The 72,089-nt window shown below is 40.8% G+C and overlaps 2 protein-coding genes across 6 annotated transcripts in view; one reads left to right on the top strand and one right to left on the bottom strand.

Moving 5' to 3' along the window:
- Positions 1–22,938, top strand: part of PKNOX1 (PBX/knotted 1 homeobox 1) — a 28,392-nt gene extending 5,454 nt beyond the window's left edge. Inside the window, exons 2-12 of one of the 5 annotated variants that reach the window (XM_063126580.1) lie at positions 1,151–1,242; positions 6,003–6,130; positions 7,344–7,515; positions 9,000–9,170; positions 9,484–9,561; positions 11,337–11,436; positions 12,643–12,740; positions 14,499–14,627; positions 17,876–17,952; positions 19,594–19,766; positions 21,338–22,938. In XM_063126580.1, coding sequence (XP_062982650.1) covers positions 1,192–1,242; positions 6,003–6,130; positions 7,344–7,515; positions 9,000–9,170; positions 9,484–9,561; positions 11,337–11,436; positions 12,643–12,740; positions 14,499–14,627; positions 17,876–17,952; positions 19,594–19,766; positions 21,338–21,549 — 1,389 coding nt within the window. In that variant the 5' untranslated portion in view covers positions 1,151–1,191 and the 3' untranslated portion in view covers positions 21,550–22,938. Of the gene's footprint in view, positions 1–1,139; positions 1,243–5,999; positions 6,131–7,343; positions 7,516–8,999; positions 9,171–9,483; positions 9,562–11,336; positions 11,437–12,642; positions 12,741–14,498; positions 14,628–17,875; positions 17,953–19,593; positions 19,767–21,337 lie in introns of all 5 variants that reach the window. The other 4 variants (XM_063126579.1, XM_063126578.1, XM_063126582.1 and 1 more) reach the window with 4 other exon arrangements.
- Positions 22,939–36,583: 13,645 nt separating this feature from the next.
- Positions 36,584–71,565, bottom strand: LOC134399494 (cystathionine beta-synthase-like). The gene is made up of 16 exons (XM_063127552.1): positions 71,405–71,565; positions 69,778–69,959; positions 61,781–61,887; positions 59,578–59,712; positions 54,903–54,982; positions 52,842–52,973; positions 51,016–51,085; positions 49,268–49,359; positions 48,746–48,877; positions 47,427–47,511; positions 45,662–45,767; positions 43,024–43,098; positions 41,649–41,783; positions 39,709–39,817; positions 38,855–38,939; positions 36,584–37,285 (listed from the first exon to the last, which is right to left on the bottom strand). The coding sequence occupies exons 2-16, from the start codon at positions 69,954–69,956 to the stop codon at positions 37,110–37,112; spliced, it is 1,698 nt and encodes a 565-aa protein (XP_062983622.1). The 5' UTR covers positions 69,957–69,959; positions 71,405–71,565; the 3' UTR covers positions 36,584–37,109.
- Positions 71,566–72,089: the final 524 nt, after the last annotated feature.

The raw sequence follows: 72,089 nt of genomic DNA, 5'->3' as shown, positions 1-72,089 counted from the left end.
CCATCAGAAAGGTGGGAATTCTCCCAGCATATTTGAACCTTATACATAGTGACCTAGGACCAATTTACGTATTTCTTACATAAAGAATCTCTGTGTGGCTCCTAGTGCATATTTTCTGTAATAACTGAAGCATCTTGTGAATGATTTTTCTGTTTTAAGTACACATTTTCTTCTCAGTGTATCTTCAGAGACTGGGTATGTGTGCATCTGTGAACTATGTGAACCAAATAATACACAGATAAAGTTCATCGTGGTTGAAAAAGTGTCCCTGTGATAGCAGAAATAGCTGCTTCTGGGCTTTATTTGTGTGCAACCTAGTTGATGCTGAGGTTGTTTGCTCTATGTGTACGTGGGAAGAATTGTGTAGAAAAAATAAGGAACAGGTTCGTGTGTGTGAATCAACTCTTTGTAAGTCAAATAGAACATGCGTGTGTGAGAGAGGCAAAGTGAGATGGTCATGTGTGGGGGGGAAATCTGCTTGAATACGAGAGTATGTACTTATGAAAAAGACAATGCGTTCTGTTTAAATTATAATTTGCCCTTGGTGCAACCATTGGACAATTTTAACTTGCTTTGCAACTTCTGACATAGAAAGATATCTTACATCTGGGTGCAGTAAAAATACCCTGGTGTGCTATCTGGATTCATGACTGTGACTAATATGAAATATTCCTCAATAGTCTGAAAATCTGAAACAACCATTTTCCTAATACCTAGAAAAGTTGTCCTGGTTACTTTTGGTTTTTATCCCTTCTGGGTTTTTTTATTTTAACAAGTAAAATCACATTTGATATTTTGTTATAAATAATTATTTAATCAATATTTGTGGCAATTTATGTGTGCGTTTTGTTGGCAATTCCTGTAGCTCTTCATTGTGAAGATTAAAATGCAAGTAACTCACCTATCATGCCTTCATCAAACTTTCTGACAAGATTTAAATAGTCATCATCTGCTTTTGTCAAAAGGCTTTTAAGGGTAAGGTTCCTGGAATCCTATCGGTCGTTGTAAAAATTACACATGGATTGCATTGTCGGGAGGAAAACATGTTTGCTACTGCACACATATATTTCAGTCATATCTCTTGAATTCTATAACTTTCTTTAAAAATACTAACCTTCTTTGTGGGTTTTTTCCCTTAGAAAATTTGAACTAAGATATGATGATTTGACTTTATAAGAACCCTCAGTAACCATGATGGCAACGCAGACATTAAGTATAGACAACTATCAAGATGGACAACAAGTAAGAATTTTTTTAAAATGTGTACTGCAGTGTAGCAGGTTAAAATAATTTATTAAATAATTATGGCACTCAGTAATTGAAATCACTTAATCTTACCTATTCAACCTGCTGGTAGCTTTGATGTGGCACACAAACCAGGTTGCTGGCTTATACACTGCCCATCTGTTTTCTAACGCTCTTTGTAGAAAGCTAATCAGGATGCAGCTGAACTTTAAGAAACAAAAATCCTTTAGAAGAGAATTGACTTAGAAACACAGGAAGCTGCTTTATACTAAGTCAGAATATTTGTCCATCTAGCTCAGTATTGCCTACTCTGACTGGTAGTGCCTCTCTAGAGTCTCAGGCAGAGAGAAGACTTCCCCATTACCTGTTACTTGAGCATTTTAACTAGAAGTGCCGGGGATTGATACGGGGCCTGCAGCATGCAAAGCATGTGGTGTACCAGTGAGCTATGCTCCCTCCCCAAACTTGCCAAAGAAAGGGCACAATCCTATGCATGTTTAGAAAGAAAAACTCCCAGCATTCCTCAGCCAGCCCTGCTGATTGGGGAATGCTGGAAGTTGTAGGCCATTTTTTGTTTAAACATGCCCTGTGTATTTTTTTAAATCTCAGGCTGGGAACCCTGTTTGCCGCTAGCTTTGCTATGATACCAATAACTTCTCTTCAAAAATGACTTAAACAAAACTTTAGTGTACATGTTAAGGCTTTTTTGTGCTTTATGGTCTCTTCAATACAATTTGAATAATGCCATTAAGATATTACTTCAGTGATCACAGAAACCAGCCTTTGAATGGATTCATGCAGCAATCCCCAGAGGTTTGGAAATTATTAGCCTCAGAGTTTTGGAAACTACTTACAGTGCAATCCAATGCACATCTCCTCAGAGATAGGCCCCATTGAGTTTAGAGGGACTTATGCCGAGGTAAGTATGTATAGGATTGTAGCCTTATTTTACTTCTGGTTGAGTTTCAGCAATTAAGGCATGTAAATGGTGCTTTATTTGATATTGTTCTTGATGCTTTCACTAGATATATTGGCTTGGAGCATATATCTAATAACATTTCATTTAAGCTAATTTAAGTTCATGGAAGAAAAATTCCCATTCCTTCCTACCAACCCAGCATCCCCTTGTGTCTCCCCTAAAATCTCTTCAAAACGCCAGGGACTCCTCCTGAACAACGTGGGATACAGTGAGAGGGCAAATCGCCCAACATCTGACATGGATCCCAAGATAAGTTAATGTAAGGAAGTTCATAGAAGGATTTTTTTCCCTTCCCTTCTCCCTCGCAGCAGCCCCACTGCCCCATCCCAGGTTGTTTAGGAGGGCCTCCAATCATCCATAGAGGCATTTTGAGTAGTGCAGGGGCTTCAGGGAAGAGAAAGGCATAGGAAACTTTCCTGCTTAAGTTACCTCAAGTAAACTTAGAGATTCAAGCCATAATTAGCATTTAACTTGTTACATTTTGAACTTGTTAGAAAGTAAGTAACAGCCCTTGATCACTGTGCAAATTGTGAGTGAAACTCATGGGGAGAAGGCACCAGTCCTTCAGGCTAGCCGGAGTCTTTCACAACTATATGATGCAGAGCTACAGCAGACATTCTAGTATATCTAGAGGCTGCACAGAAGGGAGAAAATATTGTATGATGATAGTCCTACAGTCATACTATCATTATATTGACTTTGCTCAACACTCTAGTGGAATTTATAATAAACTAGAACAACGTATTTTATTTATCATTCTTTTAATTAAGTTCTTTGGGCAGCGTACAGTACTGGAGAGAGCATTTGACAAATAAGGTGCCATCACTGAGAAGGTACTCTCTCTTGCACCCACCTACCTCACCTCATTTGGTTGGGGCACCTGGAAGAGGGCCAGAGGAGATGATCTTAATGTCTCGATTGGTATATAACCTACTAAAAACAAGATATGCAAAATTAGATATATCTATCTGAAAGCAATTTATCATATAGGAGTCATTATTTATCGTCAATACTTTAAAGTTGTACTTAATGGAATTCTGATAATTCTATGTGTGCATTTTTTGGATTTTCTTCATGTTAATTAAAAAATTAATTAAAAGTATAGTCATTACAAAACCAATTCTAAATGAATATTTACACAACTAAAATCAAGCTATATACTTTACGAAAATTGTTAAATTGTCTCTGCACTTATTTTTGGAGATCTGCATGTACTCTTCAGGTTTCATCTTGGGCAATAATGTTAAAAAGTTTGACTTAATAGTAAGCTCTTTTGAATTTTCAAGTAAATGTGTAGCATAAAGAATTGTATGTAATAATCATTTGACTTTATCTCATTTGTGCTATTGAGGTTTTGTATATGTAGTATCACTGCTTGAAATTAGCTTTAGCATTTTCAGCTAAAATATAACCATATGATTTTGTTGCGAACGTTTAAAATAAAACAGTGTTGCATTTTATTTTTAATTGACACATAGCTTTGGAATATATTTATATTTGTTTGGCATTTTAAAGCTCTTCTTAGTCAGCTGAAAGACAGCTATTTCTTTTTTAAATACAGTGCAATCCGATACATGTTTATTTAAAATTCAGTCCCATTGTGTTCAGTGGGCCTAGTAATTGTGTTTAGGATTGCAACCTAAATTACTGTTCTTCTGGAAATTTGATTCTAATTCTTGGTGTTCAAGAACAGCTGTTGTGGAGCAAAATAGTTTCAGTTTTCTGCAAACATATTGAGGAAAGCTGGGCTTGGGGATTGGCAGCTGGCACCATCATTCAATGTGCATTTCCTTAGAAGCAAATCCTATTGATTTTAACAAAATTTGCTTCCCAGAATGTATGCTTAAATTGTATATCCTAAATTTAAAGTGCCTCTGACATTTAAAAAGTAAACTCCCCCCCCCAATTATTTAGGTGAAAAAGGTCTCTTGAGTTTGTTTTTTCAGGGTTTGTATATGTAAGCATGATAATTTCAGAGAATGACTTTGTAGAATAGCACCAGAAAACGTGAAAAAGAAATTTCATGATGTACATTAAGATAAAAGTAATACTTCTCTTCCAGGAAACTTAAACTACCAAAATGAGTGTTGAAAATGAAATTACATTTGCTGCTATATCTATTGCAAATAAAGAGATCAGTTCTCATATTATAGTGTAAAATGTCAGGGTGTGGGGGAGGGGATGCTACAAGCCCACTTTGGAGTCCCTCCAATTTTACCTATATCATCTCCTCCTTAATTTTCTAAAACGGGGACAGCACAAAAGGTAAGGAGGATGGGACCCCTCTGGTCCCTCTGTAATTTGAATAATGGTATTTGACATACTGATGCCAATGCTCAATGTTCCCCCCCCCCAAAAAAAATATTACAAATAAAGTCTCAAGATTGCAGAATGTTGTATTTATTAGTGGCTTTAAAACTGATTAGTTTTAAATTTACATTTCATAGCATGTTATTCTTTTCCCATTGTACATGATTTTCTTCTCTCGATGTTTCATCTTTCACTTGCCTGATACCAGCAGTCTGTTTTTTTGTTTCAGAATACCATATAAAAGGATAAAAAATTAGTGCTTTAATAGCTTGACTTTAAGAGTACCGACAGAATGCTTCTGTTATGGCAGCATGACTACTTTTCTGCATTCTCATTATAAATCACAGTTGTGAAATCAATTCTTTAAATGCTAGAAATACAAGTCTCCATCACATATGAAAGTCAGATGTTACCTTAAAAAATGAATATAACCATCATAATGTGTGACACTGGCTCCTAAGTCATTGGCCTTCTGACTCGCTTGTCTTCTTACTATCTGCTTCTTTCTGGGGTCCATGGACATAGTAGGGATGGAACAGTGACAGTGCCTGAAAATCAGCCTTGCATGATTAGCGTATTTGGTTGGATAGACTGTGTTTTTACTTCACCTCTCTCCCATTCTGTCCCTGCCATGAATCTTTTCCATCTAAATGTCATTTGTACAAGGCCTTGCTTGGAGCAATTGTGCCAATAAACCCAGAACAGTGTATAGTTGTCACACCACAGCCCTTGCACCCAAACCTGTTCATTTCTTCCTTACTGAGCAGACCTTAGCATCAGTTAGGATGGCTACTTGTGTATGTATATGAAGAGAGGCCTGTCTTATTAAAATGGTATTGTTTTGAAATTCCCATCTAGCACATTTTGAACTTAAATGCAAGAGCTGTTTTCACTGTTATACTTGATAACTAACCCCTAAATTGTAAGATACCATCTGCTTTTTTAAATTTAGGATGAAATTATGAAGAGGTATTGGAATCCTAATTAATGAAGGTTTCCAAGTAGTTTATTTTATTTATATGTTATTTTTAAACAAATTATTGGAAATAATTTCCAAAGTGTTTTGCTTAGCGTGGTATAATATGCATGGAGAAGGAAACAAATGGAAGGTAGCAGATGTTTTCAAGGTTTGCTTTCCCAAACTGGTTTTTTGGAGCAGTGTATGCATAGCTTTATCCAAAAATAGCTGGTTCTGAAATACAGCATTCTGTAACAGACAATTTATTAAAAGAAACCTACTAATAGGAACCAAACTTCTAGTGACCTTTTCACTGTCTCCCCGCCTCCAAATGTTGCAAGGATTAAAGAAGTTTTTTGTTAACTGCTTATACTTTTTTGTGTCGTTGCCAAGTCATACCAATTTTCTGGCAACCTACTAGGCCTTTGCCTTTCACTTTGCTTAGAAAACAGTCCATTTAGTAGTGAATCTATGCAGTTGGCAATATAAAGCATCCTTCTTTTCCAGCAGATGCAAGTAGTAACAGAGTTAAAAACTGAGCAGGATCCAAACTGCTTGGAAGCAGATGCAGGAGGATTGAGTCCTTCTCCAGTAGAATCTCAGACACCGATGGATGCGGACAAGCAGGCCATTTACAGGTAGCAGTGTTGACAAGATGAGTTATTCAAGTAGTAGATTATAATATTCTCTGTAGTAGATAGAGTGGTTGTTCTCAAAGTGTGGGATGGAGCTGCCAGGGGGAGGACGGAATCACACTATTACCTGGAAGGGAACACACAAAGTTCTAGGGAGGAAAAGATCCTGGAGCAGATATTGCCATTCTCCCATTTCAAGCCAAGTTGTAGTGGCATTAATGCTCCTTAGAACATTGATTCCCATTAGATTTGTGGAACAACTGCTCTCCCATTCATTGTATCACCCTAACCTGACTTGTGGGGGAAAACTGCTACTTCGTTCTACTGATGATTTCCTGTGTGTGGTTTTAGGAGGGGTCATGTCTTGTTCAATTCCCCTTCGTAATGCCAGTACTGAATTAGTGCCCAGTCCGCAGCTTGTTGCACACAGCAGCTGCTGCATGCACATGACTGTATGTAAAGATATTGGCACTTTCTGCTGTGAGATAGAGGAGTTGGTGCTGGGCTGAGAGAACTCGGGTAGAATAAGTTTAGAAGAAGGTTTCTAAGCTCGAGCACTTGAGAAACAGTGAAGTAGGGTAAAGCCAAGTAACCAACCAGCATCTTTCAACTTACCTTACATATTTTGGGTTTTCTGTTTACGTTGGGATGGCTAACATGCATTTTCAGCATTCATTGTGTGCTTAATGCAGTCCTCTGCACCCTTACTTACAAGGGAGTAGATCCTATTGAAAACAGTGGGACTTACTTCTGAGTGAACAAGCATGGGATTGCATAGCAAGTTCCATTCATTTTCGTGGGGCTTGAACACACTTAGGTACTCAGGATGGTGAACTTCATTTTGAAGCAAGGCTTTCTATTGGCTGCATCTTTAATTTCTTATTATGTCAGAATTGCTTTGTTTTAGAGCTGGATTATTACTATCTATGTAATCTGTAGTCCAAGCTACCCATCAGTATCTTTCGTGGCAAACTGTGGGATGACAATAATAGTCAAATTAGACCTGTATAAGTGGCTCTATAATTTTAGTTGAGCCATATTTGACAAACAGTAAATATAAGAGCAAGTAAGAGAGATTCCTAATCCCTAGTGTATTAGTTGTTAATGCAATTATATATATGTAATGTCTAAAACGTTCAATATTTTTCATCATACTGATTTGCACGTAGAAGTTGCCACAGTTTTACAGTTCTATATTTTCTGCTTTTATTTCTAGACATCCATTGTTTCCCTTATTAGCACTGTTATTTGAAAAATGTGAACAATCTACACAGGGATCAGAAGGCACAACATCTGCAAGTTTTGATGTAGATATTGAAAACTTTGTTAGGAAGCAGGAGAAGGAAGGAAAACCTTTTTTTTGTGAAGATCCTGAAACGGATAATTTAGTAAGTAAAAACAGTTGGGGTGGGGGAGTCATACACATATTACTTTGTTTTGGAATGTTTATTAAAACTTTCTATTCAGAAAAAAAGTAAATTGGCATTGAAAAGTTAAATTATGAACTTTCAACAGAGAAAATGGTGGAAATGTACCTTTTTAGTCTTTTTAACTGGCATACGTCCATTATTAGCATATTCTGATTTCTCATAACACAGAAGTTTGAACAGAATATGCCTTCAAGTCCTCCTTATTTCTTGATTTTTAGAGATATCAAGCCTGGTTCTTCAGCATTTACTTTCAAATATTTCTTTTAAAATAGCCAAGAGGCTGGATCAGACCAAAGACCTATCTAGGTCAGCATTCTGCTCACACAGTGGCGAGACCAAATTTTATTTATTTATTTATTTATTACATTTCTATACCGCCCAATAGCCGGAGCTCTCTGGGCGGTTCACAAAAATGCCTCTGTGAAGACCACAAGAAGGACATGAGTGCAATAGCACTCTTCTGCTTGCGTTTCCCAGGAACTGGTATTTAGAGGCATATTGCCTCTTGTTACTGGAGGTAATATAACGGCATCATGACTAGTCGCCATTGATAGGGTTATCCTCCATTAATTTGTCTAATCCCTTTCGAAAGTCGTCCAAATTAGTGGCCATCACTATATCTTGCAGTAGCGAATTCCATAATTTAACTTTGCTTTGTATGAAGAAGTACTTCCTTTTATCTTTTCTGACTGTCCTACCACTCAGGTTCCTTTGATGAACCTGAGTTCTAGCTTTATATGAAGGGGAGAAAAGATGTTGCAGCTGCTTCAGTTGCTAAAAGTCCTTCAAGTACTATGTAGGTGTCTTTCAGTGGAACTTGCATAGGAGTCTGCAGAAAGTGCAAACCCACAAAAATGAGCGTATAGCATCAATGTATGGCAGACCATTCTTTTTAGTGTCAGAACAACAATCCTCAAAAATGCCTGCTACATAGCTCTTGTAGCAGTTGATGCTTCTGCATCAGTAGTACTGACAGAAGCTTCTCCATATAGAAGGTTCTCAACTTTTTTTACGTAGTTGTTGGTTATTGAATAATCTACATGTTTTATCAGATTCTATTGTTAAATCTCTATTCCCCCCCCCCAGTGAACAGATTCTATCATTCTTGGGAGTGCTTGTTGGTTTTGTATTTGCTTTGCAGCCCACTACCCCATGCCTTTTTCTTTTCTTTTCTTTTTTGCCCCATCCTCTCCCACATTTATTATTTATTTCATTTCATTTCTTTACTGCCTATACTGGAAGCTTGCAGCTAAGGAGAGAAGTTGAAAAGGTCTTGGTAAATAGGAGGGCTGCTTAACACATGATAATTCATTTATGCAAATCATGTGTAAGAAAAAAAGAACTGTGGCCAGTTGCAGTATGCTATAAATGACATGTGCAAATGTTTTTTACCATGTTTTTTAACCTTGTTTCAGAGTCCTTTATGTTTTTTCCTCATTTAGATGGTAAAGGCAATTCAGGTTCTACGAATCCATCTGCTTGAGCTAGAAAAAGTTAATGAGCTCTGTAAGGATTTCTGTAGTCGCTATATTGCATGTCTGAAAACTAAAATGAACAGTGAAACTCTACTGAGTGGAGAATCTGGGAGTCCTTATTCACCTGTACAACCCCAGGTACCTTTCATGCTATCTGAAATACATTTTCTGTATTTGCTTTATAACCTATCCTATCGCATAAGGCTCAGGATAGGTAAGAATAGATTTTAAAAAAATATATAAATATACAATACCATGTTAATAACTTGGTTAAATTTGTAAATCATGCAATTTACAAGTAGATGATATGTGACTGGCAAACAAACAGTTTTTAAGAATATTTGATATTGTTAAGGTTACCAAGTTTCCCTTGTGCAGTTTCTTGGTAGTCAGGTACATGGAAATGTAATTCCTCAAGAATGACCATAATTTGTCAACTCTTTGTCTGCAGTCCAGCAACTTTAAACATGATAAAGATAGCTTGGATTTGCTGGAGCAGCTGTCTTCATGGAAACAGTCACCAGAAAATGTGAGCAGTAGAGCAAAATCAACACAATTATCATTGCACCTCTTTGGCACTTAGCCTAATTTTTGGGTTGGCTTTATTCATCTCATTGTAGATAATGGCCTCATCCAAGCGAGAGGTGATCTGTATGCAAATAAAGGGTTCTTTGATTACTCTCCACCACATACACGAGGGTTCAAGGCATAAATTTCCTTGGATCCAGTAGCATGGATTGCATGTGCATAAGAACCCAGCTGAGAGATTCATGTGGAAAGCAGTTAAGGCTATGCATCTGCTGCTTCAGTCATGGAGTGCCCCCTCTCCTGTCAGCCTTGTTGGGGAGGGGGAATTTAAGAACATATGAAGCTATTTATACTGAATCAGGCCATTGGCCTGTCTCTCAGTATTGTCTGCTCTAGTAGACAGCGGCTGTTTAAGGTCTTGGGCACTGCTACCAGACATCCTTTAGCTGGAAAGTATGTGCTCTACTACTAAGCTATGGTCCCTCCTCCCATGCAAAACATCTGTAATACTGGGTGGGGGGGAAATGTCCCTGGCAGTTGAATTACTGCTAATAGTAGTTGGAGTAACAGAAGTTGGTTGATTATTTCATTTTTTCTTAGTCCTATTTTCTCTTTGAACATAAGTAATAGTGGCAACAGTACACTAATTACAGTAATTTCAGAGCGCAGTATTCCAAAACTTCAAAATATGGCTATATTCACATTCATACTGTGAGAGCTGCCATAGAAGCTAGTCAGACAACATATACTCACCAGCTCCATAGCATAAATTCAGTTAAACATGAATAGTATTAAGATATTGGTGTACATTTTAAGAAATAAAGGTAGGATTTATTCATTGTTTCATTGCACCCTTCATGCCAGCCCTATGTCAGTGTACTAATTGTAAATTGCATTCCTGTCATCCAGACACTTGATTATATGAGTGTTTAAAGGTCACCTTTATAGTTCAGATACATGTTTTAAATCTGAAGTTTCCAAAATGTTTGAAATCTTCTTTAAGCCTCAAATTTGAGACGCTTAGAACTTTACCTTTTCCATGGAAAACGATGAAATCTTGACCGTGTTTAATCATGAGTATTCACACCATTAACTTCAGAAGAGCTAGGATTTCACCCATAATGATACATTTTTTAATGTATCTTCTGAACATATTTGTGGTTTCCTTGTGGCTTATTTTCAGTGCAATCCTATGCATGTGTACTCTGAACTAAGTCCCATTGCGTTCAATGAGACTTATTTCCAGGAAAGTGTGTATGGGTTTTCAGCCTTGTGCTTACTTACATGTCCCATTTTTAAAATATTTGGAGATAAGTTATTCCAGGATAACCATTTGTAAATATTTAGTCCATTGACAAATCTCACAATCTGTCACACTAATATAAATCCTTTGATTCAAATAGGATGAGATTAGCCCAGTATTAAGTGACAAAAGCACTGAGTTAAATATCATTCAGAATTCACATATCTGTTCTATACTCTTATAGAATGGTTCAATATGGGGAAGAAACCCAGCATTTGGGAAACAACATATAAATACAACATATTGTCAAAATAAAATTCTAGGTTATATACTTTCATTGAATTTCCATCTCATGTGAGTTATATGACTGACTTCGATCATATTGGTTAGTAATAATGACATCATTATCATTATCACCATCATCATGGGGTTTGCTTTTTCGATTCTCTCATTTAAAACTGTTGGAGCTAAAAATGATAGGAACGTCTTTCATTATAAGACTATGTAATTTTTGTTGTTGTTACTGTTTCTAGCCAATTCAAAGTGCCATCACAGGTACGCTAAGTCCCCAAGGGATTATGGTACCTGCATCAGCATTGCAGCAGGGAAATGTAACTATGGCAACTGTTGCAGGTAGGATGCATTAAACAAAAAAATTAAACATTGCACAAAAAAATTAAACATTGTCACAGATATTCATTATGTTTGTAAATAAGTGGCTATAGTTAGAAATTCTAGATATGACTTTGTTTGTTTACTGATTTTCTGCCAATACAGTCAAGGCACTTTGCAATTTAAAACAATGGCATATAGGCAGATACGATAAAGGGTTTGGGAAGGATGCAAAAAGTATGCAAATTCAGATACAAATTCTTACATAATGTTAGAATGACCAAGTGGAATGAATACTGAGGTGGAAGGTTCTGGGAAGGGAGGAGCTAAATAGTAGTTGGACCCAGGTGAGGGAGCAAGTCTTATTGTCTCACATCTCCCTCAGATGCAGGCTGGTGGAACAGGTGACAATAGAGACATTGGGCCTGTTCAAAGGGGTGCATGCAGCCACCACTTTGCACATCCAACTCCTGCTTGGGGCTTGCTGTGTTATGCGAAACTGGCAAGTGTGGGTTATGCGTGGGCTAAACAATCCTTGCATAACCCTAGAACGGTCCTTGGGGTTGAATATGCAAAGTAGTACCTAGACACACTACAGCTCATGATGGGTTAAATAATCCATGACAAGCTGTGTACTGAACCAGGTCAGTATTATTTTAGATTATTTAAAAATAAATTATTATTTAGCCTAACAATTTCTTGATATCCTGCAAGCAGGTATCATGGCATATTAACAATAATGACTCTATATGTCTGCTGATGTATGTAGTATGATTCTGGAAGAATAAAATATTCCCCGCATTAATGAAAATTATATGTCTTGGCCATAATTCAGGGAACTGGGATACTGGTCAGAGAAAATATTGACTAGTGGAAAGCATTTTGATATGTTATATAGGGTGATGTGAGCTACTGAAAATGAAATGAAGTTGAATTGAACATAATTGTGCACAGTTAAAAAACCTGTATATTTAAGCACTAATAATAACAAAATTCAGGAAAATGTTCTCAGCTAGATTTCTAATTCTGACAAACAGCTATAAAATTCTAGCAAAGTTAAAAGATTGTTGGAAATACTTTTGTGCCCTTTGCATTTTAAAAATAAGTTTGACCTGTTAAGTAAATAAATTTATCATCATTTTGTTTGTTTAATAATTTTTGCATAATCATGCTATCACTTGATCACTTAATTACTCTACAATGGTAAAAATTATGTATTCTTTTAAGGTGGTACAGTATATCAGCCGGTGACTGTGGTCACACCTCAAGGTCAAGTAGTAACACAAGCATTGTCACCTGGAACCATCAGGATCCAGAACTCACAGGTTTGTTTTACACACTTTATCACATGGTTTAATGTAGGGAAGGAAGAAGTATTTTAGTTGCATGATATGGACATGACAGACTGACATTCAGGGTTACATAATAATGTATTTAAATGTTTTAAACATAAAATCACTGGATTAGATCCTGAGAACCACAAGCAGAGGGAAGTTTGTGAAAGAGGACTTTGTGACCACCTCTCCCCACTGCAGACTCCTGCCCTGCCCCCCACCAAGTCACTCCTTGGGGATGCTCCGGAATTATGTTGAATGAGGTATGGGAGGCTGCAGAGGAAGGGGGAAATTGACCCAAATCAGGTGGAGACACTTTGTGTAAGCAGTGATGCCCCCACCCACTTTTGGCCAATTACTCTCCCAACAGCCCCCTATTCCAGAGGGTTGTCCAATTCTCAGGAGCAGGTGTTCAGGGGGCTCAAGACTGCACTGGGGAGGAGGTAATAAGAAATCAAGGCAAAGACAAATTAAAAAAGCCCTAAATCTGTTTGTCTGTCAGTTCTTAATATTACATCACACTCTAGTGACCAAGAAACACAAGCTAGGTCAGGGCTATGCAGATAGGGGTAAGCTTGTATTTTAGTGGTTCCTGTTGAGACAAAGTAATTGAGCTCAAGTCTGGGGCACAGTTGAGATAGTCAAAATCTGACTCTTAGCCCAGATATTAAAGTTCCCAAAGGTAGGGGGTATACTTACTCCCCCTTCTTTGATTGAATCAGAGGAGCAAATAGTTAACATTCAGTCCTACAGAGAAAAATAAAGTGCTGCATTTCAGACACTATTCTGATGGAGGCAAAAATCTGCCTTCTGTTCCTGATACTGGGTGGTCTGTCCTCTGTGACAGAGATTCTGCAGAGGAATGTTTGTCTGTGTGCAGAGTGCACATTAGAGGTACTGCATCCGCAGAGGTGCCTAACCTACCCTTCATACACACACACACCACTGACCCATCTCAATGTTGTTGCACTCTGCAATCTGTTCCTTATTCCAGATCCTGTGCTTATCATGAACAGGAGGGAATCTTAGCCTCATTCTAACATGTCCCTAAGTCCATGCTTTTACTTTTTCCCATAGAAGTGAAGAGCTATCATTTATTCCCACAGGTGAAAATCAAAGTTCTGGACTTTAGGATAACAGTGCAGTGTGGGGGAAAAGTTCACTCCAGCCTCTGCTCATCATGAGCACCAGCAACAGGGATTGCATGAGGGTGAGGATTCCTGTCCTTGCTATCCTGAACACAGCTTTGGGGTTTTAGAGGTGGAGAAAACATGTCTTTGTCAGTTTACTCTTCTTTTCAGTCTGCAGTTTGGAATGCAAGGTCTGCCTGTGTTCAGAGTGCACATAGATGTACTGCATCCCTCAGAAGTGCCTGCAGTTTGGGGGTAGTATGTTTGTATGTTCCCTTCTGGATAAATTTCCCTGCATATAGAAAACTGCATATAGCTAGATTTTCACTCTTTCCACTGACATGCAAGTTTTCCATGGACAGGACATTTTTGATGTAGGTGAACATTCAAACATAAATTTCTCTACATGCTGTCTGAAATGGTGCACATGTAGACCCAACTCTGAATCGCAACCCCTACAAGTGGTTTTAAGAACATATTGCTGCTTCTAGTACAAAGCTTGTGCTTTTTTAAAAAACTTTTTTTTTGTTCCATAACGTTATTTTTGTGAAACATTAAGAGAACTGGTAATACTTATGATGTCTTAGTAATTGTGTGCCACTTGTCAATCTATGTGCAGCTCCAGTTACAATTAAACCAAGATTTAAGCATCTTGCATCAAGATGATGGGTCATCCAAAAATAAAAGAGGAGTTCTTCCAAAGCATGCTACAAATGTGATGAGGTCTTGGCTTTTCCAGCACATAGGGGTAAGGCTTAATTGCAGCGGCTGAGAATCATTTTTGTTCTGAGAACTTCCGGTGGTATATTTTTAATTGCTTCACGAGGAAAGGGTTTTGGGGGGGGTGGGGGCATAACTGAAGTGTTTTAGTCCAACAGTTTTAATAAACTTACTCAAAATATATTGAATAGGGTTTTTTTATAGTTGAATCATGCCCAAATTTGGTAGGTGTCTATTAAATAACCTTGTGATCATCTTAAACACTGGAAGTATTTTTTGTTTTATTTCATTATGCCAAGGACATGTTTTATCATGTGCTCCCTTGATAAGTAGCCTTTTGTGGACTATATTTAAATCTTTATCAAAACACATCCTACGGGGATGAAAAATGTTCACAGTATTAATTCAAGGCTAGTTTGTGTGCAGAAGCAGAATTCTTTGAGCAGATTTTCTCATTAAATGCACTCCACACCCACAAAAGGGGCAATGTGCACAGTGGTCCTTGTTAGCTTAGGGCCATGTATGCATCCTGTGATGGCTATATGCATAATCAGCTTATTCATGACCTGAAAGATCACATAAGTGTTGTCATAGGTTTTCTGCTTCACACACGCGCGCACACATACACAGAATTCAGTCATTGGATTGTATGTTGTTGTTTCGTGTGTGTGTGGGGAGGTGTTACTTCATCTGTTATGTCCACAGTCAAGTAAAACTCAAGATCACATTTATTACTAAAGCAAAATTATATTGCCTGGATAGAAATTTGATTAGTTTCTTTAGCCTAAACAGATTGAGCAATATGCACAACAAGTTACTAGTGCTGGTGACTTCATGCAATGGAATTAAAATGAGTACAACTGTCTTCATAACCAAATATATTCTGTTGTGTTACCTTCTGAACAGTACTGTATGTAAGATTATAGGCTACTGAACAGAAAAAATATGGATCTCTATTAATTTTCTTTTATTAGAGTTTTTCAAGCAGCGACTAGATGATCTGTAGCAATTGATTTCCTGCATCACCAAAGGGTTGGATTGGTTAACATTTTAGATCCCTTCCAGCTCTATGATTCTAATTCTTAATAGTCCTTGATAAGCCATTAATGTTACTGTAATTAGGGATGGCTTCCTATTTTAATATGAGTTGGGTAGCTAATTTAGTCTGTTGCAGCAAAACAATTTGTTAGTCTTTAAAGTGCTACAAGATTCTTTGTTATTTAATACGAACTGGCATAATTTGCACTTCCCAAACTACTACATGAACTGGAACGTACCAATTATGCTTGAGTCTTTGTACTTTACTGAATTTTGCGGTGTAGTTTTCCAATTTAAAAATGCATTAAAAATGCATACATTCAGAGAAATTCTTACAAGAATTTTGTTTATTATAAATTGCCTAGACAACTTTGTGTTATGGGGTGGCATACAAATGTTGTAAATAGAATAAATACAATAGGGGAAATGCATACAATAGGAGAAATGGGTACAAGAATGTGTACGAATTTTCATGCTAATTTTTTACCAAAATATTTGCAAATTGTTGCGGAAACTGGACAGAACAAACTTGTGCTTCAAAATGTCTAAAAGCTATAAAAGGCACATCCTTCCAACCCTAACTATAAAAGGTAAATTATACCTAGGTGATTCATGTACTTTGCTTCTGGTATAGTGTTTAATAGATAATTTTAGTGACACCACAACATAATTCACTTTTTCTCAATTAAACATGGTTAATGATGAAATACTTCTATTTTTTAAAAAATCTGATTGTTGTAGTAAAAAATAATTTAGCAGCCAGCTTGGATATCATTTAAATGTTTTGTGACCTTGAAGCCTTTTATGGGTTCACTTGGTTTTTTTTGTGATCTCCCCTGGGGGCCCATATATTGGACTGTGCCTGTGCAGAGCTAGATTTGGAACATTATAGTGTTTCCCCCTTTTTCCAGAAGGGAGGTTTGTATATTATTGCCTTTGGAAGAATATACTCTTGAGAGATTATTTTCTACTTCTGCACTAAGCATTTTAATGATCTTCAGCTTATATATTGCTGCTAATTACTATGCATCTGATTGAAAATGTTATCTCTTCCATTCCTGAAACAAAAGCTGAAACAACATACTGAACCAGCATGTTGGTAATTAGAATGTATTCAATTTGGATTATAAAAGAGAAATAGTGTGCAATCCTATGCATGCCTACTCAGAAGTAGGCTTCCAAGTAAGTGTGTATAGGATTGCAGCCTGAAAGTGTTCACCAAGTTATCAACCTTATTCTGCAACTGCTGTCCACTGGTAAATGTTTCAGTATTAAGATTCCATATTAAGTGGGAATGGCAATAAAATGTTGTAATGCATCCCTGCTCCCTACTAAGAGGGTGTCTTGAGCAGGATTCCAGCCAGCCGTTCTTTCCTCCAGGATGCTATAAACTCTGAGAGGCTCAAGCAGGTCAATCCCTCCTCCCTCCCCAGTTTTCTGTTTTTCTTTCCCAAGCAACACTCAGTGGCTTCTGAACATACTCAGTCTGCATTGATTTGTTTTTTTTTAAATTATTTTCTTATAATTTGCAAATATATACAAATATGTAGGAAGTGACACCTCATTTATGGATGGCCCTATTCCACTTCAAAACTGATAGGCACTTCATTATCCAAGTTTCCTAATAGTATATATGGTACACACATTTACTAATATGATTCATATAATATATTGTATCACTGCTAAATGCAGCGTAAAAGCACTTTAAATAGTTTGCACTGTTAGATTTGTGATGCAGCATAAGTTATAGAAGCATAACTTATACAAATGTGCTAGTGGCATATTTTATGAATACATAGAACAAATTTATTAAAGTTTTTTTACCTTGTTAAAAACAATTACACCCAACTGTTGCCGATAAGCAAATCCAAAAGAGGATACATGGTAGGAGACACCAAGATACTATTTGTTTCCAATTTTAACACCATTTTTTAAAAAATAGATGGGTCAAAATTTGAAGATAACTTTTTATTGAAAAATAGAATAAAGCTGGAAAAAGTGATAAAAATGTTAGATTACATCCTGAAGTACATCATTTATCCAGTAGAAGCTGAAAAAGCATGGAAGTATTCTCATGAAAGAGTTACCTCAAATACCAGGGGACAAAATTTAATGATATAATTAAATTAGCACTGGGAAATTAAAACCAGGAGAAATCATATTAAAACATGAAGAATTCCTGAGAAGGGAGTATAGTATAGAAATAAAATAAATAATATTTTTTCTTCTTGTCTGTAGCATCCATATCCAACAGAGGATGAGAAAAAACAGATAGCAGCACAAACAAATCTTACATTACTCCAGGTTAACAACTGGTAAGAAAAATGAATACATCATTACTTGGATGTAGTACAGTATTTCACCTCTATAAAAAGGCCACAGCTAATCCTGTAAACACTCAGGATTAGTTTACAGACTTTTGCTGTGGTCTTCCGTGCAAAGCAAAAAAATGGATATGATTTTTCCATGACAAGTCTTTTTGCTGTACAGTCTGTGTTCTATGTGGGCCAACAGTAGACATGAAGGGAGCTGAATGGATAATTAACATTGCTAGCTGCAACCTTGTAGGGATCCTCTGCTTGCTCTAATACAATCTTGTGACTGCAGAACATGACTATTAAGCAAAAATCAAATGGTCTCTCATCTTCCCCTATCCCCAACCCCGAACATGGGAAAGGAATAAATGTGACAGTGGTTAGATATACATTGATGATGCAGCACCTTGAAACAAACAGTTACTACCATGAATAGCATGCTGTTGACACTTTGCAGGGGGCAAAGTTGCTCAAATTTTCACGTGTATGGCTTCTGCGAATTCATAATTCATTAAGGAAAAAGTAAATTCCTCTAGGAGGAAGTGTGGTGCATCCTCACGCATGTGTATACACACAATGACCTTGTTTAGGTGTCATGTTTAGCGTGTCATGTGAATCATGACTTCTTCTTTGTGCTCTCTGTGCATCACACATATAGGCTCTGCGCCTGTGCAGAGCCTCAGTTTGGGAACATTCAATTTCTTAGAATTTTTTGCGGGAACCCCTTCCACACCATCCCCCAGTACACATGTCCACAGGGGTTACCGCCAATCCCCTCAGTTCTTTTTCGACCGCCATTGTGCGAGCCTCGTTGGGAACTTAGTCGGTTGGACTGTGTTCGTTCTTCTGTAGCGATGTTTAGCTGAGAGTTTTTTCTTCTTTCTATTCCTCCTACTATTGTTCTTCATTCTTTCAGTTATCATTTTCATTTCTTTCCCTAATTGACCCTTCTTCAGTATTCGGGTATCGCTAGAGGTGCATGGCCTTTAAAGGGCCTTTTCACAGATGCGTTGAGAAGGGCAAATTCCCTGTGAAACAATTCAAACAATGGCGACTACGTAACCATGGGTTAAACATGCCCACTAACCATTTGCTGAAAAAGGGTTAGCGGCCAAACCATGGTTTAATTTGTTGTCTGAACTTGCACACACAGAGGAGATACTCACATATATATTCCAAAACAGTTAAAGACTGAAATGAAATGTAACAAAGCTCCTGGTCTGAGTTCATCTCAATTATTTTGACTGACTTAGTAGTGATGTTTGTTGTTTGATAGCAGAGAGGTGAATTGTGAAACACTGGAGGATTGAAACAGTTTGGAATGAGCCATGTTTAGAATTTACTCTAGAACATAAATTGCAGTGATTGACAGCTTATTTGGGGAAGGAGGAGCTAAAGTGCAGACCTGTAGTTCTGTGGCTGCAGAAACAGGATGAAGGAATAAACTGAAGAGAAGGGAAAATGAATTGAGAAGTGATTAAAAATACTTATGGCTTATCTTTAAAGAGCCATAGAATCTCACTATTTCTTCTGAAATTAAATAATCTTTGTCCTTGTCCAGTTGTTATTGTTTTTGTTTATTAGTATAGAAATAGTAATGTTTATGGGTGTGTTCATAAGATTTAATTTGGCTATGTTTAGGTTTATTAATGCTAGAAGGCGAATTCTCCAGCCAATGTTGGATTCCAGCTGTTCTGAAACTCCAAAAACAAAGAAGAAAACAGCTCAAAACCGACCTGTTCAAAGGTTCTGGCCAGACTCCATTGCATCAGGAGTAACTCAGCATCAATCAAATGAACTTACCATGTCAGATGGTGAGCGGATTCCTCTCTTACCTGTTTTGAATATTAAAAAGCTGCTTTATTTGCTCTTTGCTGATTGAGGGAACCTCTTGAGCCAATCAGACAATTTTGCAAACAGTTTGTACAATCCCTCCACACAAGCACCATTGAATTAATGGATTAACATTGCAACCATTCCTCATGGATTGATACAAAAGTAAGGGAGGACTTGCATGTCCCAAATGTGTTTTTTTCCATCTGGTTAAGCATCTTACCTACATACAAACACATGTCTGTAGAGGTTCAGTGGGATTAATGTGTCTATGTCTAGTACACACTTACAGCCTGATCCTATGTTCAAAATGAAGTATTGCAGCCTTAAAGATAATCAGTTTGGGGTTTGCTTTTCATTCTCAGTCCAATTTTACCTGTGAAAATCCTAATTTAGGATGATCATGTTCTATGGACAGTAGAATCATAGAATAGTAGAGTTGGAAGGGACCGATAAGGCTATGAAATCCAACCCCCCTTCTCAATGCAGGAATCCACATTAAAGCATCCCTGACAGAGGGTTCTCCAGCTGCCTCTTGAATGCCTTTAGTGTGGGAGAACCCACGACCTCCCTAGGTAATTGGTTCCATTGTCGTACTGCTCTAACAGTCAGGAAGTTTTTTCTGATGTCCAGCCGGACAGTGATGTCATTCCGCAAACTTGAATAGCACTAGCAGAGCTCCGCTGAATCTTTCCATTGTGCAGCTGGTTGTGCATTACACTTGTGCAACAGGTTGTACAAGCACAATGCACAACCAGTTGCACAATGGACTCTCCTCTTGTGCATAGTTCGAAACCTAGTTTCTGCTGACATAATTTCATTTGTGTTAATGGAATAACATATTTGGATACTGCCCAAGATTTTAAAAAATCAGAGTTCTTATTTAGGTAAAAATTGACTAAAACAGAATGAACACGTTGACACACATACCTCTCTCATACACATACATACAGACACACAGATACACATAATTACTTGAAGGGGATAAGATAATTCAAATGGCATTTGCAGCTTTAGTTCACTTCCATTTTTAGATTCTAAAATAATTATTTTCAATCTAAAATAATTCAAATTATTTTAAAATGAATTAAGAATGCAAACCTAGCGGATTGATGCTTTTTAGACGGAAGGCTCCAAGTTCAGAGCCCTCTGTCTATCCTAAGTCTGGACAGGCGAGGCGGAAGTAATGACAGAAGCGTTTTCACCTCCTGTTCCTGCTTTTTAACATTTTTAGCATGTCAGGTCTCTCAGTTCATCTAGAAGCCCTATCTCTCAGGTAGATACAGAGGATCCCGTTGCCCTTCCCCAGCCCATTGTGCACCCCATTGCTCCCTGCTCAACTGTATTCAAAGGTCATTGTTGCAAGGTGCCTCAGAGTTTTCTGCAGCAGCTGTAAAGGGGTGAGTGGGAAATCTTCACCATCCTATGGTCCCTTGGATGCCCTCCCAGGGATCATAGGATTGCTCTCTAAATAGATTTTTCAAAACAGGAATGATGGGATAAAAAAATCTAATTGTTCCCATTGAACTTGTGTTTTTCCTCCCATTTCCAGGAGCCGTTGTAACAATTACTGCTCCGGTCAACATGAATGTAGACAGTCTTCAATCTCTTTCATCTGATGGTACTACTTTAGCTGTTCAGCAAGTCATGATGGCAGGGCAAAGCGAAGATGAATCTGTGGACAGCACTGAAGATGACGGAGCAGACCTTTCGACTACAAACATCAGTGGGCTGGTCTTGGATAATAGTGATTCTCTGCAATAGGAAGCAAGAGAATCTGGCCTAAATGTTTAGGAAAAACAATGAACTGACTGACTTTTTATAGTTTGCACAGCAAACATTTTACACAAGTTTTATTTCTAATATGTTTTATATGTAGATATAGAAGAGTGCACTTTTTGTATTTCATAGTAAGCTTAAAGAGTGTCTTTGCAGGTGCAGCAACTTCTTTCAAATGTGTTGTTTTTTATTTTAATTTGAAAATCTAGTAATTTAAGAAATAAAAACCGCACATCATCACCCCATTATTTTCTTAGGGTAACTTTCTCACTCACAAAATTGATCTCAGAATGGGGATGATGGAGCTGCAGCCATCGAGAAAGATGGTAGATGCCAGTCAGGTGAGTTAAGTTTATATCTGCACGGATTTAAACATATCGCCACCACACAATCACCATCTTACTCAGTGTTTGCTGTTCTATAACATAAAATCTGCTGCAATTTTGTGATATAGGAAATTGCCCTGGTGGGAGAATTGAAAGTACTTCTGTCTCCTTGAGAGTTATGCAGTTTCAACTAGTCCTGTCATTTTAAGATTACTCTTGGTGGTTTAACAATGTTAATGTAAAGCATGTCAAACTAGTGTATGGGATTTGTTTATGAAGTTAGCCATGTAGATTTGAAAGATGCTTCTGCACCTTAAAAAAAAAATTCTGCCAGACTGTGGGCAACAAAACACACAAAAGGGAGTGGAGTTGTTTGATTCAGTAACGAATGTATGGCATTTAAAATAAGCTTAATTTCTCATAGAGTTGTTAGGTGGAAACCTCTAAATTCCTGCTGTACCTTTTAAATTTGTCAGTGACGCAGCCACCGCAGCTTCTCTATAATGCTTTTCCTGCTCATCATTTCATCTACTTACCCTGTAGCAGACTTGAAATCCTACTTGCAACAGATGGGAATGAGGCAAAGGGTTGGGAGGGTGCAATGAGGAGGGCAAAAGAAGCCATAGCTGTCTCTCTTCTCTGAATAAAATAATAAATTTAAAGGTACAGAGGAGATTTCTGGATTGCAACTTAGCAGCTCTACATCATTTGCTATAAAACACTTATTTTTACCTTTATCAGGATTATTGGATTAAAAATATTTTTATAAATTATCTAAGAATTGAGATGATGACTGTATTGAGCATGAGAAAAAATGTTTAGTACTTCTTTTTGGAAGGTTATGAAAACAGTCCAAATTGAATAAACATGCCTATGCTATATTCTGTGGATCTCTGCTATCCCATAGTGGAACAGGTATAGTGACATAAAAAGGATTCACTGCTTAATGGGTTGCTAGGTATTATTAAACATTGATTTATGACATGTGAATTAACATACAACTTACATTTCAGTCCATATTGAAACTTGTTTCTCAAGAGATTTGATGACTAGGTATTCAGGTGACTAAAACCCTGCAATTTTTCCTGTAATCAAGAGAAAAGCCTTCACATCAAGCCTCCGAAGTGGGGCTAATCCCTCCTCTCATATAATTGCATATCAAATGTTTGTGGAATTTGTAGCCATAATTCAAGATAAGAACAAGATAAAAACACCTTCAAAAATAGTGATGATAAATTGGTCTTAGTCATGACTACCATTAGTGGGGGGGGGGGTTCTTCTCTTCTCCACTCATCTTGAGATTGCTTATAGGTCTTTATAGAACATCTGGAAGTTGGCATTTTCCTTGTTTGCTTTAGATAATGTTCCTTGGAAGCTTTGTAGCACATCGGCCCTTGTTATTACAGAAGCTAGGAGATAGTCTTCATTAATGAAGTCCAGATTCAACCTGATCTGAGTGTGATAAATTAGCTTTGATATAAATTCTGATTCAAGGCTATATTAGACCCAACCCCCCCTGCCCCAGGTAATTCTAAATGATAAAGGTTTCTTTTAAGAGCCTAATCATGTGGTTTCTTTAAAATCCTAATTTTCTACATGAATTGCTGAATGAGGTCTTTACACCAGCATTATTTTCTCCTAGGGAGACACAGCATGGGTGAGGAGACATCACAAGGTTTGAGATGTTATGGCAGCCACATGGAGCTTCTACTGTGGAAGTGTTCTTCAGTATCACTGATGTTACTGGTAATGTTCAAATTGGCACACAGCCAAAGTGCAAGCCCTCTTGTCATATGACAGGAACAATCCTGATTGCCAAATAAACTAGACAGCAGATAGAAGTAGACAAGAGTGAGATCATCTGCGTAGTCTTTTTAAAAAAATATGGAGAAACCTTGATTTTCCCTGCCTTAGAGCACTAATAAATACAAAGCAAGGGTCCAGCTGAGGGTTGACAATCTTACAGTGCTTCTAGACAGGGTTCTTAGTACAAGCAATCAGAAGGCATTGTGCAGCAATTCAGTCTTTTTCCCATTATTGGGTTTTCAATGGAGGGGGAAAAGAAGTGGGAAAATGGGAAGGCTATGAGTAGAAGAATACAATGTTTGGACTCCCCATATGTCCCCTGAATCAATCAGAATAATGGTGCCAGCCTTAAAAGACCAGATTGACACTGCACTGACTCATAGCTGTGTAAAAGTTAAGCTAACCCGTAATTTCTCTTGTGCTTCCAGAATTTTTCCAAAAGGAGTGAATATGTAAAAAGAGGTTTACAAGAGGTTTGTCTGAGAAAACAGTAGAAGGCAGCAAATTTAAAGGATTAATCAGGTCTTAGTAAAAACCACAAAATTAAAACAACACTACTGAAATGCAGTGAAAATTTGTGTATCTGAACACACTATAGCCCCTTTAATGTCAGTGGTGGTTTTTTCATTTGAGTTCAGTGGGATTTCACTTAAAGCCACTAAGCCTTTTCTGACTTAAAAAAACCAACTTGATAAAACAGCAAGAACTCAGGTTTACTTTTTCTTAAACAGTCACATTTTCAGTTGTATTTGCAGATTTTTGCCTTCTCTCCCAGATATTAGAAAGTAAGGTGGGGCGTGGAGAAGCAATCAAAGACAATATTTTCTCATCCTTTCTAATATGAAAACCTACCAACCTCAGATGCTTATAATTTAAAAATAATATAACTAGGATTTCTGAAATATGGAAAACTTGGGGCAAAGGAATACTTATGTAGTTATGGCAGTGTTGCCATTTTGAGTCCAGACCATGTGGATATTTTGGTTGCAGCTCACCACCTGGATCTCTACATTTTTACCAAACCATCACAACCCTTCCACTACTTTTATTTGCAAGTTGTGGGGAAGGATTAAAATCACGTGTGAACAGTTCATTGTATAAAGCAGTTTCCATGTGGCTTAAGTTTATATAGGTGATTTTGAAATATTAATTGGCCAAATGTGGTTGAATTCCACATAGAGAAACTTTATTTGTAAGATTCTTGATCAAAAGGAAATTAAATGGCTCTTCATTAATTTCTTAATGTCTGAAATACATTTTTCATGTTATATCCGTTTGTACATGTTGGTTCTTACAGCCCTGGTTAACAAATCTAGTGTGTGAACTATCGTAGCCATTGACCTTCCAAACAAGTTAGAATGTGAGCTTTGGAGTGCACTTGCTAGCATAGACCTAATAAAATTCTGTAGATCATAGGAAGGCAAAATGATTCAACATTAGGAATCCATGAGTAGGATTTGGGGAGGAGAGGGTCATATTTGATGTAATCTGCAACTTTCCAATCCTGTGCTGAACAGGGCCTTCCTCCCACAAAAGCAACAAGGAATGTCAAATTCCTGGTATACCTGGAACAGAGAGGTTGCATGACTACTGTGGATTTTCTGTTTATGCAGATGCTTTGCCATTTCTTGCTGAGGTTGTTTGTAGTTGGTTGGAACAGTTGCAACAGCACCCAGCCAGAAATATGGGTGGTGTGAGCTTTTAGCTTCTGCCTAGGTCAGAGGTGGATGTTTTTGGACTCTTAGTTCCCATCAGCCACCGCCAGCATGGCCAGTGGTCAAGGATGCTGGGGGTTGTAGTCCAAGAACATCTGGGGGACCATAGGTTCCCCACTCTGGCCTACACCTTTTTAAACTGCTTTTCTTAGCCATAGGTGGTATTGGAAAACACAGCAGCAGGGTTATGAGTTTTCTGTCCAAATTATGGTATGGTGGGCATCTATAGATAAGTAACTATTTATACTGCTGTCCAGTAAATAAGCCACACAAGAACGGGGAAAATCAACAAAAAAGAACATGCATCCTGGGAATGCTATAAAAGCAACTTCACTTAATTCAAATTCTTCAAAGCTCAGTAGCTGTACACATGTATAAGCTGTTGAATTCTGTTTTGTCTTTATTTGGTGATGTTTTAGACACCATTCCATTGGCCAAAAATCAGTTCAAATAACAGAAGAGTGAACTAAAACCACTGACCAGAAAAATTATCTTGCGCAGTCCTCTTAGAACTAAATGGAAATAACACAGGAGGACACTGCATTGTGTCCTAAGGAATCATTTTCAAGTATTGCATTACATGGATGGGTACAATTTCCTTTGTTGTACTTTACAATGTTCTTCATTGTCTTGGTGCTATTATTTCCATTTCATGTATGTAATAGTCATGGATTCACACAAAACATAATGAAGAATAATAACTGTGGATGTGCAGAACTAGTTGTGCATCCATTCTACTATTGCTGTGCAAAAATGGAATGGCAGGAGGCTTGAGATGTCTTTGTGGCATAGAACTATAGCCTAACCATGTATGGTCAGAAAGAAAGTCACTCTTGGGGGGAAAAATACAGAGATGGTAGCCAGAATGAAAGATGGTGTGTGATGTCTGAGACAATTGTGGGAAGGCTAGTACCCCTTTAATGATACCCTAGCTTGACAAACCCAGAAGTGGAGCACCAATCAGGGACAGGATTCATGACAAGGTGCAGACTGCACCATCTAATCATGATTTGTTCAAGTACATAAATCTGGTAGAGGCATGTGTTCCACAGCCATTTCTGAATACTTACATGCTTTATTTAATATTCGTCTTTGAAACACTTGGTAGAATTTTATTGGTATTGCGTTACAGATTAAACCAGATTATGTTTACCAAACTCAAGTCACATTTTTCCTAGGCTTGTTTAACATTTTGAAGTGGTTTTTGTTCCCATGAAAACTGGAAAGAGCCCTTTGTATGGCTCCAGTCCATGCTTATTTCAACTCTTTGGAGTTGTGGCCCTTATTTTAATAAATTTAATTTTGCTGCTGCTGCTGCTGCTGCAAGTGCTTTGCACCAGAGATGTAAGTGTCTGCGGTGGCAGCTGAATGTAAAGTTAAGTAAAACTCCGATTGCTTCTGAAGTATTGATTGTTGTGTAAAGAAATGTATGTTGGGCCTTCAGATCCATAGGCTATAGTATGAATGATAATTGATTTTATCTGTGGAAGAAGACAATGTAGTCCCTAATGGAAAAGATACAGTATCATCTCCTGTTTAGGTACTTACAATTTATTAGTATAGCTCTGTATTTTGGAAAAGACAGAATTAACCTGCATTCCTTTGTGCTGGGAAATATTTGATCTTTACTGACAATCTTTGAAATCTAAACTCTGATAAATTTAGTTGTTCTGTATGTCCTTTAATGGGATCTTTGGGAAATAATTGACAGAGCATGGTAGAATTCATCAGTGTGTTTTTATATGAAACCTCTGAACTTGTGTTTAGAAGTAAAATTTCAAATTGCTTTCATTAAGGCCCTCTGTATTGGTTACATTCACTCTTTCCCTGTTTTCAATGCACCGTATCATTTTTGTTTGTTTTCAAATTAATGACCGTGAATCAGTTTTGTTTTAAAAGGCGCCACACCATAATTCAAGGCATAGGAGCAAAAATGTGAAACTCTGACTGGCTTTGAAACACTGTATTTTTAATTGTACAGAAGTATAATGGAAGACTATGCAATTGATCAATTCAAAAAAAAAATTTCTTTGTTCTGAAATAAAATTGACAGGGATATCAAATTTTTGCAAGTGGCCTTTAGAGAACTTCTTTCAAAGGCCACTGAGAAGATACCACCTCACTGCCATCATTCTGGTTTAGTATCTGTTATATATAACAAAACTTACCATTTAATAGATAAACTGCAGTTGTTCTCCAGGGGGGCTGTCTTCTTCTCAGCACCGAGTTGGTATTGCTGATGCAGGGAGGCAGGGCAGGCTTTCTGACAGCCATTAAGGCTGCCAGGCCTGCCCCCTGCCCTCTGCCTGGGTGGACAGCGACCAATCATGGGTCACCATCTGCCTGGCCATGTCTTCGTTGCTATACTAGCTTTGCTCCAGAGAAAACAGTCAGTGTAAGTCCCCGACTTTTTTTCTCCGCAGCTTCTCCAGTAAGCCCCATGCACCCACCCCAGGGCTTCCATTGCATTTAGACAGCCCACATGCCCTCTGCCACAGGTTTCTTCATTCAGTGTTGGGAAGCTTTCCTTAGTGGGATCCAAAATGCTACTTTAGGGATGCCCTAGGGTGGTTCTCCCTCCCCACACCTTTCTTCCTCTTCTTCTTCGGACAGCAGACCACCTGCATGCAAAACTACTTTCCCCTGAGCTGGCATCCAATTACATGACCATGAAGCGCTGCTTGTCCTCTCAGGAACCCTTTTGGCTTCCTTCGTTCTTTGTGGCTCTTTACATTGTTCTCTTGGACTTCTGGCTCTTCCGAATGGTTTCATGGCTATTAACTCATCTTGAATTTCAATACCTTTGATCTTAACATCTTGCATTTTAGTTCATGTGAACAGAAGTGAGACAGAGGAAGTACCTGCTTTCTCTGCCATTAATAGGCATGGAAGACTACTCAGCTGGTTTCACAGTTATAAGGCAGAAAATGATGATTGGAGTGAAAAGTAGTTTAAAAGCCCAAACAAGTTTGTGAATTCCAGTTGAGGCAGATGGCAAATTATCAGTGCATATGGTTTTGGCACGATGACTGTATTTTGTCCTTTAGTCACTACTACACAAACCTGGAAATCTTTTCTCCCTGCTCCCCCTTCAACTCATCTCTTCATGAAAAATGAAGATAATTTCATTGTACTCCTGGGTTAATAGGCCTTGATCACTAGGTTTCCTTAGCAGCCTTAGTGAAATTCTTTGCATATTGCTTTCAATGAAACTCCCATTTAATTCAATGAAATTTCCTCCCAGGCAGTTGTGTATTGGATTAAAGTTCTGACAACTGCAGAATTGCAGCTCTTGAACAGAATGGCAGCATCTGTGCAGATAGAGCACTGATGTCAAAATGAGAGATCCACGGAGATCCAAACAGAGACTCCCTCCTTTTTAATTGTATTTCTGTGTCATAGGTGGCATAATTATAACTTGTGAACCAGCCACAGTTGATTTTTTTCACAGCAGATTTTGACAATGAATACTTAAAGACAATCAATCCAAATAGGCAAATCCAATCCGTACTGAAAACAGGTGGAAAGGGGAAGGACATTCTAATCTAGCTCTCTATCAATCCTATCAGATCAGCCTTGCCCAACCTGGCATCCTCCAGATGTGTGGGGGATGATGAGAGTTGTAGTACAACACATCTGGGGGGCATCAGGTTGGGGAAGGTTGCATCAGAGCATCCCCATGAATTCACCTTGTTAGCTCTGAAGCAGAGAGCATATGCAGCAGCCTTTAGACAAGGGTCTATAATCAACACATGCCTAATCTACACCAAGCAGGATATTTTGGTAAGAAAGCAGTATATGGTCTGTGTCCATGGGCCTCAACAGTTGTCAGGGCACTTCAATACCGCTATAAAGCAGAAGTGTGGCTCTGTCTTTTATATACCGCTTTCATCGTGCAATATCCTGCTTGGTGTAGATTAGGGCATGCAGTTGCTTCTCCGTGGTTTCTTGATTTTGGGAAGAAGCATTTCTGGTTTCTGATTTTAACAGTGTGCTCTCTCGTTGTTGGGGTGTGTCTCTTCACCCCTGCATTTGTGGTTTTATGCATGTTTATAATCACTAGGTGCCTCTATAGTGCTTTTTAGCTTCCTGATTAATTTCAGTTTAGCATATCTATATGAACAGCAACAAACTTGGAGCATTTGTTTTCCCAGCACACCCAGATGATGATGGATTTATATAGTGCCATTCCTCTTCCTGGTGCTTTTCAAAGATGCTTGGAAGCCCAGAAAATGACCACATTAAGCAAAAATACACAGAGAGACTCAGCTTTTCCTTGCCCAACCCCTTTGAATATTATTTTTGGAATATCTTGAGGGATATGTTATAGTTGTAGAGGAAATACAAAATAAGTGGTGAGATAATAGCACTTATTACTGGACTCATTTCTACAGTTGAAAGGATAGGCAAGCATTCAAATTGTGGGCTTGTTACTAAGATCATCAATGGAATAGCTTTGGGTAGTTTCCAGTGTTCATTTTATGTAGAGTAGTCCCATTGAAATAAATGGGATTTAAATCAGTCACAAATAACTTAGGTTTCATTCATTTCAATGGGTCTACTCTACATAGGACTAACATTGGATGCTACCCTTTGTGTGCACAGCTATAGACAAACAAGAATGACTTTTTAATTAAGGAACTCATTTTACTTATGAAAACATTTTAAATATAGAAAAAGCAGCATATACTGTGGCTTCCAACCTATAGAATATGTGTAGAACACTTAGGATTCATATATGATGCAATGGCCCTTTCAAAAAGCCAAAATCCTGTCATCCAGCTTCTTGAAGGGAATGCAATCACTAAAAATAAATGAAATTAATCGAAATATGCCAAATTAAAATCTTGCTGTTTTGGCTTTGATGCTAGGGAAAGTGGAAGGCAAAAGGAAGAGGGGCCAACCAAGGGCAAGATGGATGGAGGATATTCTGGAGGTGACAGACTTGACCTTGGGGAAGCTGGGGGTGGCGACAGCCGACAGAAAGCTCTGGCGTGGGCTGGTCCATGAAGTCACGAAGAGTCGGAAGCGACTGAACGAATAAACAACAAACAGGGTGTACAGAAAGCTGCCATTAACAGCTCAGCTTGTCAATTGCATCCTATTTGGATCTGCTCAAGTGTCTTCACATATAATATTTAATGTGCTATTAAGCATTATTGCCATACAGTTTTCAAAATTCTAGATGCTAAATTGTTTACTATATTTGGTTCAGCTAAATATTATTAGCTTTGTGAACCGCCCAGAGAGCTTTGTGAACCGCCCAGAGAGCTTCGGCTATTGGGCGGTATAAAAATGTAATAAATAAATAAATAAAATAAATAAATAAATTATTGATTTCCAGAATCCAAACATTTCAATTCTATCTTTATTAAATTATTTCTAAATCTTTTGCTGGATCATGTAACCTTTTCAGTACAATCAAAACACATTTCATGATTAAGAAGACCCAATGACAAATATTTTTATTTCTATTTTAAAAATTCAATATTTTTGTAAAGTGAATGAACTAAGAAGGAACTACTCATTTATAAATTACGATTTCTTCTATTTCTTCCCATTTACACTTACGAGTTGTCAAAGTGTTTTCAGGATGATTAAAAGGAGGAACTTCTAATTCCCAATCTAATGTTCCACTCAAAATGAAGCACATTTTCTAATATTTTAATTTGCCAGTTTCCCCGTCATAGAAAACAGGTAACAAATCAAATTCCCCAACTATATCTAAAAATTTCTGCCCCATCCTAGATTAAAATAGAACTAAATTCCTTTCTTTAACTACTGAAGAATGCACAATGGTATGTAAGAAAGATTGAAACAGCTACTTCTAATCAAGATCTTTACGACTAGCTATATTAAGAATCTCTTATGCTATAGTCTGCTATGGTTTCTAACATGTCTCCCCCTTTCCTCCAGCTATGTATGTAGAAGTTCTCCTCAAAAAGTATTGCATGTGTTCTGAAAGGAAAGATGGTTGCATAAAATACATTAATGAACACAAGGGCTCCTGATGGGTTGCAATGATTCAAGAGACAAATATACTTTAAGAGTTCAAATTAGGGGATTCTCCACTCTCCAAATATTGTTCTGATCCAGTTTTCTGCATATATTTTACACGAACTTCTTGCAGGTTGGTTTGCACTGAAGCTTGCCACCTTCCAGGGGACATTTACAAATCTTACATTCTTCCCTAATGGTTTTGCCGGCAAGTACAAAATTGTCGTTTTCCGTGGGACAAGCGCACATGCCACAACCGTCCATTGGTCTTCCTACGTACTTGCACGTTGGTGGAATTTTAGGGCAAATTGAAACGCATTTGATCTTGCCTGCAGAACCGCATGTGCACTTTTCGGTGGCATAGTTGATGTACACAGACTCTCCCAGGAGCAGGGTCCCATCCTTGCCACACTCTTCCACCACAAAGGGAGGACAGGAACACAGGGGGATGCAACGAGGGCAGCACTCACCCTCGACGGTCTCTGCTTTGTAATGATCAAGGCAAGCCAGGCAACTTTCATGAGCACACTCTGGCTTTGGAGGACGGCAGACACCATTTTGTACAAAGCACCAGCTCAGCAGCAGGTAAAGGAAGAGCTCAGGCTTCATCATTCTACATCAAATGCAAAGAGGTCTGTCAGTAGCCTGGTAACTTTTCTCATCAAAATCTTTTTATTAGACTTCACACTTCCCTTTAAAAAAGCCAACAACTACAAAATCAATGGACTCTCTCAACGGAGCTTTACTGAGTGACATAGCATTTTTTCAAGTCAGTGGCAGAAATGCTGGTTATAAGGCATGTTGCGGGTTGGATCCAGGGAGTTGGATCCAGATTTAGGCATGTGCAACTTGTCTAGTGGAAGAGGCCATCCCTGCCCTCTGCTCCTCATGACAGCCCCTATAACTCTCTGAAAATGCTATACAGAGTTTGAGCTATGCTGCTGAATAGATCCCCGAAAATTGGGTGGAGGCCCCTTCCATCCAAAGAAGGTAGATTCTGGGCCGAACCCAGTGTGATCTTATACACGTTTACTCAGAAGTGAGCCCCACTGAATTCAGTGGGACTTACTTCCAGGTATGCGTGTATAAAATTGCAGCCTGAATCAAGTGAACTTAGGGTGACCATATGAAAAGGAGGACAAGGCTGCTGTATCTTTAACAGTTGTATTGAAAGGGGAATTTCAGAAGGTGTCATTTGTATGCATGCAGCACCTGGTGAAATTCCCTCTTCATCACCTCAGTTAAAGCTGCAGGAGCCCTGCATTCTTTTGTATCTGGTCACTGGTCAATCCAGTGCTTTTCTTGGCTTTGTCAATTTCAGTAGAGAGAGCGAGAGCTAGAGCTGTCCTTAACCTGCAGAGCAAGCATTTCTACTCTTATTTCATGATAATTATGGAAAGGTCAATTCCTTAGCTATGTTGTGAAAAATAGTTTCAATTACCTGAATAGGCTTCAAGTTCAGGGAGTGCAAATGGTTTGGTCCACAGGCAGTTATTCTTCCTGAGTTAGTTGTATCAGTCCAACTGTGTGGTTCTCTATTTATAGTGACACAAATGAAGAAAAAACCCTAAGCTGAGCAACTGGGAGGAGCTAAAAGCCCTTGTTATGATTGGTTCTTTTATTGGAGGTGGGGAATGTATAGGCTTCCACATGTTGGTGGACTCCAATCAGCTCCAGCTCACATAGCCAATGGTGAGGATGCAACTGGTGCATTCAGCTAATGCACTAGGTGCATCCTTTCTTGAGGAATGCTGGTCTTAGCTGCTTACAAATAGGCTTTAGCCACATTCTATTTAGGCCTTTGCAATGCACTTGATGTGGAGCTGCCTTTGAAGAGTGGTCAGACACTGCAGAGTGTGGAGAATGCTGCTACAAGGCTGTTGATGCTGTGTGTGGGGGGAAGGCTATCAATGGCTACTAGCCCTGATGGCTATGTGCTACCTTCACTATCAGAGGCGGTAAGCCTATATGCACCAGTTGCTGGAGAACATGGGTGGGAGGGTGCTGTTGCAACATGTCCTGGTTGACAGCTGTGTGAACAGAATGCTGGACTAGATGGACCATTGGTCTGATCCAGCAGGGCTCTTCTTATGGTCTTGTTATTTGGAACATGTGACTCAGCCACTGCTTATTAGCTTTTAAAGCTCTAAATTGTTTGAATCCAGAATATTTAAAGGATTGCCTTTTTTTGTGATGTTCTAAACATTGTAGTGTCACCAAAAAGGCAGGATTTAAAAAGGGAAAACATAATGGAAGAGGTACCTGGCTTTTATTCCCAATGATCAAAATGTTGGGAATTTTAAAATGTGGTCAGAAATCAATCAAATCAAACAGGGCACTAGTGACAATCATTTGTATAGTCATTAATGGCAAAAAAATCCCCACCCTCCACCAACTGGGCAATTGTTTCTTAATTTTTGTCTTCAAGGGGGAAAATGTGAGCAAACCTGTTGAAAATCCAGTTCTACCTGTTAAACATGCTAAGATGATAATGACAAAACTTCCATCCCTGTCCCTCCCAGGGACTGCAGTTTTATCATCTGCTCCCCCTCCTGTGATTGTAAGGAGGGGGGTTCCTTTCCTTGAACAGACAATTCATGCTGCTTATCAGTTATATGGGTATGGCAAAAATGGGTATGATCAAAAACAAAGATGGCAAGGACCTAACAGAAACAGAAGAGATCAAGAAAAGGTGGCAAGAATATACGGAAGATCTGTTTAGGAAGGATAATAATATCGGGGATAGCTCAGACGGTGTGGTCAGTGAGTTAGAGCCAGACATCCTGAAGAGTGAGGTTGAATGGGCCTTAAGAAGCATTGCTAATAACAAGGCAGCAGGAGACGACGGTATCCCAGCTGAACTGTTTAAAATATTGCAAGATGATGCTGTCAAGGTGATGCATGCCATATGCCAGCAAATTTGGAAAACACAAGAATGGCCATCAGACTGGAAAAAATCAACTTATATCCCCAAACCAAAAAAGGGAAACACTAAAGAATGTTCCAACTATCGGACAGTGGCACTTATTTCACATGCCAGCAAGGTAATGCTCAAGATCCTGCAAGGTAGACTCCAGCAATTCATGGAGCGAGAATTGCCAGATGTACAAGCTGGGTTTAGAAAAGGCAGAGGAACTAGAGACTAAATTGCCAATATCCGCTGGATAATGGAGAAAGCCAGGGAGTTTCAGAAAAACATCTATTTCTGTTTTATTGACTATTCTAAAGCCTTTGACTGTGTGGATCATAACAAACTGTGGCAAGTTCTTGGTGGTATGGGGATACCAAGTCATCTTGTCTGCCTCCTGAGGAATCTGTATAACAAACAAGTCACAACGGTAAGAACAGACCACGGAACAATGGACTGGTTTAAGATTGGGAAAGGAGTACGACAGAGTTGTATACTCTCACCTTACCTATTCAACTTGTATGCAGAACACATCATGCAACGTGCTGGGCTTGACGAATCCAAGGCTGGAGTTAAAATCGCAGGAAGAAACATTAACAATCTCAGATATGCAGATGACACCACATTGATGGCTGAAAGTGAGGAGCCTTAAGACGAAGGTGAAAGAAGAAAGTGCAAAAGCTGGGTTGCAGTTAAACCTCAAAAAAACCAAGATTATGGCAACCAGCTTGATTGATAACTGGCAAATAGAGGGAGAAAATGTGGAGGCAGTGACAGACTTTGTATTTCTGGACGCAAAGATTACTGCAGACGCTGACTGCAGCCAGGAAATCAGAAGACGTTTACTTCTTGGGAGGAGAGCAATGACAAATCTTGATAAAATAGTTAAGAGCAGAGACACCACACTGACAACAAAGGTCCGCATAGTTAAAGCAATGGTATTCCCCGTAGCAACCTATGGCTGCGAGAGCTGGACCATAAGGAAAGCTGAGCGAAGGAAGATAGATGCTTTTGAACTGCAGTGCTGGAGGAAAATTCTGAGAGTGCCTTGGACTGCAAGAAGATCAAACCAGTCCATACTCCAGGAAATAAAGCCAGACTGCTCACTTAAGGGAATAGTATTAAAGTCAAAACTGAAGTACTTTGGCCACATAATGAGAAGACAGGATACCCTGGAGAAGAGGCTGATGCTAGGGAACGTGGAAGGCAAAAGGAAGAGGGGCTGACCAAGGGCAAGATGGATGGATGATATTCTGGAGGTGACAGACTTGACCTTGGGGGAGCTAGAGGTGGCGACAGCCGACAGAAAGCTCTGGCGTGGGCTGGTCCATGAAGTCACGAAGAGTCGGAAGCAACTGAACGAACAAACAATAACAAATCAGTTATATCACACAGGAGAGAGAAAATCACAGAAGATTGTATGAATGGGGAAATACTGAGATTGTCTCATGACCTAGGGTCACAGTAACTGTAATGTGGTGTCACAACGTTTTTCCCTTGTGTGGTTGATTTTTTCCCCTAACAACTAAACTGTGCGTGAGAGTCTCTCCCCTTCCCCACCTACATTTCACAATGGACTTTTCTACACATGGCTGTTACTTTCAATTTCTTCGCAAAATTGAGATCCGAGCACTACATTATTATTATTATTTATTTATTTATATAACACCATCAGTGTACATGGTGCTGTACACAAAGAGCATTTCCTTTCCTGCTTTTCCGCTACATAACTTCTACATGGCACAGTGATATATCAGAATAGCACAAATACTGAATGCTTTGTTGATGAGTACAAAACATTAATTTATTATAATAATAAAAAACTAGCAGGGCATCCAGTGAACCTAAATCCCAGGACATTTAAAACAAACAAATAGAAATACCTGCCCGCACAATGCACAATGGCTACGCCTATGCAATGTATTGCTTTGGTTTGCGCAAAAGCCAGTAGTTTAAACAGTGTTGCTGATTAACCCTGTTATTATAGTGTCAATACCATTACAAGGAGCACTATGCGAGTGATGCTAATTTCCATGTGCGCAAAACAGTTGCTTCAATTCCTGCCACAGCTGTGACAATATGATCCCCACCCTACATACATACATATTTCAGTCATGACCCACTTTACATTTCAGCTCCAAGTCAGAGCCTTGCTACAGTTTTCCAAAGTTTCTGATGTCTCCCCATTGATTATAATGCAGACTTCTGCTGGTGTTTGGCTCTTGGGGCTGAGAATCAAGAGGCAGTTGAGGTGTATGGTTTTTTTTAGTCTGGGAACCTTCTTTGCTCAAAGATTTTGGGAGGTTAATGTAGCTCCTGCAGATTGTGGAGTAAAGGATCTTACGCACACCCGACCTTCTGCCAGTAGAACAATGCCATTTCAGACTTCCCCCGTACAAGCAAATTGTATTATTGTTGACTCTGCATTTAATTCAGGCAGCATTTGCGTCTGTTGTATGTCTTTATTCCTCTGCCAGCAGATTTTGAAATGCATTTATCAGTCAATGTTAATGCAAACAACAAAATGCCAAATAGAAATCAATCCAGCAAGGCTTCATAGGACAATTCATTTCCTTCTACTGCTTTCTCCCAAAGAATATTATTCTTAACATCTTATCTCATCATTGCCACTTATTTTAATTTTAAAAGCTCTTGTCAGATCATCCTGATTCCAGATTATTCTGTTTGGTTGCATTTAGGATGTATGAAACATAGTAGACCAAGAACTACTAGGCAAATTAAAATAGAAAGCCATATTGGAAAACAAAACAAGAACATGACACTTAAAAGTCTTCAGTTACTTTTTTCTGATTCTGCCATGGAGAAAGTTCTTTCAGAAGAAGCTGATTTGGGTGTTACATCTCTTAGCTCCTGGGTCTTGTTCTTTGGGGTGACAAAGCTGAGGAGGTCAACAGCTGTGGCCACACCAAACACCATCTGTTTCATAAAGGAGCTGCCATCTGCATTGTCTGGAAGTACAAAGAGATTGAGAATATTGCTGATGTTTCCAAATTAGAATGAAAGGAAAAGTACAATGAAATGTCTTCATTTAAGAATGTAAGAAGAGCCATGCTGGATCAGACCAAAGGTCCATCTAGTCCAGCGTTCTGTTCACACATGGGCAAATCAGCTGTTGACCCACAAGCAGGACAGGAATGCAATAGCACCCTTCCACCCATGTTCTCCAGCAACATAGGCATATACTGCCTCTGATACTGGAGGTAGCAATATCCATCAGGACTAGCAGCTATTGATACCCTTCTCCTCCAGGTATTTATCTAACCTCCTTTTAAAGCCATCCAAATTGGTGGCCACCACATCTAGGGAGAGCACACACACCCCCATTTCACCCCATTAAAGCAAACGAGCAGGGAATGCAGCAGATCTCTATTTTTATAAACTGGAGGTGCACAACTGTGCATCAGCAAATTAAAGGATAAAAACTCCCCCCTTAAAAGCACAGGGGTGAATTAATAAAGAATCAGGTGGGTGGGTGAGTGGGGGCAATGGTTTGAGCTGATTTCTGTTTTTAAAAATCCTAAAAATCAAGGGATGAAGGGATCAGCTTCAAACTTGGCATGTCTAAAGTTGTACTTAAGAGCTATCATCATGCCAAGTTTCAGCTCTTTATCTTTAAAAATGACTGCGTTGTAAGCATTTTTGTTAATTGCCATAGACTACAATGAAGCAGTTATCTGAAAATGGAACAGAACTCCAAACAACCTTCGCTCTGCACTGCGGGTATCTGATGGTTTTAAAAACATCCCCTAACCACACCGAAACTTCAGAGTTCTGTCGGACCTTCGGATTTTCAGTGCAGAGCGCACACCCCTAGTATTCATTGTGCTACTGCTCTCAACCTCCATGTGTGAGGTATGGACATCTTCAAAGGAAAGCCTACACCAATAAAACTCCACGTGTACAGGCTTTCCTCTAAAAACATCCACATCTGTGGGCATTGCTAGTTGGTGTGTGTGACCTCAAGCAGGGCCAGCAGTACAACCCTGCAGCAGGCATTCCCTTGTGTGACATCTGCACACACACACACACACACACACACGGTTTCCTTCAAGGAGACAAATTGTGTACGTGGGGCCTCAACCTGGAGGGCCCAGTTCATAGGAGCGGCTAGAAAGTGAGTGAAGCTGTAGTTCATGGGTAGGTAACTGGGTGCCTTTCTCCTGTTTTGGGCTGCAGTTCACACAATCCCTGACCATTGGCCATGCTGGATGGGGCTGATAGAGGTTGTAGTCCCAAAAATATGAAAGGTACCAGGTTGCCTATCCCCATTCTATTTTTTCATTTAAACATTTCATTTAAACACACACACACATACCTAGGGAGGTTGTGGGCTCTCCCACACTAGAGGCATTCAAGAGGCAGCTGGACAACCATCTGTCAGGGATGCTTTAGGGTGTATTCCTTCATTGAGCAGGGGGTTGGACTCGATGGCCTTGTAGGCCCCTTCCAACTCTGCTATTCTATAATTCTCACACACATTTTTTGTATTTGTGGTATGTTTTTTTTTAACTACTTACACAGCTCCAGTTCGTGCACAACAATGGCAAAGTGATCGTTTTCCAGGATTTGTGACAGCTTCCCAAGGGTGTCATCTAGACTAATCTGTAGGGACAAGCCAACCATAAAACATGCCAGACTGTTACTAGCTATATTCTAGAAACTAGTTCACACATTCAAGATCTCCCCCATACAAGCAGCCCTGTTGCTGCAACCACATGGATTAAATAAAGTATGTGCTGGGTGCTCCATGTCAAAGACATGCTTGTTCCAAGGTCCTCTTGTGTGCCACTAGCCTCACCCATTGCCCTGCTGAATTTCTTGGGGGAGAGCAATTGTGTAAGTTAGCTTCAGCATGGAGGGCCCAGCTCATCTGTGGAAACAGAACTGTCACAAGTGAGGCCAGTGGAGACTGGCATCTCTGATCTGTGTTTTCTGACAGCAGGATAAGGCAGGGGATAGCCCAGGAGGTGTCCTGACTGTTCACTATGTCATGTAATTGATCCGCAAACTTCCATGAGTGGCCAGTCACGAGTGTGCTATAAATTACTCATTTAGAGACGCCCAATATCTTTTGAATGGTAGCGCTGGGAGACCTCGGTCTGGAAGCAACCCCCAGACAACCTTCTGTCTATGCACCATAGCTGCCTTCCTCCCTATAAGTGCAAGGATCGTGCCTGAAATAGGCGGCACCTGACTGATCACAGCAAGTGCTGTTTTTCCCCTTCCTTCCACCCTTTCTCACATGGGCCTTCTGTTCCTTCAGCTTCTGTATCCCTATGCCCTTGTCCTTTGTATGAGGTGCAACTGAGATATCGAGTACATAGCCTGGATGTCGCTTTACAGATCTGCCAATCAATGTAAGAGGAAATACCTTTGAAAACTGCTGGTAAATGACCTTGAGGACTGGGTCTGAGAACTGGGCACTTCCTGCCAGGATTGAAGAGAGGATGTTGCTGAGAGTTACCATTCCCAAGATGAGGCTTCAAAACAACAACAACACCGATTTATTTATTTTTTACAGTCAGTGTTCTGATTTTGGGTGCTTCTAGATTAGGCTTTTATTATGTCGTCACCCTGCCTCCTTCACAGAATTTTATGGCCAGGCACGCAGATGTCAACATTTTCAGTTTTTCGCCTTCCAGTGTTTTCCCTCCACTTTCCCCATCTTTTCTCTTACTGAAGAAAATACAGTTAAGGTACAAACCTATGTATGCTTAGACAGAACTAAGTCATACAACTGCCAGCCTGCCCCAATCAGCCATGCTGGCTGAGGCATACTGGGAATTGTAGGACTTTTTTCTGTCTGAACTTGCATAAGATTGCACCCTGAAAAAGAAAAGATGGCATAGCTGTACAATGCCTTCTGATTGCTAGTACCAGGACCCCTCCGTCTGGAAGCACCCTTGGAAAATGTGGAATGAATTCAGGTAATTTTAATACCCAGCAGGACATACCTAGAAGGTGCATGACATGATATGCGGGGGGGGGGGGGGAATGGGGGGTTCATTTTCTGCAAAATCATCTGTGGCTCAAGGGATTGGCAGGGTGGCCACCTTTTAAATTAGATCACTTCATATCCCTTATATTGCAACCTAACATACAGAAACTTTAGCAAGTGAAGCTTTTCCTATCACTGATGGCCATGCCAGCTGGGGATGGTGGAAGTTGTAGTCCAACACATCTGGAAGGTACCAGTTCAGGAAAGACTGGCTTAAGAGAATGTCCTCCTGCCCCTTTTCTGACAGCTGGCATCTAGCAGCCAAGTAAGGACCAGGAAAAATCAGTCTCATTTTGTTGCAGTAGGTCAGCCTTCTTCAGCCTAGTGCTCTCCATTTTCTAGGGGACTACAACTCCCACCATTCCTGAGCACTGGCCACACTGTCTGGGGATGACGCCGGGAGTTGAAGTCCAAAACATCTTGGCAGTACCAGATTGGGGAAAGCTCAACTATTTGTTCCTTGGTGGGGTCCTTTCGTCCTCTCCTTTAATAATAATAATTTATTTCTTAACCGCCTCACGACTTGGATCAAGGCAGGGAACAACAGCGAATATAAAACACATAAAAACCCATTTAAAACATAGTATACATGATTAAAACATCCTAAAACATTCTAAAAACATTGTCCTTTCTTTGGGATAATGCAAAGACATTTGTACTTTCATCCAAACCTTTAAATGTAGAAGGATATATCTACTGTCACTCTAACAGGGGAAAAATTACTGGAGTTGCTCTAGCAGTTGCACAACAGCTAGCAGTACAGCTTGCGCCTAATGAAATCGTAAAGAGTTGAGAAACGCCTTGTGAACCACCTTGTGCAGTGGCTTGCGCAAGCAAAATCTAAGCCTTGGATTTGATATTTGCACAAGGCTGAAAACAGGCTTCCCCACAAGCCGGAGATGCTTTGCGCTGGTAGAATGACGCCAATGGATAGTACCCAAAGGAGTCAGTCTTGCTCGCCACACACACAGTTGCTGCACCAGGTGGAGGGTGAAAGTCGAAAGGAGCTATGGGGGGTACAGACAGGACCTGCGTTTGTCCTATTGGCCTTTTGCACTACCTGCCTGTGCACTGGAACACATACGCAGGCAGAGGCATGGGAGGAAATTGAGCTTTGTTGAGTCTATGGGAATTCTCCCTACACAGGCACTAAGCCTGTGATGGACAGGATATTTCAAGTATTTATTTAAAGATCTTCCGAATTATACTAATAATAGGCAATTCCTCATTAGTGCATTTGATCATTAGAATTGTGAAATTCTCTGGCAAACTACTGATTTTTAAAACAAGCATCTAGCTAAGAGCAGCGTTACCCTGATTCAGCCACAACTGGTGCCTGGTCATATCTCTTCTCGCGGAGGATTTCAATTGCCTTTTGGCAGTTCACATCTTGGAGAAGAGTCAGAGGGGCTAAGAGGTTCAGCTTCTGCACCTTGATATTCCACCACCTAGCAGACAAAAAGGACAGCAGGTGTTATGAACACACGGCAATCAGATTCTGCTGTGTCTGCTTCAAACGTTGTTCTGCACACACAAAGCAAAAGAAGATGAGGATGGAGGGCAAGCTTGCCTTCATTTCACTTATTACATTTCTATACCACTCTCTGGGTGGTTTATAAAGATTAAATCCCTAAAAATAAAACATAAGAACAAAATAAAACTATTTACATGCAAAAATATAAAACAAATATACACAATCAACCTTATCATATGCTGTGAAATGCCTGGGAGTAGAGGAAAGTCTTAACCTGGTGCTGAAACTATTGAGAGAGGAAAAGAGAGCTGAAGCTCTGGTGCTGTAAAGTGATCTTTTTCTTTATTCTTTAATGAGTTCTTCAATCTGCTCTACGTGTTTCAGAAATTATCCTTCATCAGGAGCTACACATAAAACAAGTATAACTACAAATTAGACAAGCAACAATTTAAGAATGAAATGTTAAACAGTTTGAGATTAAACACTGAACATCCATATCAGATAATGGCTGAGTTCGGACGACACGCTAATCAACTGGGGGGTAGGGGGGTAATAAGAACAGAATGGGAAACAACCGTTGATTAGCGTGTTGTCACGCGTGTCGTCACTCAGCCGTTATCTATATGGGTGTTCAGTGTTTAATCTCAAACTGTTTAACGGGTCATTAGGATCCCATCATCAAAAGCAGACAACAAATCCAATATTAAAAACATACAATTACACAATAAAAAGCAAATTATATTCAAATTGAGCTTTGATTATTGTGGTTTTGAGTAATCTGAGAATTTTGGAGAGATTTTAAGCTCCATCCGACTAGTGTTTTATTGCATGCTTGTTACTGGACGCTCACAGAGTTTGCTCATGTCCCTCACATGACGTCGTCTGCCTCCCACATGCCTTCTTCTCCCTTCTGGCCTTCCTTCCGCGACAAACTCCCCCTCCCATTTTTTTTAAAAAAAATCAGAATTGCTGCTCTCCTGCTGTTTGCAGGAGAAGCAGCGCCGTTAGAACAGCAGACTCAATGGGCCTCATGCTCATTCAGTACTTCCTCTTTTGAAAGAGGAAGTAACTTGAGGAAGGAAAACACGGGTGGAGAAGTGAGGTAGGGAGTGTGTTAACCCCAGTGTGATGGAGCTTTTAATCTACTTGATTCCCTCTTTTCAACTTTCGTTTTACCAGTTCCCTCATTTTAGAGAAGGAATTCTAAGCCATACCAGGGATAATTTTCTTGAACATCTTCTTTTAGAAATCCATTCTTCACCATCCATTTATCATTCAAAAACTTAGACCTGGAGATAATGGGGAAAGGATGAGATGTTGGGTTAGATATTGCTGTTTCATCTAGTCCACCTTGAGCTGCATTTTCCAACCTTCAGGCCATGCAGAATCTTTAACATTAATTACTGATGGAAAAGATAACAGTTACAGAATGCATATGTCATAGCTTAATAGGAGGAAACTGATTGTGTCATTATTTACTAAGAGGCCAGCAGTAAAGCTGAAAAGTAAAATAACAAGCAAAAGTGCACCTGCTTATTGTGTTACATTGGTTAAGATGGTAGAAAGATGTGTTCAAAGGCACAATCCTAGTACAATCAGAGACATAGTCCTATAAATTTGAATGAATCCGGATTGTCACCTGAATTGGCAACAGCAGAAATGCAAAAGCTATTGAGGTTTCTGTGATTAAATTAAACAATCAAATGAAAAAGAACCATGGGGTAACATCTAGTTCCAGGCAAAGAGTTTTCTCTTCTCTGGGGCCTTTGAACGTCATCTTAATTTAATCATTTAAATATTGATCTTATTAACACTCTGGTCTGTGCTTTTATGGCAGATGGGATGTATTTTAAAATAACCCTTTTAAGTTATTTAGTTCTCTGCAATCAGGCTATTTGTTGTGTTCTGTTTTTTGCTTCCATATTATTTGGGGGTGGGGAGGGTTAGTGTATATCTTGTTTGTATTTTATGGATTCTATGTTTTATTTGTTTGAAATGGTTCAATTGTATGTTGGCCAGAGAACTCGGGTTATTGGATGACTAACAAATATAACAAAGAAATACATTGTTGAAGGAGGGGAATGATAGAGAGCCAAAGGGTTACCTGCTTCTCTATAGAAAAAAAAATGGGAATAGAAGGCGCAAGAATGGAAGAAAGCCAATAGCAAAACAGGTGACATTAAAATTCGTGTGGACTGCAAATGCATGCAAGACCAGAAACAGTAGACAAGGAGAAGCACATCCGATCCTGGCAAGCCAAAATAAAAAGTGTGGGGGGCTAGAATAAGGAGAGCCATGCTGCAAATACTTTTTCTTACATCACTTCTCTCATTCTCTATGCTGGACATGGCAACGAAACATAAATCAAAGCTTTGATTTAGGAGCCACATTTGAAAGTGTTCACCTATGAACCCCTGATGTTTAGGAAGGGAATGATTTTGGGTGCACTACTTGAGATGCTTGGGGTGGGTGGGAGAGATAATTAGCTGGATGTAGATGCTGAAATATGCATTTATTTAGGGTGCAATCCTACGCATGTTTCGACAGGAGAAAGCCCTACTATTCCCAGAATTCCCCAGCCAACCACTAGAACAACAGTGTCCACTAAAATTGTGTGTTTGTGGACTGGAGTCAATTACCTACTGCACCCCATGACCCATACACTTTGTATACATATACAATCTACAATTGAGTTACAATCGATGAGGGATGCTAACACGGAATTCTCAGCATGGCCAGTAAAAGCAAAAAATTAATCCCCATATTTTACAGATGAGGAACACTGAAGCTAAGAGCTAAGCAACTGACTCAAGATCAGCCATTGTTTTTAAACAATAGCATTTGCTATTGTTAAAACTATTGGGAGTTAAAACCCCTTGGGAATGTAGTGCAAATCACCCAAAGATCTACAAACTACTTTCTGTCATCCCCTGTTCTAGAAGAACTTGGCCTCACTATCTTTTCAACATATATTAAAATCAGAAACTGTTGATATGAAACACCAGGACAGGACTGGCCCTACCATTAGGCAAAGTGAGGCAACTGCCTCAGGTGGCAGATGCTGGATGGGGCACTGGCAGGAGCCGTCCATTGCTCCCCTAGAATCTCCTGAGCTAGCTTGCCCTACACCTTCAGTGTGGTACAGGGTGCTATCCTGTGGCTTGAGTTGAAGTAAAATTCAAATGTAAGTCCAGTTGGATCCTGTAGGTGGACTGGGGGAATGGGGAGCTGCCTTGTCCTTCACCTTAGACAGCAAAATGTATGGGCCACCACTGCTCCAAGACTTTGAGGGCTATAAAACGTTTACATCACTTTCAGTGGAGACTGGTGGTTCCAATGTCATTGGGTGGTAAATCCACTCTGGGTTTCAGTCAGAACCAGTCAGGACTCTAAAGGAGCTGCCCAAGGTACTTCACATTACGGATAACTTTGGTAGATTTCTAACTCATTCTGACCAAAAACCCGGAGCGGATTCACCACCTCACTGACTTTGGAACCACCATCCTCCACTGAACACTTTCCATGTGATAATTTTACATAACAGATGTGCTCTTTCTTCTGTACCTAACTGCAACTAATTGTACACTGGATTATTTCTACAGAATTACAAGTATTTGATATCCGTGGAATTAGACCATCATAAAACTCACTCATGGAAAGGGCTGAGTGCCATAGAGATTCCTGCTTTTCTACAGACAATTGTTAAAACAATTTCTCTGCTGCAATTAATGTGATGTTAATGTGATGTGAGAGCCACAGTTCAAGTTCTTTACCCAACATACACAACTGAAAGTTTTCAACTGATGGACACCCATAGAGGAAAAGCCAAAACAAAAGAAGACACTCTCTTACATGTAGTTCCTCACAGAGTCAGGTAAGAGGACAACACAGCGCTGACCCTCTTTGAGCTGCTTGGCAGCTTCCACAGCCACAGCCATTGCACTGCCCGCGCTGCCTCCTGCCATATAAAGAAGAGACCAGACACATTACTCGACATGCAATAAAACAAGGCCCTAGTAGAAGGTCAGAGTAGAACACTGGACACAGATATGGGCAGAGAAACCTGGTCATGCTAAAGGTCCACTCAAGGCCAAGTTTTGTAGGCCAAGTTTTGATGCTCTTACTCATGCTCCAATATAGAAAAGGTATTTCTACAGAAGTCATGGGACCTCTTAGAGCCAAACTAGATGAAACAGCGGTAGGGTCATCTCTTTAAATATGGCCCTACCCACTGAACAGTGGGTCAGTAAAGGCCCAGTTGAAAAGCAAAAAGGAAGTGTAAATAGATGGTGTTGAATCCCCCCATCCCCCAACTGAGCTTTATATGTGGTTCTGGTCTGTAGTTTGGCCCTTATTGAGCCTCTTAGAAGACAATGTAAATGTTGATAGAGTCATCACATTTTTAATGTAAAGATTCCCTGGAATGCATAAGGACATTTTCCGTTGTGACACCATAGTCCTGTACTACTAATAAGGATCCAGTCATGGAGATTTGCAGGCCCCATGATGGTTTTGAATCCTCCTCCTAAACATACATTGTGGATGAGCAGAGAATCCAAGGAGTTCATCTTGAAGACCCTTGTGCCACAGCCTGTGGGATTCAGATATGCATTGGATTGGGTCCATCTCTAATGCAGTGGTTCTGAAATTCCCCACCTCTGTGGACCACTTGAAAATTGCTGGGGGACCTAGACAGACACGTGCATACTCACAGACACAGACAGATATTATTCTACAAGTCAAAGCACATGCATAACTCATACGAAATGTTTACAAGCATAGGGAAAACATCTTATTTTCCACCCCATCTAATGTATCTACTACTGTTCTGAATACAGCATGGAAGGCAACTGCACAAGATCTACAGGTTTCTTTTGAATGTTACGTGTCACATCTCTACTTCTGAGTAACACAAGACCTCCTCTACAACATGCAGAGGTCACTGATCATCACTCTTGTATGGGTTTCAGATGAGTTATGTGCGAGCTTAACTTGTGACATATGCACCATTCAATAGAGACCTGTGAATCTGGTTCAACTGCATTCCACACTGTATTTAGAATAGCAATGGACATGTTAGTGGGGTAAGGCGTTTCCCCATGTTGAGTACAGTGTTTCCCCCACACTGAGGTCTGAGTGCTTGGAAGACATGATCTGTACAACAGAAGCACCACTTTGCGGAAAGACTTTTGGATGTATACATAGGGCAGAATCATGCTGCCAGCAGGCTACAACGAGTTAGCGGTTCTTAATGCAAGGTCAACAGAGCTCACAGAAGGGAACTCTGCTGACCTTCCCTGATCCGGAAATGAGTGTTTCTGTTAGTTTCCGGGGTTACTTTAGGGAGTGCTAACTCCCCGTAGCGCTAGCAGTGCATCCTGGTAGCGCAGCAGAATGAGCGGGAGTGTGACAGTGGCATTGTATAAGGCCCAGGTATATTTATTGCATGAAAATGAGGATCGTGTGTTTACATCATCCCGGGAATTGATTTCTTGGTTTAACTTTTATGCCCAGGACCTAAACCATGCTTTCCCAGAAGATGTCGGCCATTTGCAAAGGGGATGTAAAAGTAAGCAAACGTTTACTGATAGGCATAAGAGTCTCCAGCAACGCTTACCACAAAGCAAGCCTTCCTCTCTAATCAGTCTACGAGCCATCAGAAAGGAGTCTGTGTCATTGCTCTTGCACCACTGATCTATCACCTAAAAAGGAAACAAGATGAAGCTTAGGGGTTCAGGGAGAGCTGGCCCAAGACATTTTGCCACCTGAGGCAAGCACAAGATGCCCTTGTCATTCCACATACAGAAGCCAGCTGGACTAGCAGCTGAGTCTTCCTTTAACGCTGGTGAGGGGCAACACCCTCCGCCACATTAGACAGCTGTGGGCTACTTTAGGGTGTGGGGGGCTGGCTGTGTGGCACACAAAGTCCTGTTTTCCAACAGGGGGAAGTAGCCAGAAGGCTCAGGAGGAATGGTCAGAGGGCTGCTGCTGCTGCTGCCCACCCCCATATTGTGAACTGAGGTGGCTGCTTCACTCTACCTAGTGGTAGGACCAGCCCCGATTTCAGGAGTTTTCAGGCACCTCTAGTACATGTGAAGCTGGAGTCAGAAAATAGGTTCTTCAGAGAGTTGTAAGCACTTTCAAAGAGGACCACTTTAAAAAAAATTTTAGGGGGCATTCCTAATTAGTCTATGGCTGGCTGGACAATGCTGAGAGTTGTAGGATTTTTTTCTGTCTAAAGATGCACAGGATTGCATCTTTAGTAATTTGGGGTTTATTTTGTTTTTAACTAATTGTTGATAGCTATCTTGAAGGAAAGGCAGGATATAAACATTTCAAATCAAATAATCCAATCAATAAAACTCTCGCCTGTGCTAAATAGGGGTTTTGGGGGTGTTGTTTCAAAGCCTGCAAAACTCTTGTGACCAGAGGAACAAAAGAAGTATATGCATATATGATGAGAGGTGATGCCTCTCTCACATCCCTTTCAGCAAGGCTGCAATCCCATGCACACATACATGGGAATAAGTCATAAAAACAAAGGAAAAGCCGTGCTGGGCCAGACCAAGGTCCATGGGAAGCCCACAAGAATGACCTGAGTGCAGTAGCACCCTCCTGCTCATGATCCCCAGAAACTGATAGAGGCATACTGCTTCTGGAAGTCCCAATGAAATCAGTGGGATTTACTTTCAAGTAAACATGGAAACGATTGGGCTGTTAAAAAAACGATTGTCCATCTCCAGTCACAGAACCTGGTTGCAGAAGTGATAACACGGTGCTGCTTTGATCAACATCAGAGTGTTTTTCTTGAAATTTTGCTGTAAAAAGCCATACTATAGATGACTTCTGGGTCTCTCCTCTGATTAGGATTTTGAACTCCACTAGTTGAAGACACGTATTCCTGTGCCTCCTGATGTTTGTCACATTGCCACTTACAGATCTGTCAAGGACAGTTGGGATAAAGTCGTGTCCAATCCCTTCCACCTCCATTGTCGTTTCCTCTGCTGACACTGTGTTCAGGGAACTGGGTAGCGCAACAATGGAGCCATCGGGATCCACTCCAACAATCTGTGAGGGAAAATGAACTAATCAAGAAGAAGAAGAAGGAGGAAGAGGAGGAGGAGGAGGAAAATTAGAACTAGGAGGAGGAGGAGAAGGAGAAAAAGAATGTCCAAGTTGAAAAGGTATTATGGGGCACAGAAATAAGCAAACAGGTAGGAAGTGCCAATGCCAAAGTAATATTAACATCATGGAGGAAAATCACCACCACCACCACCCTGCTCCTCCCCAGGAATGTCTTACAAGCTCTGCCAAATGGTACAAAACTAGCCGCCGCCTCTGGCAGTTGGATACGATTGACCAAAGCCACATTTCCCTATTCTTGAAACAAAGAGTGCTTCCAGACTCGATGTTCTCCAAGGTCCCTCCCAACTCTCCAAGTCTAAGGCTTTCACATACTTTGCATTCAGGACATTTCTCCTTCATTTTTCTGGCAATACCAGTGATGGTACCTCCTGTGCCAGCTCCAGCCACAAACATATCGACTTTGCCTGCAGTTAAGAAAGTGGGGGGGGGGGGGGTAGGAAATCAGGTCTTATCTAAAGTTTCAAAAGGCAAAATTTATATCTACTCCTATAGAACAATAATTATGGTCCACTGACTGTAAGAACAGTATCCCACAACAATGCACAAGTATTTGAGATGCTGGTGTTTTAATCAACACCGGCTGTACTTCATTGACTGAAACTTCCCAGTTTGTCTCTTCATGACGATGGACAAGCAGTTACGCTTCACACTTTTGGGCATGTTTACTCTGGGGCTAGATCTACACAAGTGGTTTTTATTGGTATTGAAGTGGAGGGAGAAAATAAGCAATTTCCCCAGCCTTGGGGAAATCATGTATTTTCCTCCTTCACTCTAATGGCAGCTTGGATTAAGAGGGCCTTTAAGGCCATGATTGGTGCATGTTTTCCAGGGCCTCCAGAAAGTTGAGAATTCCCCCAGCACCTTCTGGAAGTCCCGGAAAGTGTGCATCTCCAAGTGCTTGGCTGGGCTGGCTCCCAGAACAGAGCCGGACTATCAGAGCTGAACTTGCGGGGCAGGGCACCCCACATGTCCTTCACTCCCTAAATGTATTTCAGTGTAAAAGGTAACAAACACAAGACTGTAGCCTGCACCTCAGGGTTTTCATGCTTCTACAACTAAGGCTGGAGTTAAAATCGCAAGAAGAAACATTAACAATCTCAGATATGCAGATGACACCACTTTGATGGCTGAAAGCGAGGAGGAGCTGAGGAGCCTTATGACAAAGGTGAAAGAAGAAAGTGCAAAAGCTGGGTTGCAGTTAAACCTCAAAAAAACCAAGATTATGGCAACCAGCTTGATTGATAACTGGCAAATAGAGGGAGAAAACGTGGAGGCAGTGACAGACTTTGTATTTCTGGGCGCAAAGATTACTGCAGACGCTGACTGCAGCCAGGAAATCAGAAGACGTTTACTTCTTGGGAGGAGAGCAATGACAAATCTTGATAAAATAGTTAAGAGCAGAGACACCACACTGACAACAAAGGTCCGCATAGTTAAAGCAATGGTATTCCCCGTAGCAACCTATGGCTGCGAGAGCTGGACCATAAGGAAAGCTGAGCGAAGGAAGATAGATGCTTTTGAACTGTGGTGCTGGAGGAAAATCCTGAGAGTGCCTTGGACTGCAAGAAGATCAAACCAGTCCATATTCCAGGAAATAAAGCCAGACTGCTCACTTGAGGGAATGGTATTAAAGACAAAACTGAAGTACTTTGGCCACATAATGAGAAGACAGGATACCCTGGAGAAGAGGCTGATGCTAGGGAAAGTGGAAGGCAAAAGGAAGAGGGGCCGACCAAGGACAAGATGGATGGATGATATTCTGGAGGTGACAGACTTGACCTTGGGGGAGCTGGGGGTGGCGACAGCTGACAGAAAGCTCTGGCGTGGGCTGGTCCATGAAGTCACGAAGAGTCGGAAGCGACTGAACGAATAAACAACAAACAACTAAAATCATGAGGTATGCAATTCAACAGTGAGAACTGATCCTAGTGGTTATGGCAATCACCATTTCTAAAGGCATTCTTGCAAAACTAGGTACACAGAGTAGAGTAGCACAGTTAGCTCTAAAAAGGATGCATAATAATAACAGACTGTGCTGAAAAAATAATCATGAATTATACCGTCACATTGTTCCAGAATCTCTTCTGCTGTGGTGTCGTAGTGCGCCAATGGATTGCCTGCATTTCGGTACTATTGTTGCAAAGAAAGAGAGACAAGGGCATGTTTCAAATGGGTGAGGGACAAATGCAAATCTAGAGAGCTGGTTGGGGAATATGGGAGTTGTAGCTCAACACATTCAACACAATCGGCACCAAATATAGGCTGCTATAGAGAGCAGACAGATGAATAAGAAGATTTAAACCCTCTCTCAAAAAGTGATACAACTGGTCTTGCTAGATGAACAAAAGTTCTGGTCTAAACCCCCTGTTTCATAGCAGCTCCCACCAGATGCCTCTAAAAAGCTCACAAGCAAAGGTAATGAGTGACAACATTGCCACTAGAGGCTCGTTTGACTTAGGTGGCTGAAAATGCCTTTCATAAGCCTTGGCTGCTCTGCCAGCTGCATCTAGACCTAACTTGGATGGAGATAACTTGGTCACAGAGCTCTTCTACTTGAGGCTGTTAATCACTGTATCTACTTTCAATTTCGTTGCAGAATTGAGATCCAAGCTCTACACAATTACATATCGCCCCATAGCTGAAGCTCTCTGGACAGTTTACAAAGATTAAGTTTACAATGAGCTTTTCCCTTCTTGCTTTTCTGCTACATAACCTCTAGGTGGAGCTGCGCAATAACGAATAGGACAAACACACAAGTAGAAACAGGGCTTTCGGAAATTAAGACCACCCTATTTTTAAAAAAAAGAACTGGTGAAGTTCTCTGAAAAAAACAGAAATGAAACTGGAACATTTCGACATCATTTTAAGAATCTGTAAACAACTGTAAGGACCCATGAGTGCACAATAAATGCTTCATGTAGAAAAAAGCTCACAGCACGATATAACACTTTTAAAACAGTATGAAAACTGTATATGTAATGTGTCCTGGGCCTGAACAGTTGTAGTAACCCTTATAAACCATTATAAGCAGTAGTGTCGATCCTGGTTTCCCTCTGTTGGAGCTATTGCAGTGAGCCGTAGCTGGGGCTGCCTTCGAAAGTGGTCGGGAAACTTCAATTGGTTCAAAGCAAGGTTATTAATGGGGAGTGGATATTTTAATCATATTACAACAGGTTTTGTCAGCTGCACTGGCTCGCAAGTTCATTTGCAGACCCAATTCAAAAGGCTGCTCTTAACTGTTAAAGCACTACGTGCAAGCCTATACATGTTTACTCAGAAGTAAGCCCCACTGATTTCAATGGAACTTGATCCCAGGTTAGGTGTATAGGATTGCAGCCTAAATGGCTCATGATCAGGTTACCTAAAGGCTCGCTTTGTCCTGCCTCTCCCAATTTTAAAAGCGTCTTCAGAGGGCTTGTCTGAGTGCTCTACCAAGTGAAGTGAGGCAGGTGACTCACACAGAGAGGGCATTTTCAGTGGTGGCACCCTGGCTGTGGAATACCTCTCCGAAGAGCCTTGCCTGGCATCTTCTTTCTAGTCTTTTCAGTGCCAGGAGAGTGAAGGGGGTTTTGATCTGAGGCTGCCCCCACCCTGCTGCAGCCACAGTTTAGCCCCCCCCCCCCACGCTTACACCAGTGGAGCTTTCTGTGGCTGTACTGGGAGTCTCCAAGGCAGACCAGCTACCCCACCGCAGGAGTTCCTCCCCACCCCATCCACATATCCTTTAGTTGGGTTTCAGCGGGGGTTAGGAATAAGATTGTTCTGCTTTAACATCACATATTTTAAAGCAAGTATAAGTAAATTGGATGGATCAAAGTAAAACAACAACAAAAACAACTACAGTCTAAACACACAAATAAGGAATCAATACAAGAAATCAGCCTACCTGATCCAAAATGTGTGAGTTTGGGATTTCATTTTTCAGTTTCCAAGCAACACGTACATTTGATTCTGGGGCATCGTACCTTGTGCATGGAGTTCTTACGATTTCAGCCCCAAGCGCTCTCAGGATATCCACCTGCACAAAGAAAGGCAGACTCCCAATTAGCTATGCACTGCACTATTTTCAGCCTCCAGCTCTTTGTAAATCAAGATAAATATATAACATATACATGATAAATTTCATAATTTGTAATTTGAATTTCTACCTCAACTCAAAAGTTGGGCAAACCACTGGTATCCAGGGAAAGATGGATAGGGTTGCAAACTTAGGTAGGTTCTACACTACTGCTTTAAAGTGCTTTATAAGTTATGACAACTGTTGGGTCCCAGGAGACACTCCATATACAATTCTCAAAACGTTTTCAAAGTGTTTTATCCTGCTTGGTGTAGATCTGGCCCAAGTTTTACTGAAGATGTCTGCTTGAATCCAGAGTCCCAAATGTACTCCCATGTGCCCATGAAGCTCTTGTGTGCACACACTGCCCCATTCATTCCAACCACAGGGCTAGAAATGCACGTACAAATGAATGGGGATGGCCGCACACAACTTTGTTTCTAGTACTGAAGCACATGGAGAAACTCAGCATGTACATCACTGTAGTTCCCTGGCTCATAGGAAATCCCTGCATACGGGTGCGCAGCACATTTCATTAGGGTGTGCACCCAGGGATATATATTTTTTAAAAAAGGTAAACATTTATTGAATACTCAGTCATAAAGGACATTATTTTTATTCATTCATTTATGAAACACTGCAGACACTGATGCCCTACTCTGCATTCGGCTTGCATGACTGTGGGAGGGACATTAGAGGTGTGGGGAGGAATGAAGAGATACTTCTCAAGCCCAAGCATTGGTGGGACTTTGTGGTGACACTGGCTGGAGGAGTGGCTTACGAGCCGATATTAGCCTCCGGGGGCCCTCCTCCTGGCCTCTTTGAAGTGCAGCTCCTGACAAAGAGGCTCCCAGCAGAGCAATTGCTTTTTGCTCCTGCTGCTGAGAGTAAAGGTGCTCTCTCAGACACAGTGGTTCTTCAGCACGGCGGAAGAACAGCTGGAGGACCGTTCCTGCTGCATGAATCCCCATCTGGATCCCCACTCAATGGCCCCCTCAATCGGAACTTATTGCTTCATACGCAAGGGGTGTGCCTGGGAACACCCAGCACACCCCTTGCACACCCCTATGAATCCCTGCATCAGATTCAAAGCTCCATGACGTCTCCACTTGCTTTTCCACACACTCCCATGTTGGGGCCAGTTCTGTGTGCCATAGGATATGCCATGAGGTTGGCAAGAGGGATGTACAGATTTTGTTAAAACCATTCCATTTGTGTTTCATGGAGTGTCAGGCATGGAACTGATGGAATTAGATTTCTTTTACCAGAATGTCATTGTACTTGCCCTAATTTACATTAGCACACTAGCATAAGTTAATGCAAATTAGCACTAATGTGGAGCAGCGCTAAAGCACATTCGTATAAATCCCCTCCAAGAATGAAAAACCAACCCGCAGGTCGGCAGAATATGTGTGGCTCAGAAAAAGCCAGTCTGCTGTGGAATTTGAGGCTGGATTCATAGAAATCTGAACTGATTTGAATCCATTGTGGATTTCTCCAATATCTGTAAGTGGTGATGTGTCCCACAATAAAAGGGTACGTGGGATGAAGGCTATTATCTCAACACTGACTGATTGGGTTAATCTGCTGTGCAAGCTACTAAGCTGGCAGCTGTTACTCAATCCATATATCATAGTTTGTTAACACAATTTCAGACATGTTTTGAGTAATCCTATAAATTCAAAAGAGGGCTCTTATCGTCTGTAGAAATTACCTCAAGAGAATTACCACGCCATCACCCTGCCTCATTCACAGTGTTTTAAGGGGGACTAAAATGTCATCGTCTTCTACTCATAGCACAGGCTGGCTGCTAGCCCTAGGACTCCTCCATCTGGAAGTACCTTTCTACTATAGTTGCACCCCTTATGATGAACCAGCCAGGACGCTCACCTTCTCCGTGCTCATTTTTTCTGGCAGGACAATGATGCAGCGATAGCCCTTCACGGCAGCTACCAGGGCTATCCCGATCCCTGGAGAGTAAATGAGAAAGAAACATGACAAATAGGAATTAGAGTAGAAAGATCAGGAGAAGTCCACCTGGCCTCTGTCTTCCATATCTCAACAGAGCAGCTCAGCTATTCTCCCTCCATCATCCCCCTTGAGCGCTTGGGTAAGATGTAGGGAAGATTCGTCCTCTGTGCATGATAGAATGTAATTCTCCCTCCACTTCCTGTTGTCCCATGAGATAAGAGGAGATGTTCAGAAGAAAAGCACAGCTGTGCCAAAGTTGTATTGTGGACTCACACTTTTCTTCCTGTGACTGTCTCTGGTTGTGGTTGTGGCAAAATTGTAAGAACCTCTGCTTTTATGCAATAAAACCAACCAACTGACTGACTCTTAGCAGTGATTGGAACAATCCAAGCCCTGCCTATAGATGGGCGTGGCTTGGAGCAGTCAAACAATACCCAGAAAATTGTAAGTTGGAAACATGGGAATCACTCAGTTACACTTTTCAAGCCCATCATTGGTTCTCCCTACAAACCACAGTGATGTCTTCAGTTCTTTGATTTGAATAAACTAGAATCCCTGAGAGGCATAAAAACAACAGTTGACTTTTGCATGACATGAGAACATAAGCAGAGGGGAAAGTCAATAAGACCGTAAAGCATCGCTTATAGAAAAACAGCCGTCTCTTTCTAATGAACGAAGCAGAAACGGAAATAATGGTTGCATTGCCTACAGACCTTCAGGGGGATAAAGGCACCTAGTTTGTCTGTATGTAGAACAAAATAGTGCAGATGTAATGCATCTCTTCCCATGACAAAGTTTGCAAAGTGTTATCTGTGTGCTCCAGTTTCATTGGGAATGAGTGACAAAGCCAGCTGTCGCCTCGTGGAGATGAGGCATTAGGTGTCGGTAGAAAAAGAGAAATGGAATACAGATTCCCCCACTAAGAAGCGCATTGGTGGTTCTGCACTTGTAATTTCTGCATCCTGTTGTCCATAGGATTTTTTTAAAAAAATAATAAACATAATTGCTATATCTGATCTAGATCAGAAGGACATTCAGGAATACAAAGGAGCTCATAGGGGCAACATGCAGGAATTGCTACCGCTGGAGGAAAGCAAGCACAGCTGCTGGCTCTGTAATAGAGGCTGCAGAAATGCAGGGCGAATGCAGGACCTCGGAGTCCATTTCAACTCTCTCACCCCTCTCCACAATGATCCCATTCAGCATGACATAATGAATAGGACTAAGGATGCCTGTGACTCTTGTGGGATGTGCTATGGGACAACTTGCCAGCTGAGTCTTCTCACATTATGGACAGCAGAAATAGGAAACAGATCCATCCAGTACCATCTCCAGAAAGCATATGACAAGGCCTAATCTTGAGTCATCATATACTTGCTTGTGAAACTGAAATGTTCTGCACTTTAACAAATAAAAGCAACGGGTTGTATCCAGACTAACTTAGCTGCTCTTAGGTTTTTTTGAAATCAGTCGAGGTAAGTCTTGACTACCTTGTCCCATTGATTTCAGTGAGGCCTAGTGGAACTAAATTAGGTTTTATCCAACATTAGGCAAGTGAACTTCCCCTTGTTCTCTTCCACCCAGTACCCCCCCCCCCCAACCGTACTTTCCAAATCTGCTCTGAAAGGTTCCCCAACCTTCATGGGACAGATTAGGGGGTTCACAAGGGGCTGCAGGGGTGGAGGGGGTAACTGTTCTGCCAGTGGTTTCCATTCTGCTGGTGGACAATCAGGGTTGGATCCAACCCTATGCCTGGATCCAACCCAGTGTATTTTAATATTCAGGGCTGAAAATGTTTCTCTTCAAATGTGGCTATTTTACTAACTGCTTTTATTATTTTATTGATTCCAAAACAAAAACTCTACCTGTTAAGGGTTCTACCATTTTTTCTCTACCTATTGAAGCAAAATATTAGCAGATGTACAAGATAAAATGACTTGTATGCAAGGTAGACAAGCAAAGACACAATATTCTAATTCTGTATTTTAATCTTATATCAATTTCTGCTGCGTGATTTTATCCTGGTTGTGCTTTTTATACTGTATTTTGTATTTGTGTTTTTAGACTGTTGGTTGTTTTATTATGGTTTTAATTTTTGTGAACTGCCCAGAGAGCTTCGGCTATTGAGCGGTATAAAAATGTAATAAATAAATAAATAAATAAATAAATAAATGAAAACAGGTCTATTATTATGTACCTTAAGGCTACAATCCTATATCCACTAATCTGGCAGTGAACTCCACTGAACTCACTGGGACTGACTTCTGAGTAACTACATGTATATAGGATTGTGCTGTAAGCCAGAAAATAAGTTGGATTCTACCCTCTCTAGTTTTGATAGAACTCACAAGTACAGCACTCTGGAAATGTGAATCTCTTTTTGTAAACTTTAATTTTTTTAAGCCATTTTATTAATTTTTGATGGGTTTTTGTAAGTACATGAAGCTTTGCTTCCTAAAAGAACCCACTTCCTAATTATGCACTGAATCACAGGTGTGCTCATATGGCTCTTAAAATGTTGCAGGTGGAGATGTGTCCCCTCAGTTTGCGACAGTTTAGTGCTCTTCAAGTGCTGTGTGCTCCACTCCACCAGCTCTGAAGAATACTCCTCTCCAGCTTAAAAATAATAAGAAAGGCAGGGACAAGGAGGGAAGCAGAGACAAGTATAGGCATTTGTGGGGATTCCAAGCCCTCCCGCTGATGTGAGACAATAAAGACATCTGCTGTATAATCCTCAAAGCTCCCAGAGGAGACTGTCAACTTGACAGTCTATTAGCATTCAAGAAAGCTATCAAGACTGATCTCTTCCAGCAGGCCTATCTAGTGGAATTTTAGGGTGTTTTTAGAATGTTTTTAGGATGTTTTAACAATGTATATTATGTTCTTAATTCAGTTTTATGTATTTTATATTTACTGTTGATCCCCGCCTCGATCAAAATGGAGAGGCAGGTAAGAAATTATTATTATTATTATTATTATTATTATTATTATTATTTATTTATTTATTTATATAGCACCATCAATGTACATGGTGCTGTACAGAGTAAAACAGTAAATAGCAAGACCATGCCGCATAGGCTTACAATCTAATAAAATCATAGTAAAACAAAAAGGAGGGGAAGAGAATGCCAACAGGCACAGGGTAGGGTAAGCAGGCACAGGGTAGGGTAAAACTAACAGTATAAAGTCCGCACAACATCAAGTTTTAAAAGCTTTAGGAAAAAGAAAAGTTTTTAGTTGAGCTTTAAAAGCTGCGATTGAACTTGTAGTTCTCAAATGTTCTGGAAGAGCGTTCCAGGCGTAAGGGGCAGCAGAAGAAATTGGACGAAGCCGAGCAAGGGAAGTAGAGGCCCTTGGGCAGGCGAGAAACATGGCATCAGAGGAGCAAAGAGCACGAGCGGGGCAATAGTGTGAGATGAGAGAGGAGAGATAGGAAGGAGCTAGACCATGAAAAGCTTTGAAGGTTAACAGGAGAAGTTTATATTGGATTCTGAAGTGAATTGGAAGCCAATGAAGAGATTTCAGAAGCGGAGTAACATGGTCAGAGCGGCGAGCCAAGAAGATGATCTTTGCGGCAGAGTGGTGAACAGAAACCAACGGACTGATGTGAGAAGAAGGAAGGCCAGAGAGAAGAAGGTTGCAGTAGTCCAACCGTGAAATAACCAGCACATGAACAAGCGTCTTAGCAGAAGAGACAGACAAAAATGATCGAATCCTGGCAATATTATACAGGAAAAAACGACAAGATTTAGCTACTGCCTCAATATGAGGAATAAAGGAGAGCGAGGAGTCAAATATAAAGCCAAGGCTACGAGCTTCCTTGACTGGAGTAAGCGTAACATCATTGACAGTAAGAGAGAATGAGAGATGAGGAGAAGGTTTAGGAGGAAATTATTATTATTATTATTATTATTATTATTATTATTATTATTATTATTATTACAAATAAACATCTCTTCACACCTGAAGGGAGTGTGAATGCTAGGAGCTATCCTGTAAACCTAATTTCGCTAACAAAGCTAGGCAGTTACCTTCAACGAAAGCAAGGCTGTTTCCGACAGTATGATAGGCATTTTTATCTCAGGGAGTCTCTTTCTTGAGAAGCCTCTTGTAAGCCGCTATCTTAAAAGACCGCCTCCTACCTCCTCTCAACTCCGCCCACTTGGGACTCAATTCCAGTCCCCTCCCCCTCAGATAGAGGCTAAGTTCTCAGGAGGGGGGATGGTCTCTAGCTGTCTGCATTCTCTCTGATAAGCTCCTGGGAAGATTCATCCTTGACTCCTGAAGAGTCTTGGTGAATCTCCTCCCCTGCTTCCTGTGTTGGCTGGTAAATGTCTGTTCCTTCTTCTTCAGATTCTGAGTCTGATTCACTCCATGAAAGCCCTTCCCCCACACTAGGGAGAACAAGCCTGATCCTGACAGTATTCCTTCAACAATGTTCTCCCCATGCATTACTTGGAGTTGCACCATCACAGTACTGGCGCTGGTGTAGTGCTAAGGATAAAATCAAGGGGGCCTTTTCTCACACTGAAAGTCCTTTTTGAAACAACAAGAACAACTTCATTTCAAGCTTTTGGGTTTTTTCCCTCTATACCTGTGTTTCCTGACGTAGGTTCAATGAGTGTGTCTCCTGGTTTTAAAGTACCAGCCTTTTCTGCATCTTCTATCATCCTCACGGTGATTCGGTCCTTCACACTCCCTCCAGCATTGAAATATTCACATTTGGCCACTGGAATTTCAAATTAAGCCCAAATTAGAACTTAGATTGGTAATATAAATAGTCAAGAAAGCATTCAGAGGGGGCAATAAAGACCCCTACACAAGACCTGTTCTTGTTATCAAGTTTTCCAAGGCTAAGGCTGTTGATTACTAGTCATGATGGCTATATTGCCTCCAGATTCAAGTCGATGTGCCTCTGCAGTTGCTGTAGAATATGAGTGGAGGTTGCTGTTAATACTCATGTCCTGTTTGTGGGCTTCTCAGAGGCATCTGGTTTGGGCAATGTGGGAACAGAATACTGGACTAGATAGGTTTTTGGCCTGATACAGGAGGGGTCTTCTTATATTCTTATTCTTGCTAAGAAACCGTTTTTAAATGATGTTTCAGTTGGTCACGAGATGTTACGCTACCAATTTAGAGAAAGTAATTATAGCCTTATTACTAATAAAAATGTTTTAGCCTCAATAACACTGGGATAAGGCTATCTCATAAAAAGTGTGGTGTGCTTATTCCAATATTATGGTCTGTAAGAATATAAGAAGATATGTGCTGGATCAGACCAAAGGCCTATCTAGTCCAGCATCCTTCCTTTCACAGTGGCCAATCACATGCAGGGCATGAGTGCCATAGCACCCGCCTGTGTTCCCCAGCAACTGACATTTGGAAGAACGCTGCCTCCGAGCCAAACACCTCTGCTTTCAATCAGCATTGCAAAATAGTTCCATATGCAAATAAACAACATATTCATTTTGCTTACTCTCGCTCAATCTGCATGCTTTATGCCATCTTCAACCTCAGGTGATAAGGATGATTATTTTATAGAAGTGGGTCTTTGTTTCCCCAGTAAGATACTCCTATGTTTTCTTAATGGGACAAATAGCAGTGGTGGGGTGGTGAATGTGTGGAATTTAGATCAAGAAAATGGCATTGGTAGGGTGGGGAGGTTACACATGATTCAATTCACCCCTGCTAAGTGAAAATCTACCATAATTTTTATTGATTTTATTTACAATATTTATTGGCCGCCTTTCAGGAGGCTAATCATCAGGAGATCCAGCCCTGCACATCTGGTGTAAGATGTAGTTTGTCCCTAAATTGCATAGATTTGTTAAAGGGTGTGAGCAGAAGATGCTCCTAACTAAATATCTAGCAAAGATAATGGATGCTTCTTAGGAGAGGGAAATTAGAATAGTACAGCTGTTTTTGGGGAAGCAACACCAGCTGCAATATATATATATATATATATATATATATATATATATATATATATATATATAATATACATACACACCCATACACACACATTTGTATCTCACCCTATTATCACTGGGATCTCCAAAGCTGTCAGAGGAAGAGTCCTGTATGCCCTGAAACTTGTCAATTCTAACTTACTTTCTTTTCTTGCATCTTTTTACCAGTATTCTGCATGCCAGACTTCTCCACTCTGACTTTGATGGCCATGCTGGCTGGGGGATGATGGGTGTTGTAGTCCAACACATTCAAAGGGAACAGGATTGGGACCGGGTCCTGGATGCAGTGTTTGTGGATAGTGCTTATGAGCTCAAAGAAACTCTTTCCCTCTATGGGCAGTATCCGGTTGTGTCATTCAGTTAGGGCAAATGACATTGCGCTAGGGGAAACTAGGTTCTGAACTATGCACAAGAGAAGAATCCAACTAAAGTTACATTTGCACAAGCAACGGTTGCACAACTGCTTGTATCCATTGGGCAACCCGTTGCAAATTCCACTTGTGCAACCTGTTGTGCAACTCTTTGACACCCATTGTGTGACCTGTTGTTCAACCTGGTGAACAGCTGGCCCCTGTGTGAACAGCATGCTGGATTAGATGGACCCTTGGTCTGATGCAGCACGGCTCTTTTTATGTTCTTAACTGGCTGTACGTTCAGTTTGTGCATAATGGGGAAGTGCTTGCATGACATAAAGATTCATCAGAGCTCCGCTAGCACTATTTGAGTTTGTGGAATGACACTGTTGGATACTGCCCTTAACTTCCACCTTAACTTCTGCAATGCAGCAGAGAAAACCTGACAGAAGAGTAGAGGCAAAATGGTACGCACAGAGCTCACACTTAAGCCCATAGGCTTTTGCAATCTTGTTGACACGGACTAGTGGGGTATGCCCAATTTTCTCCAAAATATTCGACAAGATCTTTGGTTCTTTTGGCCTGCATTGGGAGAAAAACAAAATGGAAGAATTTGATGAAATACCAACATTTATCAGCAGGCGCATCGGCATATTTTGTACCCTGTTGTTCCCTCTGAAAGGAAGTCCAAGATGACTAATAACATCAGGCAAAAATAAATGCAATAATATTTAAGGCAATACCAAAAAAAAAAAAAATGAAAAATGAAAAATTACCTGACAGTAAAAATGCTATAATAAACACATTAAACCTATGAATATACTTTCAATTCAAGAGTTAAAAAAAAATACCAATTCAATAAATCTAAAAACCATGACGCAAGTGATAAGGGAATAATAAAATGCAAGCCATGTTTTAGTCTAAATCACACTCTTCTACCGAGTGAAACAGCCAACATGCAAGCATTTTGGACATATTATTAAAGGAGACACATATTTGCTCTAAAGCCAGCAGAAACTTTTATTATTTGTGAAGTGCCTAAAAAAGCCAGGTATAAAACTCATGCATTGAAGGTTACACAATGAAGGCAACCTTGATTGGCATCTTGACTCTGATGAAAAATAAATAACTAAAACATAGTTTGAGAGCTGATTGACCTATGGTTGCCACCAGGAGGAGGCACTTAAAATAATAATTCCATGTGGCAGTAAGTGAAACATCACACAAATCACTACACACCACTCAAGTCAGGCTGTTTTCTCCATGACACCACAAAATCACAAAAAGAAACTGTTGTGATGATGTGGGGAAAATCGCTTCCATCAGCAAAATGGCTCTATTAGATTCAACCCATTGTTTTCTATATTGTATTTTTTAATATGATTATATGCCACTCTGCAGTCTAGTCAGCCAAAAAGCCAGGCACAGTTTTTATAGTGCCATCACCTTGCCTCATTCACAGAAGATTACAGTGGCTCCAGACAATGAGCTCCATCACACCAGCAATTTATCACACACTCGCCATTCCTGGTATGTGGTTTTGCAGTGAAGTACTCACATGACATCCACCCTGTCCCGCACTCATCTCGCCCCTTCCCCCCCCTTGTTGCGTTTTATTTTGGTGTGGGGAAAGTCTGCATTATTTCCCCCTCTCGCGTTTTCTTTTGTTGGGGGTGTGTGCTAATGGAGTCTTGCTGATGAAAGGGGAGGACAGGGCGGTTCTCCTTCTCCAGCATGCCGACATAGGGACTTGTTAGTCAGTTGAATAGACTTTTTAGTGCTTCAACCACCACCTTCATTGCGGTTTTGCAGCGCGGCACTCAGATGATGTCGTGCCTGCCCTGCAGACACCCGGCCTCTTCCCCTCCCTTTTTTGTGTTTTCCTAGAGCGGGGAAAGTCACGAAAGGAGAGGGTGGGGTGGTTCTCCTCCACCAGCACTGTGTTGGTAAATTGCTAGACAACAAAGCCAGAGCGAGGGGGGAAGGAGCCCACACCCATTACAATGTTACAACCAATGAACTGCAGGCAGAAGGAGAAGGGGCGGGGTGGATTGGAATAGCAAACAAGTGAAAGGGAGGTTTCATCGGTATAGCGCAATACAACAACCCACGTGAAAGGGGACATTAGCTTGACGCGCTAATGAAACAGAGCTAGAAATTGTGGAGGAAAACCAGGATGGAGCCCATTCTCTTTCCCTAGTCACAAAATGTGACCCAATGAACTTTCCTGGGAGGAGGCAGCAGTGGAAATTTGCCACTGGATCAGAAAGCCTGGCAGAAAAGGTACAAAGGGCAGGCCAAACACTGAGGGATAGTTGGAGGTGACATCAACCACAAAGGGATAAGGAGATTAGATAAAATGGCAACAAGAAACTGGTGAAATTGTTCTGGATAGACTAGTTGCAGCAGTGTGGGATAAAATATTTAACCCTGATATAGGGTTTTCCCACTACTAACATATTACTTAGCAAACACCCTTACAAAAAGCTTCTAATGTTTAGAATACCTGGATTAAAAAGAATGTGGATGTTTCTGGCTGTTTGTCATTTCTGAGTTGAGAAGGGTGGCAGAGAAGTATTCTTCCATTCCATAAGATGTGGTGATAATGACTACCTGAGATGGCTTTGACAGGGGATTAGAGAAATTCATAGATAAGCCTGTCAATTATATATGGATATATGGAACTTTCCAAATAGTGCCATATTGTTGGGTCTGGCCATCATTTAAATGCCCCACAAGGCCACTGCTGGAGCATTGCTCCAGGACAATGTGGGAAATTTAAAAAGCTGGTGGACCCAGCTGCCCGGTGTTGCTTGGAATTCTGGGCCAACTTTTTCTCTTGTATGAATAAGGGGGCACTGGCAAAGGCATCACTGGTGGATCCTGCCAGGGTGCTGGGCAGCAGGCTGCTGCCCCCAAAATACAAAGTGCTTATAACATACATCAAGGCTCAGAATTGGTATGTGGATTCAAAAGGGCGATGCAACTGAGCGGTCTCAAGGCAAAGTATGAAGCAGGATTTTGTCAGATTCTGTCCATCTCTGTCTGCCAGTCCAGCTAAAGTCTGAAGGCAACATCTCAATATGTGACAAGGGTTGAGGATGCAGAATTTGCCCGGGGGCTTCTCTAGGCTTTATTCTGAGACTCTTCTATTTGAACATTATGTGGTAAGAAACTCATAGCACAGAGAAGGTGAAGTGCCTTGCCTGGGGTGTTACAGTCACTAGGTGCTTGTGACTTTCATGCAACTACCTTCCACACACTGCTTCAAATCGCGGTGTTGCATTTACCCTTGCAACGTATATTACTGATTGAGTGTTAGGCAAAACAAGTGATAATCATGAAACAGAAGTGCTTCTTCCTTGAGAGAATCTTTTCTGGAGCTAGGTAGGTAGGACTGGTATTTATGATGCATTAACAACTGGGACATATTGTAATGAACACAAGATACCCTTCTAAGAGACAGACTTAACATTAAACCAACTGAGACATCAGGATGGCCCAATTACTTCCAAATCCTTCTGCTTATCATTAACTAGTTTTATTGCAGGAAGCCTTTAGGGTACAGATTTATGTCATCTTGCATAAGTCCATGTAGAAAATTCTCTCTGCTTCATGATGCATATAGACCCTATATGCCGTGCACATTTGACTAAAGAAGAACAAGGTTTCCTTCTTTCCCCTTCATCTCTTATAGTTTACTGATATGAAAATTCTCTAACATAGCAGCTGGGAAATATTTAAGTGTTACTAAATTGGATTGCTGTTTCTAGCTGTGGGTGGAAGCAAGAGGATTTCATGCCCCTGAAATTCTGCCTTTTGTTTGTTGTGAGTTGAACTACTGCTCTTTGGATAAGAGCGTGGGGCAAAATCTGTTTGCATGGAGGAATGTGCCGTGCACACCACTATTGTAATCCCCCAAAACATAGTTGCTAACCATCCATTGCTGCACCCAATACCACCTCATCTCTAGGCATCCGAGTCCTCTCTTATTGCATTGCTAGAGCACTTCTGTAACTATCCCAAAGAACAATAACCTATTTGAGTCAGGTTGAGAGACCTTATCAATGCTGATTACACACAGGGCACCAGAACTTCTTCTGACATAAGAACATCTTGCAAGGACACCTGCATTTGAAGGGCTGCCAGAGGACTGACCCCTTTTTGAAGATGTCCTCTAACTGAACAGCTGTCCCAACCACATCTGCCTTAACGATAAAGGACCCTCAGAAGGAAGAGCTGGGCCTTGACACTGCCCATTAACGTGACCTGGATGGCAGACAGAGCAAGGCATGCAGCTCGCCTGGTCAGTCTTCCGCACTATGGTAAGATTGACTGTATTTCTATTTAAATTATATTAACTGTTTCTAAATTTGCACCTATATGTATAAATTCACATATGCAAATTTTATTCAAATTGGTATCCTCATAAATCCTCTTTTTTGTGATGTTTCCTCATTTTTTGGGTGATTGAGAAGTGGCCACCCGAAACGGGCCTGGCCTGGTGAAAATGTGATTGAATATCCTGGGTTTACTGTGAAGCGGTTGTGTTGAGAGCACAACTCGCAACTCAGCTCTCATTTACTGCACCACTACGAAGCTGCTAAAAACTACAAGTAGCTTCAGACCATAGCACATGTGCGCCATGCTAAAAACAGACCCAAAAACCTTTCTGCACATTTAAGTTCAAAGAAATAGCTTGGAGTCAGATAGCCCAAAAGTAATTACAATCAAAATAATATGATGAAATTGATCACAAGGGACACAAAAGGCACTGAAGCCTCCTTAATTAGCCTGACTTGCTACTGAGCTTCCAGGTAACCATATATTTTAAAATGGAAAGTGTGACTTGTATATTCATCTCCAACCTGCACATGCAAAGGCTGCAAGTGTGGTGGGGACAAAGGCAAGGGTGTAAGACCCACCCTCCAACAGCTCTGCATACCCAGCTTACTTGGGGCTCATCTACACCAAGCAGTATAGTCCACTATGGAAGTGTTATGAAAGCGGTATATAAAAGACAGGAGCCACACTCCTGCTTTATAGCGGTATTGAAGTGCACTGCAGGATTTACACTCCTGCTTTATTGTGGTACTGAAGTGCACTGACAACTGTTGGGGCCCAGGACACATCTACACCAAGCAGGATATAGCACTATGAAAGCAGTATGAAAACGTTATAAGTGTCAGTGGGCCCCAACAGTTGCCAGTGCACTTCAATACCACTATAAAGCAGTAGTGTAGATCCTGCTGTGCACTTCAATACTGCTGTAAAGCAGGAGACAATCTACACTTGTCTAGATGAAACGTAACAAGTTGGCAGAGATGACGTCAGCAGTCACGTGATGCTGTTGTTGTTACGTTTCTTCTGACTTTTAAAACCGTTCCACTTTCCATTAAAATCGTTTTAATACTAACAATGTGCCCCAACCTTTCGTTGTTTTCAACGCCGTGTTTCAAAGTCATGTCTCGTGACCATGGTCTTTGCTTCCTGTGAACAGCAATTTTGGCTGAAGTGGGAGTGTTGTGTGTTGGGGAGGCTTTAATCTTGCTCCCCCAGCGATCCCAAGCAGTCTGGGAACAGTGATTTTGGCTGTGTTGAGATCACTGGAGTGGGGAGGTTAAAGCCTCTCCCCAGTGATCCTGTGTGTGTGTGAGAGAGAGAGGGGGGGGAATATGTGTGAATGGCTATGCAAACGGCCAAAGGCAGAGGCGCACAAGTGAGGGCTTTGCTAGATGAGGGGAGGGAGAGCTGGCACAACGCGATGAGGGGGAGGGGGAGGGAGGGCGGTGAAAGAGGGGACAGAGGCTTAATTTTTTACAAAAACGCTTATCTTTCGGGGCGCACGTGGCCCCTTTAAAACGCTGCAGGGCTTCCCTCGTCCCTACGCGTCGCCCCGCCTCCCTGCCATCCTGGCAGGTCTAGCAAAGCTCAGAGTCACAGGAAGAAGGTGGTTTACTTCAGAGACGGTATGAGCATAATGAAGAACGTTCTAAAGAAGAGTGTGCCGGGGTAAAACGTTAGAAGAAAAGGAATTTCGGTTGACTGGGCTCAAGTTGCATTTCCTAACGTAGCAAGGAAGGACGCAACAATGCACTTAAACAACGGTGTAATGAATAGTGTAGATGACGCCCAGTAGTGTGGCTCCTGCCTTTTGTATACCGCTTTCATAGTGGAATATCTCGCTTAGCGTAGATGAGTCCTTGGTAGTAAACCCCCCTGAACTCAGTGGAATGTAGACACATGTGCAATTCTTAGTTACGCTGTAATACCAGTCAATAATATATGAGTGGCATGTTATCCAACTCACCAAAGAGGTTGCTCTTCTGCCATGATCACTTACTGTTAACTTTATGACCTTTCTTAGGAAGCACTTTTGAAAAGGCTCTTTATATAGCATGGCAGCTGGGAAATTACTTAAGTGTTACCTTACCTTTGGCATATTTCACTATAGGAAAGCTGATGAATAAGAAATAGAAAATAATAAATATCCATGTCAATTAATTCAAAAAATATCCCACTAATTCTTATATACTCAAATAATAATGATCTACTTGACATTTTTGACTTAGCTTGATATTACCCCAATATTGCCCCGTTATATTTTGCTTGAGTTGTTTTTTTAAAAAAACTAAGCTGCTGTCTCCACAACACTGCATTGATGCTGTGAGCCCCCCAAATCCCACACTTGCACTCCTGCAGGTTGTCCCTACACTAAGGCGTGAGTGCAGGGTTTGCACCAGAGGAGCCGCCGCTGCATATGTGCACCACCGCACAACTGCATGGGCGCCGCTGCACGTCTGCTCACCCCTCCACGTGGTGTTTTTTTTAACCTTTTCTTTTCACCTTCCTATGCCAGAGAAGCACAGAGGAGATGTTCCAGCGGCCATTCGGCTCACTAGTCTGCCCCCTCCCCACTGTCCAGGCAGATGGCAACCAGTCAGGGGTTGCCATCTGCTCACACACATCCCCCCGCTGTGACTCTGGAGTGGCGACAGATGCAGATGTGGTGTTGTTGCTTTGCTGCATTGAAAAAAGTCAGTGTAAGCCCCTGACTTTTTTATTTCGGATCTTCGTGGGAAAAGCCCTGGGATGGTTCCACAGCAGCTTCTGCATCATATAAACACCTCAGCACCACTGCAGAGCCACCCCGGGGTTTTCCCCTCATAGAGACACCCCCTAAAAGACATATATCAGGTTGCATCCAGTGATAGAATTCTGCTAGTGCAAAACATCTCCCACTTTCAGAAACCCTATCCTTGTGGAAGCGTCAAACCCAGGGTTTTGGTTCTGCTTCTGCAGGCACTTTCACAAAGCTATTCTGCACAACTCATTACAACTTCATTACCCTAGATGTTGCTTGCACTAATTGTGCTAGCACTTGCACAAGCACTTACTGTTGTTGCTCACCAGAAGATGCTTAATCCATGGTCCCTCAAACCTGAAATCAGCCCTGGGGATGAATGTGTAGTGGGGGGGGGCAACTTGTGGCCCTTGAGATGTTTTGGCTTTCAGTTCCCATGATCCCTCACTATTGACTATGCTGGCTAGAGCAGATGGGAATTGTAGACCAAAAACATCCGAAGAGCCACCAGTAGGGCATCCCTGGTGTAAGGGGTAGTATATATGTTCATCATGAGAGTCTCCCAGGGAAAAAAGAATTTTTGCTTTTTTCCAGGACACTGCTATGTCCTTATACTGTACTACACAACCAAAGAAGGACTATAAGCTGCCATGTGGAGAAGTCCTACATTTGAATCAAGATCTGCAGGAAAAATAGAGTCCAGTGCATTTGCATGGGTGACTGTGCATTTGCTCCTCACAGATGCATGACCAGCCCGATGGAAAACACACTGTGCTGCAGAGCAGGCCCAAGACAATGGAACCAGTTACCTAGGGAGGTTGTGGGCTCTCCCACACTAGAGGCAATCAAGAGGCAGCTGGACATCCATCTGTCAGGTATGCTTTAAGGTGGATTCCTGTCTTGAGCAGGGGGTTGGACTCACTGGCCTTATAGCCCCCTTCCAACTCTACTAGTCTATGATTCTATGATTCTAAGACATTTTGCTGTCTGAGGCGAGGTACAAGATGGTGCCCCATTCCATGTTCAATCTTTGCTGAACAGACAGTTGAATCTTTCTTCAAGATTGACAATAGATCACCATCCTTCATCACACCTGAAAGCATCAGGCTGGCTTAGGGGGTGCAGTGGAGGCCATGTAGCACACAGCTTCCTCCCCAAGCTCTTGCTGCTGCCTTCCAACATCTGCTTCCTGAGGTGACCACCTCACCCTGCCTAATAGTAGAGCCAGCCCTATATCTGAGCCAAAACTGGACTGGAACATACTTACAGGACCACTGATTAACATTCTGCTCGTGCTCCATGCAATATATCTTCAGAAGAAACCTCTACTGAATAAGGTGGAATAAGAGAGGAGAACATTTTGAATGCTGCCAGAAATTGCAACTTACAAAGGCACACAGCGATGAGGAGATTGGGAGATAGGTTTTCCTGGTTTCCATGTACATCTGCTTGGTAAATTGGGTTGAATCCATGCGTTGTTTGTTTGGGCTTCCGGGTTTTCCACATCTCCATTGAGGAAAGGACAAACTCTGATTGTTTTGTTTGATGTGAAAACAGTAGCCATCATAAACTAAAAGGAGAATATAGGAAAACAAGCATTTTGATCAGCAAGCTCAGATTATTTATTTACTAACTATTTAACAATATTTGTGAACTGCTTACAATAAAGAATTATTTAAGTGATGCACAAAAGCCAAGTCTTCATATAGAGGACAGGATGACCTTCCTGGGAATGCCTGTTGGAAAAGGCATATTTACGTTAGGAGCCAAAAACTAGAAGGGTTGGTACCTGCCTAATTTGTAGGGGTCTGGCATCCCGAAGGTGGGTACTAGGATACCAAAGGCCCTATTCCAAGCCATGATGGAATGGATCTCTGAAATCTTGAGCACCACCATGTAGGTATCTCCTGGTAACAGCAGCAACCAGGTGGTGTAAGGGATCCAACAATTTCTTAAGTGAACTCTAGTAAGTCAGGAGGAGGGAGCATTAGGCATATGTTTATTTAAATCTTTTAATTAGAATGATTATCACATCCTATAACAAGGATGGGGAACATGATACACTACAGATGTTGCTGGACTTCAACTCCCATGATCTCTTGCTATTGGCTATGCTGGATGGGGCTGATGGGAATTGCCATCTGTCCAACAACATCTGGAGGACTACACATTCCTTACCATTTAGAGTCTCAGGTGCCACTGCCAGCAGCCCACATTGTCTGCTCCAGAGGGTGGAACGCTGCCATCTTGATGATAAACAATGCCACTATCAATCGTACGAATATATTCCACCAGGTTCCTTGGTGCTATGATAGGATAGCTAGAGAGTTGCAATGTTCTTCTTCATGCAGAGTCAAATTCCTCATTCCTGTATGCCCCTCCCCCTCTTTCTCCTTCACCAAGGTAATCCTGGCTAAAGTTCAGGACTATTTTTCATGATCGCAGTGACACATTTCAGTGACAGTAAAATATCACATTGCTCCATAAGTTTATCTTGCATTTTCTGCAAGTCACACATGGGTTCAAAAGGTTAAGAAATATATAAAAAGGGTCAACCCTTTATTACATTCAAAGTGCTTCCTGGTTATTGGCCTCAACAGGACCAAGGTACAACCAGACAAATATGGGCAAGATTATACCAACAACCATCGCAGGGGAGTCTTTGATATGGTGAAGTCAAAAAGCAGTCAGTTAAAATATTACTCTGAAGATATAAAATAGTTTTGGACTTTTCTACTGCTGACTTTCCTTTGTCAGATCATCACCTAGTTTCTTTCAATATTACTCATAATCCTCCTCCTTCACGTCCCACTTCTCGCTCTTGTCGTGACTTGCAATCTATCAATTATGAGGCTTTTTCTCAGTCTCTAGCCTCCTCTCTTCCTTCTGTCTTTTCTGCTGTCTCCTTGGACTCAGCTGTCTCCTTCTTTAATTCCTCCTTATCTCAACTCTTGATAATCTTGCTCCATCTACAACTCGGATAGTTCATCCTTCACAACCCCAACCGTGGCTCACCTCTTTCCTCCGCTACCTTCGCTCTTGTTCCCGGGCAGCTGAACGCCTTTGGCGTAGGACCAGGGACTGGGCGGACTTTGTCCATTACAAATTTGTTCTCTCCTCTTTCTCTTCTGCTATTTCATTGGCCAAACAGCAGTATTACTCAATGTTGATCCAGTCAAATGCTAGGCATCCTCAGTGGCTCTTTGCGTCCTTCAATTCTCTCCTGAAGCCTAATCCACCATCTCTCCCCGCCTCTCTGTCTGCTAATAACTTTGCCTCTTTTTTCAATGCTAAAATCCAAACTATTCGCTCTGATCTGGCCAGCTCTGCTCCTCTTCCAGTTCCTGTTCCTCATCTGTCAGTTCCTCCTGCAAATTTCTCTGCATTTCCTTCAGTCTCAGCTGATGAACTGTCTACAATACTGCGCTCTTCGAAGCCTTCCACTTGTTCTCGTGATCCGATTCCTTCTCGGGTCTTTATTAATCTTATCCCTGCTATCCTCCCTTCCTTGCTTCATATTATTAATTTTTCTCTGTCCTCTGGTTCATTTCCTTCTGCTTTTAAACATGCTACAGTCTCTCCTATTCTCAAGAAACCTACTCTTGATGTGCTATCTCTGTCTAACTACCAACCTGTCTCTTTGCTGCCTTTTGTTTTAAAGATCCTGGAGCGTGTGGTCTACTCTCGTTGTCTTGATTTT

The sequence above is a fragment of the Elgaria multicarinata genome, chromosome 5 (genome assembly GCF_023053635.1).
Source record: "Elgaria multicarinata webbii isolate HBS135686 ecotype San Diego chromosome 5, rElgMul1.1.pri, whole genome shotgun sequence".
NCBI classification, from domain to species: Eukaryota; Metazoa; Chordata; class Lepidosauria; order Squamata; family Anguidae; genus Elgaria; species Elgaria multicarinata.
Note: the sequence above shows the minus strand (reverse complement) of the source record. Positions and strands in the feature narration are given on the sequence as shown.

Bases quoted from the DNA above. Each gene is read 5' to 3' on its own strand.
- LOC134399494 (XM_063127552.1), bottom strand. From the start codon at position 69,956: ATGATGGCTACTGTTTTCACATCAAACAAAACAATCAGAGTTTGTCCT. The intron at 45,768-47,426 runs GTAAGCGTTGCT...TTTATATGGCAG, and splicing joins AGAGGAAGGCTTGCTTTGTG to GAGGCAGCGCGGGCAGTGCA. The intron at 43,099-45,661 runs GTAAGAGAGTGT...CATTATCTCCAG, and splicing joins GACTCTGTGAGGAACTACAT to GTCTAAGTTTTTGAATGATA.